Consider the following 72,089-nt stretch of genomic DNA (forward strand, 5'->3'; position numbering starts at 1 on the left):
TAGTTCACCAGACTCCAGCCACACTGCAGCTTAGAATTTGTCCTGAGGGCATTGGGAAGCCCCTGACATGTTTTATAAGCCATCTTTCTATCTTCTTTGCCTATAGCATAGGGCAAATGATAGACATTAATATCACAGACTGCATATTATGAAGTTGTTGTAATGGGCCTTACTGCTCCCAGCAAGGAAATAAAGGATCCCTTTGTGGGGCTTGAGATTCATTTTTTATTTTCCTTTTTGTCCAAAAGAAAGATTAAAAGCAGAAAATTTAAAGACTGAAACTTTCAGTGTTTTAAGTTTTTTCTTAAATTTTTTGTATTATATGAGTATCATAAATATTAAAATTTGGAACGTACAAAAGAGATATGGAAGGAAGGAGGGAGAAAGGAAGCAAGGAGAGAGGGAAGGAGAAGGAGAAAAGAGGGAGAAAGACAAAGTGATAGAAAGGAAGAAAAGCAAGAAAGGAAGGGAGGGAGGAAGGAAGGGAAAGAAAAGACAGAGATAGAAAGAGAAAAGGGAAAAAAAAATCATCCCAAGAGCCTGGCACACAGAACAAGTCCTATTAGTAATTATGTTAGTGTTTTTTAAGCCACCACCCCAGTTATTCTCCCCAGGGAAGTGAGAGGAACAGTGCCTTCTCCTCTAAAGTCCTGACTTCATTTAGGATGCCACACCCTGCCCTAGTTGAGCTCACTTCTCATGCGCAAGTTTGGAAAAGACTTACTGGGGTTTAAAAGTCCGACCTTTTTATCTTTCAATTTGTTAATGTAGTGTATCACACTGATTGATTTGTGAATACTGAAGAATCCTTGCATCCCTGGGATAAAGCCCACTTGGTCATGATGTATGATCTTTTTAATATATTGTTGGATTCTGTTTGCTAGAATTTTGCTAAGGATTTTTGCATCTATGTTCATAAGTGATATTGGCCTGTAGCTTTCTTTTTTGTGGCATCGTTGTCTGGTTTTGGTATTACAGTGATGGTGACCTCATAGAATAGGTTTGGGAGTTTACCTTCCTCTGCGATTTTCTGGAAGACTCTGGGTACGATAGGTGTTTGCTCTTCTCTAAATTTTTGGTAGAATTCAGCTGTGAAGCCATCTGGTCCGAGGCTTTTGTTTGCTGGAAGATTTCTGATTACGGTTTCAATTTCCGTGCTTGTGATGGGTCTGTTAAGAATTTCTGTCTTCCTGGTTCAGTTTTGGAAAGTTATACTTTTCTAAGAATTTGTCCATTTCTTCCAAGTTGTCCATTTTATTGGCATATAGTTGCTGATAGTAGTCTCTTATGATCCTTTGTATTTCTGTGTTGTCTATTGTGATTTCTCTATTTTCATTTCTAATTTTGTTGATTTGATTCTTCTCCCTTTTTTTTTCTTCATAAGTCTGGCTAATTGTTTGTCTATTTCATTTATCTTCTCAAAGAACCAGCTTTTAGTTTTGTTGATTTTTGCTAGTCTTTGTTTCTTTTTCATTTATTTCTGCTCTAATTTTTATTATTTCTTTCCTTCTACTAACCCTGGGGTTCTTCATTTCCTCTTTTTCTAATTGCTTTAGGTGTAGAGGTAGGTTATTTATTTGATTTTTCTCTTGTTTCTTGAGGTAAGCGTGTATTGCTATGAACCTTCTCACTGCTTTTACTGAATCCCATAGGTTTTGTGTTGTTGTGTTTTCCTTTTCATTTGCTTCTATGCATATTTTGATTTCTTCCATGATTTGTTGGCTATTCAGAAACGTTTTGTTTAGCCTCCAAATGTTTGTATTTTTAATAGTCCCCCCCCCCCCCCCCCCGTAGTTGATATCTAATCTTACTGCATTGTGATTAGAAAAGATGTAGACAACAGTTAGGTCTAACTGGTCCATTGTATCATTTAAAGCTTGTGCTTCCTTGTTAATTTTCTATTTGGTTGACCTAACCACAGGTGTGAGTGGGGTATTAAAGTCTCCCACTATTATTGTGTTACTGTTAATTTCCCCTTTCATAGTCGTTAGCTTTTCCTGTATGTATTGAGGTGCTCCTATGTTGGGTGCATATATAATTGTTATATCTTCTTCTTGGATTGATCCTTTCAGTATTATGTAGTGTCCTTATTTGTCTCTTTTTACAGTCTTTTTTTCAAAGTCTATTTTATCTGATATGATTATCTCAATAGATGCAGAGAGCGCTTTTGACAAAATTCAACACCCATTTATAATAAAAACTCTCTAGAAAGCAGGCAGAGAAGAAACATACCTCATATGTTTCTTATGGCTTTTATTATGAGTCAACATAATAAAAGCCATATATGATAAACCCACAGCAAACATTATCCTCAAAGGTGAAAAATTGAAAGCATTTCCTCTAAAGTCAGGAACAAGACAAGGGTGCCCACTCTCACCACTACTATTCAACATAGTTTTGGAAGTTTCAGCCACAGCAATCAGAGGAAAAAAAGAAATAAAAGGAATCCAGACTGGAAAAGAAGTAAAACTCTCACTATTTGCAGATGACATGATCCTCTACATAGAAAACCTTAAAGACACCACTAGAAAATTACTAGAGCTAATCAATGAATATAGTAAAGTTGCAGGATATAAAATTAATACAGAAATACAGAAATTCCTTGCATTCCTATACACTAACAATGACAAAACAGAAAGAAATTAAAGAAACAATCCCATTCACCATTGTGATGAAAAGGATAAAATACTTAAGAATAACTCTACCTAAAGAAACAAAAGACCTATATATAGAAAACTATAAAACACTGATGAAAGAAATCAAAGAGGACACAAATAGATGGAGAAAAATACCATGTTCATGGATCGGAAAAATCATCATAGTGAAAATGAATATACTATCCAAAGCAATCTATAGATTCCATGCAATCCCTATCAAGCTACCAAGGTATTTTTCAGAGAACTAGAACAAATAATTTCACAGTTTGTATGGAAATACAAAAAACCTCAAATAGCCAAAGCAATCTTGAGAAAGAAGAATGGAACTGGAGGAATCAACCTACCTGACTTCAGACTATACTACAAAGCTACTGTCTTCAAGACAGTATGGTACTGGCACAAAGACAGAAATATAGATCAATGGAACAAAACAGAAAGCCCAGAGATAAATCTACGCACCTATGGACACCTTATCTTTGACAAAGGAGGCAAGAATATACAATGGAGAAAAGACAATCTCTTTAACAAGTAGTGCTGGGATAACTGGTCAATCACCTGTAAAAGAATGAAAGTAAAACACTTTCTAACACCATACACAAAAATAAACTCAAAATGGATTAAAGATATAAATGTAAGACCAGAAACTATAAAACTCCTAGAGGAAAACAGGCAGAACACTCTCTGACATAAATCACAGCAAGAACTTTTATGACCCACCTCCTAGAGTAATGGAAATAAAAGCAAAAATAAACAAATGGGACCTAATTAAACTTAAAAGCTTTTGCACAATGAAGGAAATTATAAGCCAGGTGAAAAGACAGCCTTCATAATGGGAGAAAATAATAGCAAATGAAGCAATGGACAAATAATTAATCTCAAAAATATAAAAGCAGCTCATGCAGCTAAATACCAGAAAAATAAATGACCCAATAGAAAAATGGGCTAAAGAACTAAACAGACATTTCTCCAAAGATATACAGATGGCTAACAAACACATAAAAAGATGCCCAACATCACTCATTATCAGAGAAATGCAAATCAAAACCACAATGAGGTACCATCTCACGCCAGTCAGAATGGCTGTTATCAAAAAGTCTACAAACAATAAATGCTGGAAAGGGTGTGGAGAAAAGGGAACCCTCTTACACTGTTGGTAGGAATGCAAACTAGTACAGTCACTATGGAGAACAGTGTGGAGATTCCTTAAAAAACTGGAAATAGAACTGCCATACGACCCAGCAATCCAACTGCTGGGCATACACGCCAAGGAAACCAGAATTGAAAGAGACACGTGTACCCCAATGTTCATCACAGCACTGTTTACAATAGCTAGGACATGGAAGCACCCTAGATGTCCATTGGCAGACAAACGGATAAGAAAGCTGTGGTACATATACACAATAGAATATTACTCAGCTATTGAAAAGGACACATCTAAATCAGTTCTAAAGAAGTGGATGAGACCGGAGTCTATTGTCCAGAGTGAAGTAAATCAGGGAAAAAAAACACCAGTACAGTATATTAATGCATATATATGAAATTTAGAAAGATAGTAACGATGACCCTATATGCAAGACAGTAAAAGAGACACAGATATAAAGAACGGATTTTTGGACTCTGTAGGAGAGAAGGCAAGGGTAGGATGACTTGAGAGAACAGCACAGAAACATGTATATTACCATATGTGAAACATGATCAGTCCAAGTTTGATGCAAAGAAACAGAGACAACCCAGAGGGATGGGATGGGGAGGGAGGCAGGAGGGGGGTTCAGGATGGGGGACACATGTGCACCCATGGCTGATTCATGTCAATGTATGGCAAAGCCATCACACTATTGTAAAGTAATTAGCCTACAATTAGAATAAATTAATTAATTTTTTAAGGAAAAAAATAGAGTCCATGACCTTTGTGACATTTCACTCCAGTAACTCCTGACTAGGTTTTGTCTTGGCCATAAGCCCGGTTTTAAAAAAGATTCTGGGTTTTTTTCTCTTGACAAAAAAAAGATAAATTTAGTAGTACTATATTTTCAGCAGTTATAATGAATGAGTGATTAAAATATAAACGGGCCACCCAAGAACAGAATACCCTTGACTGAAATGAACATACAAACTCTCATCTTCTCACCAAAATACTATTAAATTACATCAGGGTAGAATTCTACTGATCTCTGTTTTTTGAAAGTTGATTTTTTTCCTTTTATTTGTCACTGGACTATCCTACACGGGCTATACTATCCTATATGTACTATACCATCCTATGGGCTTCCCAGGTGGCACTCGTCTTAAAGAACCTGCCTACAAATACAGGAGACATAAGAGTCGAGAGTTCAACCCACGGGTCAGGAAGATCCCCTGGAGGAGGACATGGCAACCCACTCCAGTATTCTTGCCTGGAGAACCCCATGGACAGGGGAGCCTGGCAGGGTCCATAGGGTCACAAAGAGTCAGGCACAACTGACTGACTTTCATTTTTTTCATACTATACTACTAGTATTAGGTTTTATTAGGTTCTATTGTAACTATATAATAAAAACTTATATTTTGTTCAAAGATCATCATTTTTGTTTAAATGACTGTTTAAAGATTGATATTTATTGTTAGCCATAAAAGATGCAGCTTTAGGTCACAATTTAGTACACAGAAATAGTAATTTTATAAAAAGTAATTTAGAAGTTTAAAAATGTAAATGAAACTTTCCAAATGGCAGTTGGTGACTCATTGATTATAGCATCTGATTATATAGTCAGCTTGGATTATTTTTAGAATAAGGAAAGTACACACTTAACTAACAAACAATATGAAATCTTTCCAAATATGTACAAAAATTTAAGAACATTTTCTAATAATTATTTTGGTCATTTTTTAATTGCCTATTCTCTTCATAATTGATCCAATAAAAGTCCATATCCATGAACTATGCAGAGTTGGACACGACTGAGGGACTTTCACTTTACTAGAAATGTTAAGTGGTTTTTGCAAGATTTCATACCAGTGGGAGATTTTTAATTTGAACACATATGTGTCTGACTAAAAATTTCATGTTCTTAATCACTATTTCAATAAATCCATATATCTCCAACCTTTTAATTTCCAAAATAGTAAATAATGTTCTCACTATTCACCATCCATTTAGATAAATGTTGCATGAAGTGAAGTGAAGTGAAAGTCGTTCAGTTGTGTCCAACTCTTTGTGAACCCATGGTCTATACAGTCCATGGAATTCTCCAGGCCAGAATACTGGAGTGGGTAGCCTTTCCCTTCTCTGGGGATCTTCCCAACCCAGGGATCAAACTCAGGTCTCCCACATTGTAGGTGGATTCTTTACCAGCTGAGCCACCAGGGAAGCCCAAATATTGCATGGTGATGTCTAAAAAAGACAATGGTGATTAATTAAGTATCTGTATACCTCTAATCAGTAGTGTAGTGATGTCTTATGGTTTTAATTTGCATTTCTCTGATGACATATAATGGGGAGCATTTTTCATGTTTATTCACCAACCATGTATATATCTTCTTTGGTGAGGTGATAAGGTCTTTGGTGTATTTTTTAAGAACTGAGTTGGTATATTATTTTTATTTTTATCTTTTTATTTTCAGCCAGCTGTATCATTAATTCTGAAATTTATCTCATAGACAACATATAATTGTATCTTGACCTTTGTCCAGTCTGACAACCTCTGCCACTTAATCAGTGTTTAGCCCATTTACATTTAATGGAATTATTAATATGGTTGGATTTATACTTGGCATTTTGCTATTTGTTTTCTTTATGTCTCATGTCTTTTTTGACTGCTGCTCTTCCTTTCTTGCTCTCCCTATGTTAAATACTTTTTGTGCAGCATTTTAATTTCTCTGCTGGTTTGACTATAATTGTTTGCTGTTATATTCCTATGGTTACTTTAAGAAATACAGTATGCTTTCTAAGTTTTCACAATCTACTTTTGGTTAATAGTAACAATCCTGGCAAAGTGTAGCAACTTTGCTCCAATATAGCCTCATTTTCTCATATATATTACATATTGATATGTTATAAATCCAAAAGTGTTAAAATTATTCTTTTGTACAGGAGATGGTGACAAAAACCACCCCCAAGAAAAAGAAACACAACAAGGCAAAATGGTTGTCTGAGGAGGCCTTACAAATAGCTGAGAAAAGAAGTAAAAGGCAAGGAAGAAAAGGAAAGATATATCCATCTGAAGTCAGAGTTCCAAGAAATAGCAAGGAGAGATAAGAAAGCCTACTTAAGTGAACAATGCAAAGAAATAGAGGAAAACAATACAATGGGAAAGACTAGAGATCTCTTCAAGAAAATTAGAGATACCAAAGGAACATTTCATGCAAAGATGGGCACAATAAAGGACAGAAATGGTATGGACCTAACAGAACCAGACAATATTAAGGAGAGATGGCAAGAATATAGAGAAGAACTGTACAAAAGAGATCTTAATGACTGGGGTAACCACACTGGTGTGATCACCCACCTAGAACCAGACATCCTGGACTGTGAAGTCAAGTGGGCCTTAGGAAAATGTTACTATGAACAAAGTTAGTGGAGGTGATGGAATTCCAGCTGAGATATTTCAAATTCTAAAAAATGATGCTGTTAAACTGCTGCACTCAATATGTCAGCAAATTTGGAAAACTCAGCAGTGGCCACAGGACTGGAAAAGGTTAGTTTTCATTTCAATCCCAAAGAAGGGCAATGCAAAAAAAAAAAGTTCAAACTACCACACAATCAAGCTCATTTTACATGCTAGCAAGGTAATGCTTTAAATCTTTCAAGCTAGTCTGCAACAGTATGTGAACCAAGAACTTTCAGATGTAAAAGCCGGATTTAGAAAAGGCAGAGAAACCAGAGGTCAAATTGGCAACATCTGCTGGATCACAGAAAATGCAAGAGACTTCCAAAAATCATCTACTTCTGCTTCATTGACTACGCTAAACCCTTTGACTATGTGGATCACAACAAACTGTGGAAAATTCTTAAAGAGATGGGAATACCAGAACACCTTACCTGTCTCCTGAGAAACCTGTATACAGATCCAGAAGCAGTAAATAGAATTGGACATGGAGTGACAGACTGGTTCAAATTTGGGAAAGGAGTACATCAAGACTGTATATTGTCACCCTGCTTATTTAACTTACATGCAGAGTACATCATGTGATGCATGGATCAGTGGAAACGATCCATCCATCCAGTGACAATGTAAACAGTGAGACTTTATTTTCTTGGGCTCCAAATCACTGCAGATGGTGACTGCAGCCATGAAGTTAAAAGATGCTTGGTCCTTGGAAGAAAAGCTATGACAAACATGCTGCTAAGCCGCTTCAGTCGTGTCCGACTCTGTGCGACCCCATAGACGGCAGCCCACCAGGCTCCTCTGTCCCTGGGATTCACCAGGCAAGAGCACTGGAGTGGGTTGCCATTTCCTTCTCCAATGCGTGAAACTGAAAAGTGAAAGTGAAGTCACTCAGTCGTGTCCGACCCTCAGCAACCCCATGGACTGCAGCCTTCCGGGCTCCTCCATCCATGGGATTTTCCAGGCAAGAGTACTGGAGTGGGGTGCCATTGCCTTCTCCAACGACAAACCTAGACAACATTAAAAAAGCAGAGACATTACTTTGCCAACAAAGGTCCATCTAGTCAAGGCTATGGTTTTTCCAGTAGTCATGTATGGATCTGAAAGTTGGACTATAAAGAAAGCTGAGCACCAAAGAATTCATGCTTTTGAACTGTGGTGTTGGAGAAGACTCTTGAGAGTCCCTTGGACTGCAAGGAGATCCAACCAGTCAATCCTAAAGGAAATCAGTCCTGAATATTCATTGGAACGACTGATGCTAAAGCTGAAGCTCCAATACTTTGGCTACCTGATGCAAAGAACTGACTCATTTGAAAAGACCCTGATGCTGGGAAAGATCGAAGGCAGGAGGAGAAGGGGACAACAGAGGATGACATGGTTGGATGGCATCACCAACTCGATGGACATGAGTCTGAGCACACTCCGGGAATTGGTGATGGACAGGGAGGCCGGGAGTGCTGTAGTCCACGGGGTCGCAAAGAGTTGGACACAACTGAGCGACAGAACTGAACTGAACTGAACATCATGCGAAATGCCACCTGGATGAAGCACAAGCTTGAATTAAAATTGCTGGAAGAAATATCAATAACCTCAGATATGCAGATGATACCACTTTAATGACAAAGTGAACTAAAGAGCTCTTGATGAAGGTGAGAGAGGAGAGTGAAAAAGCTCTTAAAACTCAACATTCATAAAACAAAGATCACGGCATCTGGTCCCATCAGTTCAATTCAGTTCAGTCGCTCGCTCAGTCGTGTCCGACTCTTTGCGACCCCATGAATTGCAGTACACCAGGCCTCCCTGTCCATCACCGACTTCCGGAGTTCACTCAAACTCATGTCCATAGAGTCGGTGATGCCATCCAGCCATCTCATCCTCGGTCATCCCCTTCTCCTCCTGCCCCCAATCCCTCCCAGCATCAGAGTCTTTTCCAATGAGTCAACTCTTCGCATGAGGTGGCCAAAGTACTGGACTTTCAGCTTTAGCATCATTCCTTCCAAAGAAATCCCAGGGTTGATCTCCTTCAGAATGGACTGGTTGGATCTCCTTGCAGTCCAAGGGACTCTCAAGAGTCTTCTCCAACACCACAGTTCAAAAGCATCAATTCCTCGGTGCTCAGCCTTCTTCACAGTCCAACTCTCACATCCATACATGACCACAGGAAAAACCATAGCCTTGACTAGACGGACCTTTGTTGGCAAAGTAAAGTCTCTGCTTTTCAATATGCTATCTAGGTTGGTCATAACTTTTCTCTCAAGGAGTAAGCGTCTTTTAATTTCATGGCTGCAGTCACCATCTTAGTCTTTAATACAAAAGTTAAGAGAAGAAAATATTAAAGTCTATTTTTAAGTCATATTTACACACATATTTACCATTTCTGATACTCTTCATTTCTTTGCATGTATTCAAATTGCCTTCTGGCATCACAATGTCCTTTCAGCCTGTAGTATATCTTTTAGCATTTCTTAGAGGCAAGCCTACTAGGAATAAATTTCCTAACATTTTTTAAAATCTGGGAATATTTGTAATTTGCCTTCATTTTCCTTTGCCCTCATTTTGAAGGATAGTTTTCTAGAACATGAGATTCACTCATTTCTTTCTCATAAAATCTGCTGTTTTTACTGACAATGCCAGTGAATATGGATTTCTCACTTTCCAGCCCCTTCTTGCAGTGAAGCTGCTGGTTTTTACAGCCAGCCCCACCTTGGTAATACTATCAAGCTTGGGCTTGGGGAAGAGGAAACATTCCGAGGCAAGATTACCACAGACTCCCACTGCTTGTTCAGAAGTTCAGCAGTTCCTCACAAGTAAATACTTCCTGATTTGTTGTCTTTGGTCTTTTCCCAGACTCCTGAAACGATTATTTTTTGAAAATTTTGTCTAGTTTTACACTTGTTTCTTAAGAACATTTTCTGCTAGAAATACTGCTCTCTGGTTCTATATAGATTAGATATTCTCATGGAATTAACTCATAGAACAGCCATTGACTTAAGAATACTTTATAATTTGGGCTGCTCAGGGTAGTAGAGGTGATTTTCTGTACTATCATAGAAATTTATTGCTTTAGAATATCACATTATAACTTTTTTCTGCTGGAAGTACAGTTAGTTCCTTTTCATCAAAGAGACTTACATTCACTGAGCATATATACCAAGCCAATGGCATGATACATTCTCTAATGCTCTAGTTCTTTTCAAAATAATGATTGTGGGCTTTTTGTAATTGTAAATGTAACATACCCTTGCTTTTGAAAAATTGAACAGAAAAGAGTCCTCTCCCCAGAAATATTTTGTAATGATACCAACTAGAGAAAGACATATTTAATATCATCCCCTCTCCCCTTCTCTCCTTTCAATCTCTGTGTGTGTTTGTGTGTCTGTATTAACATTAGCTTCAGGAGGTGGAAATAAATCTCCTATTGCTCTGAAGATCATAGCCCTCTTCCAAGGTTCTAAGATTTGTAAAAAGTCTTTTTTCTCATACCAGCTACTGGGGTAGAAGAGAAAGCTATAGCCCTCTGAATCTGAAGAGTGCCTAAGACATACATTTTGGTTATACAAAGATCAACAAAGATTCTGTTCTTTAAGGAGAAAACAGATGTTTAGCTCAAAAAAAAAAAAAAAAAAAAACCTATGTTGCTCTTGATATGCAAAACTTTTCTTCCTTGTGGGTGCATATTTCATCCTTTAAGAATTTTTAAAATATAACATGGACTGACACCGATTTGCTCTCAAAAGCTATCATTGACAGTAGGATGGACGACCATCACGAGAAAACTTGGACTAGCAAAGAAAAGAATCTTAATTTGAGTCAGCGCCACCCTCCCTTTTTATAGGAAACAAAAAGTATTTATAGCCAGGCCTGCTAAGTCGCTTCAGTCGTGTCCAACTCTCTGTGACCCCATAGACGGCAGCCCACCAGGCTCCCACATCCCTGAGATTCTCCAGGTAAGAACACTGGAGTGGGTTGCCATTTCCTTCTCCAGTGCATGAAAGTGAAAAGTGAAAGTGAAGTCGCTCAGTCGTGTCCGACTCTTAGTGACCCCATGGACTACAGCCCACCAGGCTCCTCCATCCATGGGATTTTCCAGGCAAGAGTACTGGAGTGGGGTGCCATTGCCTTCTCCGATAGCCAGGCCTAGGAAAAAGCAAATCTTCAATAACTAAGGGGATGTTGGTTGAAAGGAGCAGCCAAGTCATCTTTAATGTTTTATCATGTTTCTTAAAGGGAAAAAATAAATGCTCTTGGTTAGTTTGAGCCTTACTCATTCATTCAGTTCAGTTCAGTTCAGTCGCTCAGTAGTGTCTGACTCTTTGCGACCCCATGAATCGCAGCACGCAAGGCCTCCCTGTCCATCAGCAACTCCTGAGTTCACTCAAGCTTGCATCCATCTAGTCTTTAGGTGAAGTCAATAGGAAATCATTGGTTACTCTCATTGATAGGGAAACAATTGGAACTGGAGCGTCCTCTTCACGCTCAGTCCAGAAAGAACAGCTGGTTCCTCTTATCCCAGGAGCTGACACAGTCTGAGTGGGAAGGAGTCATCATCACCATTTAACCAAAGCTGGGAGCATTTCCCTGAAATGCTGAGGAAGAGTCAGAGAAGAAAAAGTTCCTTCTTTGTTGAGGTCCTTTAATGGACCAGAACCTGGTGGTCTGAAGTCAAGGATAAGAAAGTAAAAGAGAGGGAGAAACAGGCTGATGATATTCCTTGGTTTACACAGAAAACCAATAAAGCTCTTGGCACAGAGCTTGCACTGCTTCATGTAGGCACTGGGCGCCCTCTCAAGGGGGTGAAGGCACAGTGCGCCTTCTCGAGAAGGTCTTAGAAGCCTGGGCAAGAAAGCTCAGTGGGCTTCTGCGCTCCAAAGAATTAGCCCGGGGGTGGGGGGGGGGGGTGCGGAGAGAGACAGAGAGAGAAAGAGAGAGAAAGAGAAAGAAAGACAGACACGGGGACCTACGCTCTGATGGAGGAAAGGTGTTTTATTCAACATAGTGTGGGTATATATACTGTCTTACAAGGTAGCTATTTTCAGCAAAGATAAAAATCAAAAGTCCAGACTTACAAATTATCATAAGGCAATCCATATCAAAGAGAGATGTTTGTAAATAACCACTTTTACCGTATGGTTCATAAAAAGGAAGAGGGTCGTAAATAGTTACTTATCACCGTATGGAAAAACTAACGAAGGAAATGCATGCATTCCTTAGCCCCGGGAGCAGTTTGCCAACTCCTCTTAATTCCTGAATATTCAGGAATTAATAAGGGACAGAGGATTCATGACAGATCCAAAACAGGACACAAGAAGCCTCCTGTTAAATGCTTCCTGACACTTCTTCAGTAGGTGGGACTAGAATTCCCCAAGAGAATAGTAGCTGTGGGGTGATTCAATTGAGGGAGTTTGATGGCAGAGGATGAGAGAGAACAGAGAACTGAGGGAAGAAGGGGTGTGGAAGAAGACTGATCAGTCAGTGGGCATTCTGAAAACCCATTTGGTAGCCATGATGAGGATCTGCTCTTGACTCAGTTCTAAGGAAGCTGTTAGTCTAAGATACACGTTGTCACTGCACCAGAGTTCCTAACTATCTCAGTGGACCCAATATGTACAGCACCTGTACTGTAGGTTTTTAGCTTCCTGAGAGCAACGTATTTTTGATATCCAAACAAAATAATCCCAATTTCTTGTGTTTGGCTTCCCCACTGGCAGAAAATCAGGTGACCACTCAACTTTCTCTGTAGCTAAGGAGCCCAGTCCTGGCTATTCAAAGCAGTTTGGCTCCTTATTTCCACACACTAGTCTGTGAGTACTACCTTTACGCAGCCCAAATGCCCATAAGTTGCTCCCCCAAAGAAAAGCTGAATTCTCCCTGGAGCTATGAATTGCAACTTGTAAAATCATAATAGTTTTGCAATCTGTGATGGTCACCTCAAAACTCTGTTAAAATGATCAGGGATTCCCTGGTTTCTTGTTCAGAGCTTATATATAGTATCTTAATTATTCCATCTAATTTTTTTTTAACATGGTAACTGTTTTATTACAAATAATATCTTTGGGTGGGAGAAATGCAACTTCATATATCATAGAACGGTTCTGTTATCCTGCAGGCTTGGCTGCTAACTCAGCATGGTCAGGCAGACCTGCCCTCTTCTGTAGATGGGCTATGAGCATTTGCTGGGCTGTTTTAACAAAGATCAGTTATCATACTTACCTTGATTAAGAACTTTGTTTTTCCATAAACAAGTTTCAAGTCTCTATGTTGCTGAGGAACTTTAGAAGGGCTGAACGGCAGTGTGGTGCAAGAATAATGAAAGGCCTGTGAAGTCGGGCAACCAGAAGGCTGAGACATGTTGTGGTCAGAGTCCATTTACATTCTCTGAGGTCACTCATTACTAGTGTGTGTGATTTTTGTTTTCTCTCAAAAAACTAAAAAATTAGTGTCCCAGATCATGTTTCTCAAAGAAATATCATAAGCAATGAATAAAGTATGGATTTTATCCAAGCACTGTAGTCTGCCTACACAGAGTGTAGGGATGTGGAGCATAGCTACAAAACTGTTCAGCCAACTGTGAAAAGCATAACTAAGGAGGGACTTAAGGCTGGAAATTCTGGCTACACTGGGGATAGACTGAATTAGGTCACAAAACTTTACTCTTGACACATTAAACCAACAGCTTAAGAAAAAAATTAGCCCATGCAGGGTTGCACCTACATTAACAGAAAAATATCTTTTGTAAATTATCAGGCAACCTACTACGTTTTTCATCCTGAAATAATAATCCTCTTTCAAAGCTAATCACACAGCCATAAGCAAAGTGAAATGCTCAAGATCTTTGGAAGGAAAAGAGAATACTAAAATCCAAAACAAAAATCTTGCTCCAATCTTCATTTTGACCTGCCTGACAGCAAGACTGTATTAATGAGGTTAACTTGATAATAATTTTATATGAAATAAAAATTTGATGGTTGCAGTATTTATTTTTTGCCCACAACATCAAAGAGTAAAGAATATACAGTTTATACTTACTTGTTTCCTAGGAAGGCTTAAGAACTTACAATAATAACAACAGTGATAACAGGGAAGAATGAAAAGGCCTTAATAATTATACTCTGGATCCATCATAGTTGACACATTTTCCAACAGTTTCAAGTAGAAATAAGTTTTCCAACTCCAAACTTGTTAGAAATAAAAAAGGATGGATTTGCAAAAAAAAAAAAAACAAACCTTCTATTTGGGATGTTTCTTACATCAAATGTGGTCAGGATTAACTGTGTACTAAACCAACAGGGTTGGAAAAATGGAGATAATACTGAAAGGAGAAAGCTGTGAGAAGTTCAACATGTTGCCTGATACGATTTGAGTAATTAGGATGATGATGAAAACAAAGCAAAAGGAAAGAAGAAACTCTTACTAGGGCATTGCATGTGAATTAGTTCATTTAGTCATCATAACAATTTTATGATGTAATTACAACCATTATCTGTTATAATGAGTTAACCAAGGCTTGGAGAGTTTAAGGACCTGCTTGTGTGCATGTCTGACTCTTTGGGACTCTATGGACTGTAGCCTCCCAGGCTCCTCTGTCATGGGTTTCTCCAGGCAAGGACACTGGAGTGGGTTGCCACTTCTTTTCCAGGGGATCTTCCTGACCCAGGGATCCAACTTGGGTCTTCTGCATTGCAGGCAGATTCTTTACCATCTGAGCTACCAGGGAAGCCCTAAGCAGCTGCTTAAGTCATAGTATTAATGTGTGATGGTCTCTCCAAGTCTAAAACTGTGATGGTGAATCATACAGTCCCTTATCACTGAAACTTACCAGTCTGTCTTCATTTCCAAGACACTTCCTTTGTCTGGTCTTTAAATGTCTAATTCCATCTCTGTGTGTCTTTCTCTCTGTCTCTCTCTCATACACTCACATGTATGGCATCAGATTATCTCTTTTATTGTAGTAATTTGGCCTTTGTAAGCAGACAAGTAGCCCTGATGTTCTATCCAAAAAGATACTGGGGAAAATATAGCATTGAAAAGAGCAGATACTAAAAAGAAAAAGAACCTTCTGTTCCTTTAACCCTTGGCCATTATGTCCAACTGCTAATACCAACCAGTGTTGCACCATCAATAGGCCTTGCCAGATAGATCTTCCCTATTCCTAAAGGTTAGCCAATTAGTTGATTTTCCTTTGGATTGGAAGAAAAAAAAATGATTATGTGCATAAATAGGTATATGAATAAGTTTATGGAAGCCATTTTGAGTGACAGAATTCCAATCTGCCCAAACCTTGAAAATGACACCAACTCACTACTTTGAAGCAGCCTAGGTCAGAGGCTACAGCTCCATGTTACCTATCATCAGAGCACCAACCTCCAAGTTCTCTTGGCTACAATCTAAACGTCAGATGCTGAGGTCCTTGATGACTATGCAGCAATGACAAGAAGAGACGATAAGCTGGGAACCATCTCTGAATCAAAGTGCTGGCCCCACTGCAGCTGTTCCATGTAGAAGGAACACATTTACAGTTTCACCCTTGCCATCATTCCATGTTCTTACCTGCTCATTTCTACAGGACCATGAGTGAACCAAAGGGTAAATTTGGGAATAGGAAGGGGGGCATTCATAACTCATCTTTCCTTTGGCTTTGCACAAAGCACAGGTTTTCTGCAAATGTCAGCCATTTGGTAAGCTTAGTAGCAAATCCTCTGCACTTTCTGGGAGAGGCTGTCCCTGGATGCTAAGTCTAATTCAATCATATGATATTAGAAACTTGTTATAGTCATGCACCTGAACTGCATAAAGGTCAAGGAATGAATTTTAAATGACACTTAAGGTGTAGGATGGGCAGGACTTAACTGACTGCATATTGACAATGAGGGAGAAACTGGGTGGCTCCTGTTCCCGACATAGGTAACTGGGTGGATAGGCTATTACCAGGAAAGAGGACAATCAAGGCAGGTTTTTTTTTTCCCCCCACACACAGCATGCAGGATTTTAGTTCCCTGACCAGGGATCAGACCCACGCCCCCTGCATGGAGTCCCAACCACGGGACTACCAGGGAAGTCCGTTTTTGATTTTTTTCCAAGTTAAGTTTTGAGATACCTCCTCGGCTAATGAGCAACTGTCCCTTTTACAAAGGCTGCTCCCTGCCAAAGGAAGAGTCACAACAGTCTGCACAGTGGAGGCCAGCCATCTGGTCGTATCTTGTTGGTCTACAATGGACACTTAAAAATACTGTGCCAAATAGATCATCTTTCTGATGGCTTGGGATCAGATCTATAGAAGGACAAAGTTTTCAAATCGTGGCTGGAATTTTAATTGTGCTGTGGGCAACCATATCCAGAGAGAAAACAGCAGTAGTAGTAGCAGGAAGGAGAGGAAGAGAGACACGACCAAGGCAGGCACACCCCCAAACTAGCAGAGAGTAAGAAAATAACCTGAGAGAGTACTGGCAGCGTCCCATTTTTGGTCCTTGTGTCTAAGACCTGGCTATATTGCTACCCATGTATTTCATAACCTCAGCTGTGTCCTTACATTTTTTGTCTCTTCTCTATTCAATTCAGCTCTATTTTATGCATCATGTAGGGATAAAGATCACATACTGGGTTTTGGACATACAAAATCTGAAGTATCCAAGTGCAAACATCTGTAGGATATTTGATGTATTAGTCTGGTGTGCAATAAAGGAGGGAAATGGCTGGGATGAAATACGTATTTAATAAATACGTGTTTGGCATATAGGTTGAGGTTGAGTGAGAATGGCTATGGTCACTTAGATCATAGGAAAGGAGCTAAATATAATCATCTTAAAAGAGGATTAAAGCGCTATTAAAGTGCTGCACTCAATATGCCAGAAAATTTGGAAAACTCAGCAGTGGCCACAAGACTGGAAAAGGTCAGTTTTTATCCCAACGAAAGGCAATGCCAAAGAATATTCAAACTACCAGACAATAGTGCTCATTTAACACACTAGCAAGGTAATGCTCAAAATCCTTCAAGCTAGACGGAGGAGCCTGGTGGGCTGCAGTCCATGGCGTCGCTAGAGTCGGACACGACTGAGCAACTTCACTTTCACTTTTCACTTTCATGCATTGGAGAAGGAAATGGCAACCCACTCCAGTGTTCTTGCCTGGAGAATCCCAGAGACGGGGAAGCCCGGTGGGCTGCCGTCTCTGGGGTCGCACAGAGTCGGACACGACTGAAGCGACTTAGCAGCAGCAGCAGCAGGCTGCAACAGTACATGAATCAAGAACTTTCAGATGTATGAACTGGATTTAGAAAAGGCAGAGGAATCAGAGATCAAATTGCCAACATCCACTGGATCACAGAAAAAGCAAGGGAATTCCAAAGAAACATCTGCTTCATTGACTATGCTAAAGCCTTTGACTGTGTAGATCACAACAAATTGGAAAATTCTTAAAAGAGATGGGCAGAGAAATCTTCTTTAAACAGGTTGAATAAATTGACTAGAAAAATTAAAAAAAAAAAGAGAGAGAGATGGGAACGCCAGACTACCTTACCTGTCTCCTGAGAAACCTGTATGCAGATCAAGAAGCAACAGTTAGAACTAAACATGGAACAACAGACTGGTTCAAAAATGGGAAAGGAGTATGTCAAGGCTGTATACTGTCACCCTGCTTGTAACTTATCATGATGCGAAATGCTGGGTGGGAAGATTCACAAGCTGGAATCAAGGTTGCCAGGAGAACTATCAACCTCAGGTATGCAGATGATACCACTCTAATGGCAGAAAGTGAAGAGAAACTAAAGAGCCTCTTGATGAAAGAGAGTGAAAAAGTTGGCTTAAAATCCAACATTCAAAAAACATAGATCATGGCATCCATGATCTTCAAAAAACGAAGATCATGGCATCCAGTCACATCACTTCATGGTAAACAGATGGGGAAAAAGTGGAAATAGTGACAGATTTTATTTTCTGTGGATGTTGACTACAGCCAGAAAATTAAAAACTCTTGCTTTCTAAAGAAAAGCTATGACATACCTAGACAGTATATTGAAAAAGAGAGACATCACTTTGCTGACAAAGTTCTGTATTGTCAAAGCTATGTTTTTTCCAGTAGTCATGTATGGATGTGAGAGTTGGACCATAAAGGCTGAGCACCAAAGAAATTGATGCTTTTGAACTGTGGTGCTGGAGAAGACTCTTGAGAGTCTCTTGGACAGCAAGGAGATCAAATCAGTCAATCCTAAAGGAAATCAACCCTGAATATTCACTGGAAGGACTGATGCTGAAGCTGAAGCTCCAATACTTTGGCCACCTGATGCAAGACCCAACTCATTGGAAAAGACCCTGATGCTGGAAAAGATTGAGGGCGAGAGGTGAAAGCGGCAACAGAGGATGAGATGGTGGATGGTATCACCAACTCAACGGACAGGAGTCTGAGCAAACTCCGGGAGACAAGTGAAGGACAGGGAAGCCTGGCGTGCTGCAGTCCATGGGGTCACAAAGAGCTGGACATGACTGAGCGACTGAACAACAGGAACTGAACACAGGACACTGATTCTGGAGGAAAGTCAAAGACCTGCGATTTCTGAGGGCGTGAAAAACATCCTTTGGTTTCTGTGGTTAAAAACAGAATCTTCCCTAACTTTTCAAATTATTAAGTATGATTAAAGTCTAGAAACATAATTAATCTAATAATATTGTAAATGATGAGTAATGGCATACAGTGTTAGAAAGAAACTTCTACATGCAAAATTGACATAGTAGCATTTATTTCAGACGAGCAAGAATGTTCATGCTATTTTCCATCTTCTTTCAGGAAAACCCAGCTACTAGTGGACAACTTTGATCCCGTCACCTAATTCACAGAATACAGAAAGTCAGGATGCAGTACAACTGATTTCACTAAAGAGTTTGGGAAGGATTTCTCCAATTAGCTACAAATGATGACCAGAATGCCTCATGGAGTCAAAACTTTACCACACCTAGTAAATTAGCAGGGCCTCTGGGATATTGTCTGGTATGATTCCCAAACATGTGTTAAGCATTATTTGTCATGGAACTTTGTGCAATAAAAGTTTATCTTTTTTATTAAAGATCACTAAGACATCTGTCAATTAAGATGGTTCCTTGGATCTTACTTGTTCCCTCCTTTTCCTTTTAAAGTCATATATTCCATTAAAATATTTTTTTAAAGTTTAGTCCCTGAAGCATATGCCATTTTCAGCATGCCAATTCTTCTGCCCCAAAAATGACAAGAAAGAAACATATTTTAATTCTTCCAGGTTTTCTTTGACCATGGAATTTATGTCATTAGAAATAGAATGTAAAAAAATCTACTTGCTTGTATATTAAATTTAAGAGGTGGAGGGCTTCCCTTGTGGCTCAGTGGTAAAGAATCTGCCTGCCAATGCAGGAGACACAGAGTTGATCCCTGTTCTGGGAAGATCCCGGAATTCCCTAGTAGCTCAGCTGGTAAAGAATCCACCTGCAATGCAGGAAACCCCTGTTTGATTCCCGGGTCAGGAAGATCTACTGGAGAAGGGATAAGCTACCCACTCAAGTATTCTTGGGCTTCCCAAGTGGCTCAGCTGGTAAAGAATCTGCCCACAATGCAGGAGACCTGGGTTCGATCCTTGGGTTGGGAAGATCCCCTGGAGAAGGGACTGTCTACCCACTCCAGTATTCTGGCCTGGAAAATTCCATAGACTATATAGCCAATGGCTGACAAAGAGTCAGACAGGATTGAGCAACTTTCACTTTCTGGGAAGATCCCACAGGCCACAGAACAACTAATAAGCCCATGTGCCACAACTACTGAGCCTGTGCTCCAGAGCCAGGGAGCACCAATTAAAGAATCTATGTGCCACAGCTACTGAAGTCTGCATGCCCTACAGTCTGTGCTCCACAACGAGAAGCCACTGCAATGAGAAGCCTGCATACCACAGCTAGAGAGCAGCCCCTGCTCACTGTAACCAGAGAAAAGCCCACAGAACAATAAAATCCTAGCACAGCCAAAAACAAATGAATAAAATTTTTCAAAAATTAAAAGGCATAGTCTTGAAAATAGTTAATTTTCTGTAGGATATTTACTCTTTTGTCAGACATAGTCTTACTATAGTTCTACTTCCCCTGTGGACTGAGAAATCCACAAGATAAAATATACAGTACAGGCAATACAGTTTCCCCTAAAAACATACATTTTTAAATTTTTTAATTTTTTGGCCATGCTACATACCTTATGGGATCTTGATTTCCTGACTAGGGACTTAACCCATACCATGGCAGTGAAAGCAGTGAGTCCTAACCACCGGACCACCAAGGAATTGCTGGAAAACACATTTTAAATGAAGCGTTAGCATTTATTACAAGAAAAGGGACAGATTGAAATATAAATCTAAGCTAGTGTTTTGCAAACTATTCTGCAGGACACTAACATCCCACAAATTCTCAACAGGCATTTTTAAACATAGAAGAATTTTGATTGGGTCTTGCTGCTGCTAAGTTGCGTCAGTCGTGTCCGACTCTGTGCGAACCCATAGACGGCAGTCCAACAGGCTCCTCTGTCCCTGGGATTCTCCAGGAAAGAACACTGGAGTGGGTTGCCATTTCCTTCTCCAGTCATGAAGTGAAAAGTGAAAGTGAGGTCGCTCAGTCGTGTCCAACTCTTAGCGACCCCATGGACTGCAGCCCACCAGGCTCCTCCATCCATGGGATTTTCCAGCCAAGAGTACTGGAGTGGGGTGCCATTGCCTTCTCCGTGATTGGGTCTTAGGGAGGAGAAAAAAAAAGGTTATAAAAGATATTGAGACAGTTGAGACAAACTGAATATAGACTGTGTATTGAATATTGCTGTATCAATGCTAAATTCCAAGTGTGTGATAAAGCTTTCATGGTTGTCGAAAGGTTGGGCAGACTTAGCTTCCACTGCAGGTCCAGATGCATGACGACAGTCGTCCCTGTGCCAACCTTAGCAGTTCTCCACCAATAGATCTGCACTTGTATGCACGGTACCTGTCCCCAAATATAGGAAAAAGCATGGAATGTGTAAAAAGATGGGTAGTTTAGTATAGACAAAGCATAAACAGAGAGAGGGAGGAAATGCAGCACGATTTGTAGAAGCCAGATTGTGAAAAATCTTATGTGCCAATCCAAGGGAATTAGATATTATTTTGAAGGCAAATAGGCAGAAAAAGAGATAGGAAATAATGTGAAGAATTTTTGAAGTACAGAGTAGCATGATCAGGTTTATTTCTAAGAATTAAAACTGTCAACATTGCAAAGTAGAGGCTGGAGAGCATGAGACTGAAGATGAGGATCTTGTTAGAAGATAAAGTAAGGAGATCAAGGACTAAAATAAGTAGCATCAGAGAAAATGGAAAAGGGAAGATGGACCAGAGAGGAATTGTTGAGCTGCCTAGAAGGCAATCCAGCATAGTGGTGTTAAGAGCACTATTTTAGAGCCAGGCATTCATTTACCTACTGTATAACCATCAGCAGTAAATCATCTAAATGAGCATTCCACACCCCCCCCCCCAACAAAGAAGTGAATACCAGTTATCTTCTTCACCGGCTTGTGATTAAGGATTAAATGTGGGGTAAAAAATGATAATGTACAAAAAAGTGTCAGCACAGTGCCAGGCACAAAAGAAGTTCTGTTAGTTAATATTATTACTGCAGTAAACAGGGAGAAGGAGGGATTGACAATGATTCCCAATTAGCTAGAATTTGGTCTGGCTTTTCAATCATACAGCCCACACCCTTTGTTCAGACCAGTGCTTCTCAAAGTATGGTCTCCAGAGTACCAGCAGCCGTATAACCCAACAACTTGGTAGAAATGCAAATTCTCAAACCCAGCGAAAACTACAGTTATAAACTCTAGAGCTTAGGGTCCAGCACTCTACATTTTAACAAGCCCTCCCTGGTGACTCTGTTATACACGGAGTGTGAGAATTACTCATTTAAATACTCCTTTTCTCTAGTCTGAGCTCTTAAAACAGTCTCTTAGGGTATCCTTCTCGGCAGTCTCTTTCCCTTGAATTCATCACACAGAACAGCCAGGTTTTTTTCCTAAAAAACATGCCACACCAGGATATGATTACCATCTGTAAGTCACAGTAAATGTTGGGCAAGTTTATTTATCCTATTTGGGCTTTAGTTTTCATAAACGTAAAAGGGAACGTTAAACATGACATAATCTAAAACAGTACCATCATCTAGGAGATGCTCCACACTGATGGTTGAACCTACGATCTCACTCTGTTGTCAGAAATTAAGTCACTTGATTAAAGCCATCCAACTTGATAAAAGATTCAAGATTAGAACACAAGTTTCTCAATTATGAATTCTGGTTCTTTTCATGAGATAAGCCTGTTTCTACATAATCAAAAACATTTATTCCAAAATAAAAAATTACATTTTGGTATTGTCAGTTTATGCACTATTTTCAAAAGTGAAAAATTATATTCTTTAGAAATGAATGAAAGAAGCTACATGAAAAGTTTTCAATGGTAGCTCTCAGTAAAAATTAAATCATAAAATAAGTATACTTACCTGTTATCTAAACTTGAATATTTATACTAAACACAGAAATAGTTGAAATATAAAAAGCAATTCATTTGTTTTTAAGCTTTATTTTATCACCCTTATCAAACAAACACACATCAAAAAGCATATCAACAGTGCATCTTATGGTAAGTCAGTTTACAACAAAACTGAACAAGGCAATCGTGTTTACAGATAAAGTTTTCAGCAAAAAAACTATATGCAATTCAGTTAATTGAAATGCTGTGTCCATACATTTTTAGCATATAGGAAAGTGGAAAATAAAAGTTCTTTGCTACTCAGCAAGAAAAAACATGTTTAAAAGACTTGAATAGAAATCAGAAATATAGAGATTTGAGAAAAGAATTTCTTGGTACTGATACACATCTACATTTATAGTCCCACTCAGTTATTTTTTTTTTTTAATCACAAAAAAATAAGACATCACCGAGAACAGAGAACCATAGTGCCAAGAAATGCCAAGAAATACCACTGAAACAACTGGTAGAAATGTTACAGACAGCTGTTGTGTACTGTAATATTCTTGTAGTTCTGAGGTGAAGGTAAACCAACAGGAGAGAATACTCCTTATAACTGGCTTTGGTTTAAGTGATCGTTCACATTTTTCTAACCATACCTTCTAAGCAAGAACACAGCTATTACATGTTATTGAGGGAAAACAGTAGTAGGTTTTAATATTCACAACCAACCACTCCAGTGCCGATACAGGAAGCCATAAATTCTCAAAATCTATTGATCGTAACTGGATTTCAAAGAGTGAACAAAAGAACAAAGATGGAGTCCTTTGGGGGGAAAAATCTGTTCTACCCCAGATTTGACACTGTTTGGAGGATATAAAGGAATGTTAAATTATTTAAGATTTTTTTTCAAAAAAAAAAAAAAAGAATGAAGGAGTTAAATTCTGCTGGAAAGAGATATGACAGCTTTACACTCTGCAAAGTAAATATTCCACAGAGATGCATCTTAACTTTTTCTTTATTGTACTTAACACTACTTACTTCCATAAGGTGCTACAACACTGCAGCTAGTGCATACTAATGCCACCCACTGTACCCCATGTGCAAAGGGAAACAGAGATGGCTAGTCCCCAGTTGCTTTCTGATCCTTGATTTGCATAAGTGTTGATGTATACCAAATACACAAAAGATAGAGTCTCATTTAAATATTTAGTTTTAAAAATTTGACCAAACTGAATATGGATATTTAATCTGGTCTCATACACTCTTAAAATAATTTTTTGGGCAAACAATGATGAGGAATGTATAGAAAAGGCAATGTTTCTATGTTACAGGTACCAAAGTTGGATTTTTAAAAATAAATATCATTTTTAGGTCATAAACTATATGAACAATTAATAACACCTTAAAAAGGAAGCCATTTTCTTCCCCTCATCTCTTTGTTTATATTACTTTTCTCTTCTTTACTCTTAAATCTGGGAGATTTTTGACAACCCATGCTAATAAAATAGCTATAGATAATTCAAAAAACTGAAAAGATTTTGAGTCCATAAATGCATGATTTTGGATGTGTGATACAGAACACCTCACTACATTTTCTTTTACACACTCACTATCCTGACATCATGAATACTATTAAGGAGACAGCTTAGAAAGGGAAGGGAATTCCAACTGGGACAGAACCGACTACATATAATTCTCTTGCTGACAATCAAGAGTTTATGATAAGAAATAGCTCTGATGTTATTTCCTAAGAGTTTTGCAAATAGGAATAAAAATTCTGACAACTCCAGTTTGGGGTTTTTTCCTTCAGAGTGTGACTTATTTTCATCATACAAAGTAGTATAACAAAATAAGCTCTTTTACTTCACAACAAGGATCAACAGTCACATGGATCAATAGTCACATAAGGCAAGACGATACAGAATGCTCTGTTCTCTCTGATCACAAAGCTAATCATAAAACATACATGACTTTCAAAAAAGCCCTCGGTTTCCTTTAGGATGCCGAATAACTTGCAATCATTTGATAAATTTCCCATGAATTCTGGCACCGATAGTGCCACAAACATAAGTGCCATGATTATGACAACTCTCTGAAAAGCACAAATAAAGCAAATAAAACATTAATCCTTCTAAATAGTAAACAGTAATGGACAACAAAAGTGCTGAGTTGTAGGAAAATGAATACAAACTTCACATCAGGAGAACAAAGGTTATGTAAACCATGTATCTCATATCCTGAAGATCACCTTCATGACCACCCATAAACGATTTCCTAAATGCTCTCTGGTTTACAGGTACTTCTTTTACAGCCCATTTCTCCTATAAAAGCCCAAAATTGCAGCAAAAAGGTAAAACTGTATGCCTTCTTAAATGTCCATAAGTGCTTGTCAATCACATGTCACTGTGTTAATCTACTGGTCATTCACTGTGTGAATTAAAACATTTTTCACTGTGTTATCCAGTGAAAAACACTGGATAACAAACATGACATATCCTGTGGTGTCAGAGAAGACGCTAACCTAAAACAAAACAAAATCTCTAAAATTTTGGGTACTTCAAAAACTAAAACCATACTCCTCTATCACTAAGAAAATGTAACTTATCCAAATATACCACAAGAGGCTCAGATGAATTCCATTTCACAGAGATTCAACATTCTTTTATTCATTGAGAAAGCTAGAAAGGGATCCTAACCTGAAAAGGCTAACATTTCAAAAGTAAAGGTGATTTATTGAGCACCTTAAGAAATGGAAATTCTTTTGAGCTGTGACCAAAGTTTGGTCTGTATTGTGACCACAATTAACAAGAAATTAATTTTATCAGAGAGCTAGAGTAGTAAGATTTGAAGAAGGAACGTAGTATTAAAAATGGAACTACATCCAAGGAAGGATTAGATTCTGCTAGACAACTGTGACTTTCCATTATACGTAATACTGGGGGAAAAAACCCAAATATGAACAGTTTTACACATACAAAAAAAAAAAAGGCAAACCAAGGATGTGTTGGAGTTTTATACTACATGACTCAAACTAAAAGCTATTCCAAGGAAAAGGCAAAGGAGCAGTAACTACTATCATCTGGGAAGGTTTCACCCAAATGAGTTTTAATATTTTCCAGGAAACACAAGGCACTTGCTTAAATCTTTGAGTGTCTACACATCCACCAGACTAAAAGTCATGATGCGAGTCCATCTGTACCCTAACCTGAATAAAGCCACCTAGCACGTACCCTTGCATGAAAGGCCAGGTAAAACATGTGGTTACTGAGTGTCTCCCCCACCCCCACCCAGTAACTATGTCAGTATAATTACCATCAGCTACTATGGTGCTGATTTTCATTAAATTATAAAAAATAAAATGTCACGCTGCCAAGTATAACTAATAGCAGAAATTATGTAAGCTAGGCCTAATTTTATATGGTTAGGATAAAAGCCTAAGAAAATGATGCCAAAATGTCAGTTACCTGCATTTGAGAAATAACTCAAATGAGTCATAACACAGCATCCGAGTATTGTAACTCTGGCTATAATTTATTCCAGAAAGGTAACTGACTCCCTTACCAGCATGAAGCCCAGTGAACTAAGACAGAAACAAACTTTAGCCCATAGTTTCCCTTCTACTTCCTTTACACAGCAGCACTCTTTCTGGCAACATTCCTTATAATAAATTTGCAGGTACAAGTAACATGATTCTAGAAGAGAAGTTAAATAATAATTCAGATTTTTTTTAAAGGCTAATTTAACATAGCTCAGCACTCTTTTATTTAGCAGCCAGAGTACCTTTAAAAAGAAGGCAATACCTGTTTCAATGAAAACAGGGAGAAGGATGAGAAAAACTGTATTTATGGTTTTGTTCTAAAAGCAGCCATAGCAGTGGCTCGAGGCATAGCAGAGACATTTTTTTCCTAAAGATGTGCTATACTGATGGCCACAAAACAAGGAAGACATCCAGTAATAATAAATGCAATCAATCTCTTATTGCAAGAGGCTCATTTTGTTATTATGCCTTTAAAATGCAGCAAATAGTTTCTTTTGGCTAGTGCTATCTTTTACTGAGGCATCCAACCCCATTTATTCTTCTCTAAATACAGCATTAAAGTTTCGAAAGTGGCCAACTAGCCACCTCCTCCAAATATGTTTCCAAAGAACCAAAGATTTCCTACAGAATAATCAATTTACATGCCTTTTCTGGGACAAAAACGTACCAGGACAACATCATGGGACAATAAAGAAGAAACTTGAAGGCAAGAGGGAAGGAAGGAAGTACAGATATTAATTTAGGGAAAGAAAAATTACCTGAGATAAAATTTTCCCAAACTGGTAGGGGTTAAGTGAACACGAACCTTTGTTATGTTTACCCTACCTCTCCAAAAGAAATTTTTTTAAAACTTCAAGAAATCAAAATCTCTGTGTACGTATTTCATCCTAAAGGATGATGAAAACTGCATCTTTTAATATTTGGTTCAGGTTTTAAAAAGTTAGCAAGATTAAACTTCTTATAATATTAGAAGAGGGAGGAAAAATCTGCAAATGTCATCTTTGGTAGTAATGGGCTAAGAGCTATAAAATAACAATTTAAATCAAAGGAGGCATCTTTTTTCAATTTTGTGGCTCAAATATAAAACATTTAATTCAATGCATGATTACTTAGGCTCATCAGTTATTTTCCTCAGCACACTTAAAATCTAGTTAGCATCTTCTGTAATAGAATTCTACAGTGTTAAACACTACATATACTCATGATGAATACATCAACAATAAGACGATCAAAGAATGCTGTGAAATTCAGCATCAAGATGTTAGCAGCACACTGCATCATTAAGCTTAGAAGCCTACCTGCAGTTTATTTGTAAGGACTTTTCTTTTTGGTGCGGTGGGGAAGGGAAATGAGAAAGGTGTACGTGCTAACCAGAATACTTGCCCTGAAAAGAGCTCATTTGCACTGTGCTCATCAGTCTGTACGGAAGGACCTGGTGCTTTTAATCACCACAGAAGCTGCACCCACACAAACATTTATGTTTTAGGAAAGCTCAGGTCTCCATAATACTCTCTCCAATTTTCACCTGAAACCAAACCAGCTAATAAACCTCTGAAAGGGCCAAAATGAAAAACAATAGCTCTTCCTGCTCAGGGCACATATTAGAAGCTACTTATACAATTTTCCCTCGGGCACCAGGCCACAAGGTCTTTTGGCAAGTCATTATTTATCCTCCTTATACCAAATTTGGCTTCATAATAAATATTAAAGAGAGTTCTGAAGAATTAGGTAACTATGATTAACTAAAATATCAAATAGTAACTGTGTGAACAGGGTAAAATAATTCATCCTCTAAGACGTCAATTCTTAACTGGGCTCTCAATAACCTGCATGGCACCCACAGGGAAAACCATATGAGGAGCCTTCCAGTAGGGCAAGATAGAAAAGTGTTTTCCTTAGGAAAATAAATAAATAAATAAAATTTTCATTTAGTTACGAAAACAAAAAATTCATAACCTGTATATAACTTTTTTTGTATAATCAGTGCTTTATAAAGATTTCCTAAGATTTAAATCTCTGAAGACAATCTACTGTCAAGTGAGAGGAATCCATAATTATAATTCCTAAGAGCATGTAATCAACCTGTACCCATGAACTCATGAATACTAGTAGCCTCTACCTGGGGTCACGTTAGATTGCTATAAATCTTTTTAAGAATTCTTCATGAGTTTTTCTTTCTTTCTACTTCCACCTTATTATAGCTACACCTTTCTTAACTTCCTTGCAGTCAAAAGTCAGACCACCTGACCAGCTAGGATGCTTTCCTCTAACTTCTCTTCAGCTAAGGATAGACAAAGAATGGAGGAAGAGGAAAAGAAGGTGTGGGACAGAGATGAGAGAAAAAGGAAGAATAAAGAATCCTTGATTATGCACCCTTCACCTATTGTTTTTTCTTTTCCCTTCACTGAACAACTAATTCTTTCTTTTTAATCAATATAAATTTTCCATCATAGTAGGCAGAACTCTATCTTGAGAAATCTTACAATGATCCTAGAAGAGTCAGTACAAAACAGATGAGCTAATACAGGGTTGAAATCAGACCCTGAAAGATGGGGCAATCTATGTATACCAAAACTCTTACAAGAGTTTTCTCACTTTAAGAGAGTTTCAATGTAATCCAGTCTAGACTTGTGTGTTCTGGGCCTCTCAGGAATGGACTATTTTCTCATTTCATTGTTTCAGACACACCAACTCCCAAAAAACCTGTATCCTAAATCTTACAGACATTAAACAGGTAGGGAAGAAATGGGCATAGACTGTATTAACCCACAAGATTCACACTATAAAGAATGCTACTCAAATATTCTCTAACCTTTCATACCTGCACACTCACTCGAGCATACATACTAGACATAAAAATTGTGCAAGATCAAGCATCAGCTTTCTATTTTAAAAGCCTTAATTAAAAAAAAAATATATAGATAGGCTCACCGCAGTTTCTTTAAAGGAATATTCAGTACTACAGTACTCCTTTAAAAAAAAATCATAACTCAGTGTTAAGAACACAGTAGGGAACTGCTGCTTGACAATTACTTAGAATTACCGAGAGCATCCAGTGCCAACTACGGATATCAATAAGGAAGAACCACCTAACAACATAAAGGAATAATCTGTAGGTGATGTCACCAACGCTAACAAATTTGTTAATATTCCTATGACAGGATAGTATTCATCCCTGCTTCATGATCACATGAAAAAGTATCTTTTTAAGTTACATACTGAAGAGCAGCACTTGCCCTACTGCACAAATAAAAGATGCCCACATGGATGCTCTAAAACCCCTCAATGAATAGCTAAAAGGGCTTGTCCTAAGCAGTGCCTAATGTCTGCAACCCAGTCACTGCTTGAGCAATGGCTGCACATTAGCAGGATTGAATAAAGATACAAAGTATTCCCTTAAAATGGTAAGGGGGGGTACTCCTGCATTCAGATGTAGAATAACCCAGGAGATGGAAGAGGAGAAACAGGAAACAGTCCTCAGGTTACTGATTAAAGCAAAGTTTGATACAGATATCCCCTCTTGTAGGCACTCAGTGGGTAAAATGTAGCCACAACAAACTTTCCATCAAACATCCTTCCAGTCAGTAATTTCTGAGCAGCTTTGGAATCACCAGCATTGGCATACTCAACAAAGACCTGTAAGAGAATAGAGAAAACAAAGTAACTTCATTTTCATCAAAACTGTTTCAGAACAGTGCTTCTCCAACTTCCTGTGTGTGTGTGTGTGTGTATGTGTGTGTTGTGTGTCTCCCAACTTCCTGTGTGTGTGTGTGTTGTGTGTCTCATAACTATAGTAAGGAAGAAATTTAAAACTAGGTAATTTCCTTTCCTGCTGCTGCTGCTAAGTCGCTTCAGTCGTGTCTGACTCTGTGTGACCCCAGAGACGGCAGCCCACCAACATGGAGTGGGTTGCCATTTCCTTCTCCAGTGCATGAAAGTGAAAAGAGAAAGTCAAGTCGCTCAGTCGTGTCCGACTCTTAGCGACCCCATGGACTGCACCCTACCAGGCTCCTCCGTCCATGGGATTTTCCAGGCAAGAGTACTGGAGTGGGGTGCCACTACCTCCTCCGAGGTAGCTGAAATACCTTCCTTTATTAGTCTAATTTAATTTATTGTGACAATCTAAAGCAACAGTTACAAGCAAGTACAATGACTTGCTCAGTTACTGTGTAAGTATGTGAACCAGGAAAGAACTGCCTCTCCCACCTCAGTTGGATGCCTCCTTTGTTACGTCAATATTCTTCAAACTGAGATGCGAGCATCCTAGGACGCTCAGAGATTTTCAAAGTGGAGGCAAGAACAGACAGACATCAATCTCCAGATTCTTAACTTTCATTTGTACATTTTCCTAAAATTGGATCTACCTGTAAGTTCAGGCAGGTTATCCCTTTTCATTTCCCCTCTCTTAGGAGCCCTTTTCCTAGCTGAAAAATCAAAGTATTTCCAAATCGCATAAAAACTTCCAGTATATAAAAAGAAACAACTTTAAATCCAATACTTTTTCTTTTTTTAATGAACTCTGCCTGCATTGGTAAACAAAGTTTCATGCCTTGCCTATGACTGGTCACGCAAATATTTCTGTTAAGGATGAAGTGTGACAAGGAGACCTAGGACATTCTGGCTTATGATGGGATTTTCCGAATTCATTAATATTGTAAAATGGACATGTAGAACTGATTCTGCTTCTTCCGTTCTATGCATTACTCTTAAAGACAAAGTTTGAGACCATCCAGTGCTAAAAATTGATGCTCATTTTACTCATCTTAGATATAGTTGATATTTTATATCTCCTTTTCTTCCAAAAACCAATGTGTTTAGCTATAGTTTCTAGCAATAAATACTTAATTAAATATAAAAGGAAGATTAGATGATGTCCAATGAGAATATGAAGCTCTTTCTGATTTTTTAAACTGATCAGTAATTACTCCAAAATCTACTGACCAAAGTTCAATAAATGAGTAGACATGCACTTATAGAAGAAATACAATGCTTCCTATCTTACTCCTTGCTTCATAGATAACCTACAGTTTTACACATTCTATCACTGTAAACTAAATAAAGAGGAAACACATTTTATAACTTATTTTGTAATTAATTACAGTAGAGTTCTATCATTTTAATCTTGACTACTGTTTATAATTGTAAGAATTTTTCTATTTTCCAGTATTTTTTGAATATTCCTTAAAAAATTAACATGATTGAACTGAAAAATTCATGCTGACTTTACCAACTAGGCAACATCTTCAATAACTGAAAGAAGTTAAATCTGTGATTTTAAGAATTTATCAAAAGTTACATTCACTCTCCACTTAGAAGCTTATTTCTTTTGTTGATAAAGAAGCTTATTTTTTCTGCTCAGTCGTGTCAGTTCAGTTCAGTTGCTCAGTCGTGTCGAACTCTGTGACCCCGTTGACTGCAGCACGCCAGGCTTCCCTGTCCAGGATCACCAACTCCCAGAGCTTACTCAAACTCCTGTCCATCAAGTCAATGATGCCGTCCAACCATCTCATCCTCTGTTGCCCCCTTCTCCTCCTGCCTTCAATCTTTCCCAGCATCAGGGTCTTTTCCAATGAGTCAGTTCTTCACATCAGGTGGCCAAAATATTGGGAATATCACTTTCAGCACCAGTCCTTCCAAGGAATATTCAGGACTGATTTCCTTTAGGGTGGACTGGTTGGATCTCCTTGCAGTCCAAGAGACTCTTAAGAGTCTTCTCCAACACCACAGTTCAAAAGCATCAGTTCTTCAGCACTGATAAAGCCAGTGTCTTTTTGCTTATGAAAGTAAAAGTGAAAGTTGCTCAGCCATGCTGGACTCTGCGATCCCATGGAATGTGTAGGGGTGAATTTTCTGGTCCAGAATACTGGAGTGGGTAGTCATTCCCTTCTCCGGGGGATCTTACCAACCAAGGGATGGAACCCAGGTCCCCTGCACTGCAGGCGGGTTCTGTACCAGCTGAGCCTCCAGGGAAGCCCAAAGCTACACTGACGGCAGAGACGGTCTGGCCCAGTGACCTTCGGTTACAGGCCCAGCCGCTTCAGCTGCACCACGCTGCTGTTACTCTTTTCAGTCAAACTTATTTTTTTCATCACCCGGGTTCAATCCCTAGGTCAGCAAGATCTCCTGGAGAAAGAAATGGCAACCCACTCCAATATTCTTGCCTGGGAAATTCCATGGACGGAGGAGCCTGGTAGGCTACAAGATGGACACTTTTGCCCTGAAAAGACTCTTCCTGTTTTTCTATTTTGCCACTCAGATTGAGTCCGATCATGTTAATTCTTAATTCAAAATCTTCCAATACCTTTCCTTCTCGTTCCTTGATCTGTCCTATACTCCCATACGTCCTTGATCTAATCTCCCATTATACTCCATTCTTCTCATTTTGCATAGCCACACTGCCCTTCTCAAACCTACCAGGAATACTCAGGGCCTTGAAATTTGCTGTTCTCTTTGCTAGAATTCTCTTCCTTACCTCCTCCAAATTTTGTCTCAAGTGTAATCCATTATGTTCTTCCTCACCTGCTTATTTAAAACTGCCATCCACCCCTCCACAGCACTCTTTATATCTCTACTCCAATCTCTTTTTCTCCATAGCACTTATCATTATACATTCTTTTGTCTGCTTCATTCACTGTTGTATCCTACCTGTTATGCTCAATAAATACTGGTTGAATAAATAAACAGCAAGGATGCAGTTATTAGTATGCTCCTGACAATGAATGAGGTAAATGCTGTTATCACTAGACTGGCAATAATAACTTTTCATTAAGACGAGAGTGAAATTTCTTTCACTTTTTTTCAGTTGCCAAGAATTTTCCTAATATTTAACCATGAAAGACAAAATCCACAACCAGAGGTGATTTCACCAGGGGACATTTGGCACTGTCTAGAGACATTTCCGGTGTCACAACTGAGAAGGAGTGTGGAAAGAGGCTAATCCAGTGAGCAGAGGCCAAGGACGATGTTACACATCCTGTAACACACATGACAGCTCCCCAAAGAATTACCGAGCTCAAATGTCAGTGATGTTAAGATTAAGAAACAGAATCAAACAATATTCTATTTTCGGGGGGGGGGGGAACCTACAGATAAAAGAAAGACTTAATTTAGGATCACAGAGTTTTCTTCAGAAACTGTGATCATACTTTTAGCCTATACATTCTATAGATTAAAAAACTAAGGTTCCTCATAAAACAAGCCAAGTTGAAACTTGAACTCAGCTTTCAGGATTCTCAGTCCAGTACATTTTCCTTGTTTAAATTATCACTGATAATTCTATTACAATCAGAACCTAACCTAAATGGTTCTCCTACTGTACTTAATTAGAAAAAACTGGGCCAAATATTTCTGTAGCTGACCCTGACCTAAATTAGCATATGATTCAGCTGGCTGTATACAATGGCTTAAAAAGTAGATTAACAACTTAAAAAAATTTTTTTTAACTGATAAAAAGTACATGCATATTATAGAACTTTTGGAAAAAGAAAGAAGTACAAAAAAGTAAAAACCGTGATAATGCAAATTCTTAATTCCTAGCAACATTTTGTATGTATCTTTCTTTAAAATTAAAACATTTTGTACAGGATTTTAATAACCACTGAATCATTTTCAAATTATGAAAAATATTCACTTACTTGTCCTCTGCCAGGATTTTCTTTTGGAACAAGCAGAGATACCACTGGTCCATATTTTTGACATTCTTCTTTTACATCTTCTACAACATCTGGTTATTAATAAATACAGAAGTAATCACTTTGATGTAATTTGCGAGCATTCATTATTTTCAGATTTTAAATTCAAGAATACACAACTAGGTAATGAAATCATTTTCTGTAACTTTTAAAATTATGCTTAAGTTAAGAATAATATAAATGTAATGCATTTAATAATTTTTTTATATTTTAAATGTTTTAGTTAATACATTCAAATAATTTGAAATCCAAAAGAAAAGTCTTCTTGCAACTTTCCAAAATGTCATTCTGTTCCCCTCCCTGAAGACAATAAGCGTTATTAGCTTCTTCTGTAACCTTCCATAAACTTTATAAGCTTACACAAGCAAACATAATCATATATGCTTTAAATAAAAAGTTCCAATCTTTTTTAAAACTACATTTTTAGACCTTTCAATATCATTACACAAAATTTTCTCATTTATTTTTATGGTGATTTAATATTTCATTCTATAAATTCTCTAATGTGTCCTACTGATGAATAATTAAACTATTCTGAAACTGCTTGCCATTATAAACAATACTGTAACAGATAAACTTGTATATACATCTCATTTCACTTGTGTACTTCTAAATTAACTTTTTGGAAATGGAACTGCTAGGTCAAAATTCATATGAATTTGTAATTGCTAGAGTTACCAATTGGCTTTTCATATAGGTTCCAGTGACATATGAGAATATGTTTTCCTATACCTTACCCACATCTTCACTGTCAATGTGACAAGTGACAAAGATATCAGAGTACAGTATTAATATTTCAACAAATGAGAATGAAATATGTGTGTGAGATATATTGTACATTCTTTCATATAAATTGTGTCCTTTATCCACTATCTATTGGCTTGCGTTACAGGGGTTCTTTCTGTGGTAAGAACTGTAAATATTTTGTCTACGGCGGTTCACGTCACGGTAAAATTTGCTGAATCAGTATGTTGAATTCTGTGCACACTAGTGCACACTGTGCCTTCTCCACTCCAGGAATATGTGTATTTTAATCTCCTATGATTTTTTAGCTAATTTTTTTTCCTTTACTCTCTCCTGCCTGCCTGCCCTTTTTCCTTCCCTCCCCACCCTCTTCCTACTTCCTTGTTTTAATACTCTAATATATACAAAACTTGCAATTCATTTTGGTCTCAGTGGAAGGTTCAAATCTAACTTCTTCCCCGCTGCCATCAAGATTACAAAACAGCTGTCCTCACATGATTTCCAGCAAGGCAAGCTTACCCAAAACTAGTGTAATCTGAAGCTGACCTTGCTAATCAGAACTGACAAAGGTATTTAATGCTACTAAAAAGTCTGTTGCACTTTAGTTCATGTAAGACTCTTAAATATTAAGACTTAATAGCATGAACTGCAAGGAGATCCAACCAATCCATTCTGAAGGAGATCAGCCCCGGGATTTCTCTGGAAGGAATGATGCTGAAGCTGAAACTCCAGTACTTTGGCCACCTCATGCGAAGAGTTGACTCACTGGCAAAGACTCTGATGCTGGGAGGGATTGGGGGCAGGAGGAGAAGGGGACGACAGAGGATGAGATGGCTGGATGGCATCACTGACTCGATGGACGTGAGTCTGAGTGAACTCTGGGAGTTGGTGATGGACAGGGAGGCCTGGCCTGCTGCGATTCATGGGGTCGCAAAGAGTCGGACACGACTGAGTGACTGAACTGAACTGAAGCATTAAATGTTTAAATGCCATTAAATGTTAAAATTAACATGTCAGCATTTAAATGCTTAATGTATTTAGAAGTAGCAAAAAAGGTGTTACACAGCAAGATACACAGGAAAGAACAGATACAGTCTACCCTAAGGTTTACTCAAGAAAGTTCACACTTGAATTTTACAGCAATCAAAATGATCAGGAGACACTTAAATACAGTAGGTAGACACTTAAAAGACTTAATAATTTGAAATAGATGTCAAGAGATTATTTAGAACTACTGTAAATGACCTAATTAAAACAATGCTGTTGTTGTTTAACTGCTAAGCTGTATCCAACTCTTTTGCAACCCCATGGACTGCAGCCCGCCAGGCTCCTCTGTCCATGGGACTTCCCAGGCAAGAATACTGGAGTGGGTTGCCATTTCCTTCTCCAGGGAATCTTCCCAGCGTAGGAACTGAACCCAAATTGCGCATGGGTGGTTCAGCGGTAGAATTCTCACCTGTCATGAGGGAGGCCCAGGTTCATTTCCTGGCCCATGCAGCCGCGGTGACCCTTTTTTGGGCTTCCCTTGTGGCTCAGCTGGTAAAGAATCTGCCTGCAATGCGGGAGACCTGGGCTTGATCCCTGGGGTGGGAAGATCCCCTGGAGAAGGGAAAGGCTACCCACTCCAGTATTCTTGCCTGGAAAATCCCATGGATGGAGGAGCCTGGTAGGCTACAGTCCCTAGGGTCACAAAGAGTCAGACACGACTGAGTGACTTCACTTTACTTCACCCACTCCAGTAGTCCGACCTGGAGAATTCCATGGACTATACAGTCCATGGGGTTGCAAAGAGTCAGACATGACTGAGTGACTTTCACTTCACTCCTGCATTACAGGGGGATTCTTTACAACTGAGCTACCTGGGAATTCCAAAACAATAATGAGGGTAAGAATATTATTTCAAATAAAAAGACATCCTAAAAAGTATAGATTGGAGATTCCTACAACTGTCACAGATTCAAAGAAATTAGGTTTGTTTCATTTGTTAGGTAACTATATTAAGCTGAGGGACATAAAATGATTTACCCTTACAAGAAACAGTGTGGTAAAACTAGCTCCATCAGTAATGGTTTAATTTTCCACAAAGAAAATGTTCAGTGCTAAGCAACTGCTATTTCTGAACTTCCCAAGTGGGGGAAGTGGTAAGAATGCACCCGCCAATGCAGGAGACACAGAAGACCTAGGAGACCTGGCTTCAATCTTTGGGGAAGATCCCCTGGAAGAGGAGATGGCTACCCACTCCAGTATTCTTGCCTGGAGAATCCCATGGACAGAGGAGCCTGGAGGGCTGCACTCCACAGAGTTGCAAAGAGTCAGACTGAAGCGACTTAGCATGCGCACAATTGATATTTCTAAGTTTGGTCCTGCTTTTTAGTCCATTCACCACTCTGCTTCCAGAATGCTCTTATTAAACCCAAGTTTGACTATAACACTCTCCTAGTTTAAATTTTAACAGCTCTTTATTGCATTTTACAATGGACAAATATTTATTGAATACTTATCAGAAGCCAGTAACTATTCTACCCCTGATACAAAGTTCTTTTGTGTAATTTACATTCCAGTGTTACTATCTCTGGGATTAAAGTCCAAATTCTCAAACGTATCAAACAAGTCTATTAGATACCTGTATTCTGGCTACCTTTTTAGCTTTAACTGACTGTTAAATATCCTAAGATACAGCCATTCCAAACAATTTACTGTTCTCTGAATATGCCACATTTTCTCTCATCTCTGTGTCTCTGAGCTACTTTTAGCTCAACCCCTCAACTTTTAGTCAAGCAACTTCAATTACTAACAGAACTCAGATATTATATGTCTGTAGAGATGTCTATTCATGCATCACTCAGACTGAGTTAAATAGCCCTCCTCTCTGCTCAGTACTTTACCATAACCTTCAGATTTATATAAGTAATCATTTACATACTTGTAGTTGTTTATAGAACTGTCTCCCCTATTACACTACAGACAGGAAATAAATCCACAGTGGCAAGTGCATACTCAGTAAATATGTTTTGAGTCAATGAATTGTTAAAAGCAAAATAAATAAATAAGAGCTAAAAAGAAGTGAAAGCGTAGCGCAGATTAGCACAGACAGAAAGAAAGAAGTTGCTGGGAAAGATAATCTTCTTTCTTTATTTAGTAAAGGTTTATCAGATGTAAAAGAGTTGAAAGAGCCTTAGGAACTGTTCCAGTCTGCTGGGACTGCTGTAACAAAATGCCACACACTGAGTGGCTTCAACAACAGTCATTTGTTTCTCACAGTTCTGAAGGCTGGAATTCAAACATCAAGGTGCAGGCAGATTTGCTGCCTGGGTGTGGACAGCTGCCTTCCTGCTGGATACCCACATGGGCAAAGACAGAAAGAGGAGAAAGAGAAAGACTGCTCTCCTGTCTATTCTGTTTTAAAGGCTGCTAGTAACCCACTCCAGTATTCTTGCCTGGAGAATCCCATGGACAGAGGAGCCTGGGCGGCTACAGTCCAAGGGGTCACAGAGTCAGACACGACTGAGCAACTTCACTCACTCACTCAGTTCCATTAGAAGGGCCCCAGCTTCATGACCTAATCTAACCCTATTACCTCCTAAAGTCTCCAACTCTATCACACTGGGGCTTAGAGCTTTCTCATAGGAAACTGGTGGGGGACACATTAAATATACAGCAGGAGTCAAAAGTAAGTGTACTTTAGAGATCATATAGTTCAATATCCTCACTATATAAACTAGCAAAATATGAGAATGCTATGAAACGGTATGTCTATTCTACACAGGAAAGACACATTAAAATAAAATTTAGGAAGCCCTGACCTTCATATTCTTCTTCATTCTCAAGATAATCATCGTCCAGCACATTCAGCAGTCTTAGCACTGGCGTAGGAAGCATCACCAAATCTTCAATATGAGGGGCTGTTAAATTCATTACAACATGGTTAAATGCAAACTCCCCCAATAAACTGATGAATATTAGACAAAGGAGCTTGGGAATATAAATTCGTTCTGGTATCTTATTTGATTATAAAATAACCAAGAAAAAATAAAGATGTATACAACTTACCAAAAGGAATGCTAAAGAATGGGCTGCACAATGCCATTTCAGCAGGAATTCTTCTGCTTGGATCATCATGAAGCATGCTGAAACACAAAAATAGGTATCTTTACATCAAATCTTTTGAAAATATAACCAATAAAGAAAATAAAAACGTCTAAATATTCACCACAACATTAATTATATTAGCATGACTTTCTGAATCATTCAACTACAAAAAATATTAATGCCATTTATGAGTAAACAGCTCAGTAAATTATTATACATACCTAAGACATACTACTATATTTTAATGTAAAATGTTTTTGATTAATAAACAACATAGGAAAATGATCCACATTCTGTAACACTAACTGAAAAAAAGCTAGACATAGATTTACGGTAATTGAATTAAAAAAAAAAAAGAGGTGAGATGACTTTTGTCTTATTAAAGCCTCCTAATAATAAAGCAACTTGATAGCAAAATAAAAACAATCTATGGACAACATCTCTAACAAAAGTAAGTATCCTCACTAGACAACAAAATCCGAGTGGCTAGGGACAAACCATCAACAGCAGTAAGACTTGCACCATATGGGCATCTATGAAGACGGAACTTCTTCCGTTGTTTGTTTCTTTCTCTGAGAAACAACAGTTAGTCTGATGACCCAGAGAAAAAATAATCCCCCAAAACAGGTATTCACTAGAAAGCACAAAAAACCAATTTGAGAAAAGCAGTTTAAACTCAACTAGGGGTTGCACATTACAAATGAATACAAGGGGTCCTCTGTAAGATTTGAGGGGGCTGAAGTAATCTAGACACTGCTGCTGCTGCTGCTGCTAAGTTGCTTCAGTCATGTCCGACTCTGTGCGACCCCATAGACGGCAGCCCACCAGGCTCCCCCATCCCTGGGATTCTCTAGGCAAGAATACTGGAGTGGGTTGCCATTTCCTTCTCCAATGCATTATAATCTCTCAAAACCAATCGGCTGAAGCTCCCGTCTAAGGCAGAGTCCTTCCTGCAGAGAAAAGAAATCTTGGGACAAGAACCCATATTGATGGGGTAAATGAAAATTGAGAGAGAAAGAGACAAAAACATCAGGAAAAAGCAAGGAAAGGGAAGAGCCAAGAGGACTGCAAGGAAAAAAAAAAAAACCACTACACAAAACAACAGAAGAAGGAGCTATGTATAGTTAGAAAAGCTACGGCTGCTGCTGCTAAGTCACTTCAGTCGTGTCCAACTGCGTGTGACTCCATGGACTGCAGCCCACCAGGCTCCCCCGTCCCTGAGATTTTCCAGGTAAGAACACTGGAGTGGGTTGCCATTTCCTTCTCCAATGCATGAAAGTGAAAAGTGAAAGTGAAGTCGCTCAGTCGTGTCCGACCCTTAGCGACCCCATGGACTGCAGCCCACCAGGCTCTTCCATCCATGGGATTTTCCAGGCAAGAGTACTGGAGTGGGGTGCCATTGCCTTCTCCGAGTTAGAAAAGCTACACCTTCCTAAATTTAGGAAAATGAATTTCGCATAAAAATGAGCCACAAAGTATTATAACAAAGTTACTAGACAAGGAAAGAAGACTGCAAAATAACCTGCCCTCAGACAACAAATGCATGCAAGAAAGACATGACCACAACACACAGGAACACCATAACCAACCATCTGAAAATGAGGCCAAGGCATTTTTTACAGATACAAGATATTAAAGAGTAACATAAATCAAAATTAGAAAATATCAAAAATCAGGTAACTAAAGGAATTAGGAATAAAAGGAAAAAAATCATTACATAAACTAAGCTTAAGCTAGAAGTAACATAACGATGAATAAAAACAAAAGATGATGTCCAGAAAGGAGAAAAAATTGTTAAATCAAAAAGAAATGACAAAACAAATAAAAAACTATTCAAGAGAGTGATAATACTGAATAGTCAGAGAAAATCTATTAATAATGCATATAGAATGGGAGTGTTTGAAGGAAAAAAAAAGCAAAGTAATGGAACAAACACTAAGAATTGTAACAAGAATACTTTCATAGAACAAACAAAAAGATCTAAAACTACATATTTCCTGAGAATTCAGACCCAAAGCAATCAAAATCTATTATTCTGGTAAAATCACTAGACTTTTAACAAAAACATGAAATCCTCACAGCATTTACACCAAAAGACCAAATTACTTAAAAACAAAGTGTCATCAGCACTCTGCTTTCAACAGCAACACTATTTGCTACAAGAAAATGGACTACAGTTGACCCCTGAACAACTTCAGGTTAGGAGTACACCCTTTCCCCAGCTGAAAATCCATTTAACTTAGAGCTGGCCCTCCATATCCAGTTTCTCTGTATCCACAGTTCTGCACCGCAGATTCAACCAACTGCACATCATGTAGTAACAAAATCTGTGTATAAATGGACTCATGTAGTTCAAACCCATGCTATTCAAGGATCAACTGTAATATGTTTAAAATGTTCAAGAAAAATGTCTGCCAAGGATTTTTATACTCAGATAAACAGAGGCTTAGAGGGTAAAGCGTCCGCTGCAATGCGGGAGACCCGGGTTCAATTCAATTCTTGAGTCAGGAAGATCCCCTAGAGAAGGAAATGGCACCCCACTCCAGTACTCTTGCCTGGAAAATCCCATGGACAGAGGAGCCTGGGAGGCTGCAGTCCATGGGGTCGCAGAGAGTCGGACACGACTGAGCGACTTCAGTAAACAGACTTTCAAGTGTAATAACACAGTTTAACTATTATTAACAAGCACGAACTCAGAGAATATTAATCCTACAATCAAAAGAACAAGCTTAAGTACACTAAAATGATTAGAATACAAGGACCAGTGATGAACATTAAATATCTAGTTACACACAGAACTAAGACTAAATCAGAGTGTTTGAAAAATAAAGAGTGCATAGCATGTAATAGCCGTATAATCTGACAACACGGTTATAACTATTTTTCAAATGGGAGAATAGGAAGAGCATATGCAAAACCAACTGTTTTCAGTAATCATACTATAGCACTATTATTGAGACTGTTTTAGTGTAATGTGGAATAAAGCAAATGAGTAACAACGAAATATTCTAATCTGGCATTCTCTTTGTCCTTAAGAACCAGAATTCTTGACATAAAAGCAAAGAGGTATAAAACAGAAGTAAAAACGCTGTGGTACTGAACTTAAATGAGAAATGTCAGTGCGAACTCCACCCACTTAACAGGCCTAGAATCAATCACCCCCCCAACAGCAATGTGTATTCTTAATACCCAGACTATGGTTTTGAGAGCTTGTTTGGGCTTCCCTGGTGGCTGAGCTGGTAAAGAATCCACCTGCAATGTGGGAGACCTGAGTTCGATCCCTGGGTTGGGACGATCCCCTGGAGAAGGGAATGGCTACCCACTCCAATATTCTGGCCTGGAGAATTCCACGGACTGTACAGTCCATGGGGTCGCAAAGACTCAGACACGATTGAGTGCCTTTTACTTGGAGGTTCTAGCAGAGAGCACAGCTACTCATATACCCTTGACCAAAGACTGGTTCTCTTCTATCGGGGATGGTCATCCACTTCGACCCAGCGCACAGCTTCGGGAGGGCCGTACACGGAGCTGTGCGGGAGGGAGGAGACACCTGCCCAGTCAGCCAGTTTAGCTGAACAGGGTGACAGACGTCACAACCAGATGGCCTCACATCCCAGACTGCGGGAAACACTACTTCCTACTAAAAGAAACCAGGCTTCTTGGAGAAATGGCTACTTCTAAGTCTGGAGCAGGAAATGTATACTTTGAACTGGAAACATCTTCTCATACCAGATAGTGATGAAGCTATTAAAGATAGCAAGGTATGCCAAAGCTAACCTGCAGAGCCTCACATTCATCAAAGATGAGATAATTTCAGTTTCAATTAGGATAAGAACTGCAACGGACTGAACTATACCAAATATATTTAGATTCATTAGTTAATACTGATATTTTGACCTTTCAAAAAGGAAATGATCCACTTTGAAAGATGATAAGGAACCAATTCATTATGAAAACAAGCTAATTAAGAGAACCAAGCGTTTATTTCATCTTTAGTTAACTAAACGAGGAGACTAAGAACATCACTGTTCTACAATTCCTAACAAAGTAATGGATCTAGGCATTGAGTATTAACAGCTGTTAACACATCAAATGGAGATAGCCACCTTATGTGCTAACCTAAAAAAACACAGTACCATATATACAACCACCAATTTACAGAAAATAGGGCAGTATGTTAAACCATACTACAATAACACCATCTGTAAAATTCAGACTGTGGACAACTATACTGAGTCAGCAATCCAGGCTGTTCAACAAATAAACAAGGGAAAAGGAGGGTAGGAGATGGAAAGGGACCTTTTAAAGTAAATGAAACTTAAAAGTGTTCTTAACAGAAGAGCAACATTAAACTATAGTATTTAGGGATGCACACTTAGGTAACAGAACTATAATAAAAACAAGGAAGTAATAACCATGAAATCAGGGCAGCGGTTCTTTAAGGAGGAAGAAGGGGCTTGCAATTGGGATGGAGTACACAGAGGACTTCTAGAGTGGCTGGTAAAGTTCTATTTCTCAACCTAAATGGTAGATATAAAAATATTCCTAAGTACTCACTAAGCTATGCATTTTTTTTCAGTATTTATGTTTTAGTCTAAAAAAAGAAAGGTCTGAATGATTTGCATGCATACACAACAAAATACGAAGGAAAATACTGAAAAGAAATAGAGCAAAGTGCTAACACTAGAAAATGAGCTTATAATTACTCATCACAATTTTTTATAGCTTCCAAATCTAGTATTAGTTGCAGAAAGAAAAAGAATAAAGTTATCATTAAAAACAAAAAAAACTCTCAAGCTAAATGACAAAGTCAATGCTAAAACTGAGACTTCTAAGTCTATCTTAGAATCCATGATATAATTTGACTTCTATCCTAGAATCTATAATGTAATTTTACACTGCCTCTTTTCAATGTAAAATGCAACATGCAATATCTAGTATCAGCTACAAGCAGCTGCTTAAAACTACTGTAATTTGTAAAACATACACACAGACACACAAATATGTACACATAAAACTGGTGAGATCTGAGTTCCATGTACTGTAATATCCATTTCCCAGTCTTGACATTGTACTCAGATTTTTAAGATGTTACCACTAAGGGGAATGGGTGAAAGCGAAACACTCTATCTGTCCCCAAAGTTTTCAATGGTAATTATTTAAAGTATAATATATAATTACTTTACATGAAACATTATTTTGGCGTTCCAAAGTAAACTTGGTCTTTAGTTAGTAAAGACTCTTTAAACACCTATTCTCCATTTTCAGAACTGGCAGCGTTACAGAAGGCCCAACATACAGTGACTCGTCATCTATCTTCCACTGAGCAGCGTAAGAGCCTGATACCTGGTACTAGCCATGAAAAAAAGAACACTCTTTTGAAAATAAATTTACTACAATGACTTGACTACTTTGTTTCTTACTAGAAACCAGTCTGTATAGAATATCTAAAGATTTTTAATTCTAAGGAAGCAAAACCTGTACATGACTAAGCAAACCAGAAAATAATATAAATCCTTTCAGGGAAAAAAAGCAAGTTTAAAGTACATGTAATGTACCTTTTGATAAGGTCTCTTAGGTGATAGGCTGGAATTGCGGCATTCACCACTGCTTTACTGGCAAATATGTGATCAATAATAGCAGAACTATTTGCCTAAAAAGACAGAAAAGTCCTTCTTTGGTTATCCAGTTCAGTCCTTATTTGTTGAGTACTAGGCACACAGCACTGAACAGTTTGATAAGTTAAATATAACAGAAAACACTCTCTTCTAAAAGATTATTATCTTTACGAAGGAGATTGCATACATTATTATAAAACTTCTAGAGAAGAGGAATTTTTTCTCTATTCTCAGTATCTAACACTGTGTGAACATTTACTAGGTGAATGAATAAAGAAACAAATACCAAGCAACCACACAGAAACGTAATTTAACGCAAACTGAGAAAATAAACGTGTGCTAGGTGAGTCAGAGTGTCCTCATAATGAGTCCTCAATTGGTTTTCAGATGGAATAAAATCAACTATCAAGGAGAAACCAGGGCAGAATTTTAAAATTGCACTTGTCACATTATTCATACCTTAAATCCTTGTGGAACATTACATTTTCTCCAGGAGTACTATGGAAGTGTGTACATGAGTCAAAACACTCAATTTATCATCATCACCAAATATCAATACTTACCACAGGCCACACACGATGCTAAGAATTAGATATCATTTCAACACTCTTATCATCATTTTACTGAAAGTAAACCACAGTTTAGTAAACCTAAATAAGTAACTTAGAGGTGAAGGGAAGATATAAACCCTAGAGATTTAACTTCAGAGCCTAAGCTCATATTTGGTAATTGTGCCTCCACAGAAAGTGATAAAATACAGAATGATATTTTTATCTAGGGGGCAAATAGTGGGGACTGCTTTAATACACATCAGCCTCTAAATTTCACCAAAAAAGAAAAAAAATTAAATGCCTAAGTTAATAATTAACTAGATCACTGAATGTGATCTAATTCTAACTGGCCCTGTCCTAAGCAGAAAAAGTCCAAAGAATTCAAAGTGAGTCAAGCCTAATGCAGGAAATTGATGTGTTTATCTGTATAAGCACTAGAGAAAGTACCCCCAAAGTACACTGGACTGTGTGCAGGTACTAATGACAAAGAGTGATACTGGTTTTACTCCAATAGCAGCATTTTTTTTTTGCCAAATGTAAGGTACAACTACTAGCCTATTAAAGTATTCCTTCCAAGAACTGTTTCAACAGACCTAGATGACTAGGGGTTTAAGAGAAATAAAACTCTGTAGCAGCCACACACTAAGTATTATATGCTCAAAAAAATACTTGCTTCTTATCAAAATCAGTAATTCCTAAACACTGTATTGCTTTTCAAACACCTAGTCTAAAAGAGACTGATACCACCACAACATTCAAGCCCCAATACATTTGAAAAAATTCTTAACTCACAAATATGCACAAAGTAAATTCCTATGTCAGTTGGAACTTACAACCCATGTTCCCAAGCAAACAATGTTATAAGCAACAGTCACTTTCTCAGGACAGTTCACATATAGAGCACAAATAGGAAGCAGCGTGGAACTGTGGACAGAACACTGAACTTCTGACTACGAGGGGCAGAACATCCAGTTGTATGACCTTGAGCTACTGGTTTTACATATTCGTGCCCCCAGGTTTTCACATGTAAATAACCAATATCCATTCCAACAATCCTCACAGAATACTACTGTATTAGTAATATTTTAGAATGTAATACAATTACTTTACTAAACAAACCACTTTTGCTTCCTCAGGAAAAGGCATTCATTCAAACACTTTATTAAGCACTTACAACATGCCAGGCCTCAGCTAAAAACGGTGGGCATGCAATGCTCCCTAGCGCATCTGTAGCTATGGGACTGAGGAGTAAGTAGCATTAAAGGTAGTAAGGGGAATATGGAGGCGATAAAGCAATCAGAGACCTCAACGAAAATCATTATAAATTGAGTACTCTTACACTGGGATTAAGGACCTGAAAGCAAAACACAGGTTCAGTTTACCTTCCATTCCTGAGATCTGACTGTATGTTTCAATTTCATTCCTGAGAACATTTCCAGTAAAATGATTCCTAGGCTCCACAGATCAACAGCTGAGGTACATTCTGTATCACTCTGCAGGCCAGCCTGGGCCAAGCAATTCTGCAGTTCTGCTTCCGGAGCCCGATACCCGTCTGTCTGAATATACTTTACATCCTAAAGAAAATGAGTAAGTATTATAACCAATCAAAAACTGCCCACCTTCCAGCCATCTCTACAGTGTATTTACCTCTCAGAATGTGTGATAAGCCAATGTCACACTAAATGCCAGAATTTTTAGTCCTTGGCGATCATAATTCTTTCGTTCATTAACTGGATAGTTCTCAAAGGCAAGCTGCACACTTTCCATACAACTGCTCGTTTCTTTAGATACTCTCTTGCCTATGAGGCACTGCTGAAAAATAAGGACACTCTGCAAAGAGCAGATAAACTATGGAGAATGGGCCATTTGCCAGAACTGTCATGTGAGTTCTTCCATTAGAGTCCCAAGACTGAAGACATCAGTAACAGTAATTCAACAATTAACCAAACGCTCAAAGAAAAACAGTGTTCTGTGTAAAGTACTTTTAAAAATTTCAGAGCCGTCTTGTATTAGCTCTCCCTACCTGACTCAAACACGCATATTAGACACTCAGTCGTGTCTGCCTCTTTGCAACCCCATGGACTGCAGCCTGCCAGCCTCCTCTGTGCATGGAATTCTCCAGACAAGAATACTGAAGTGGGCAGCCATTCCCTTCTCCAGGGGATCTTCCTGACCCAGGAATTGAACCTGGGTCTTCTGCATTGCAGGCAGGTGCTTTACCATCTGAGCCATCAGGGAAGCCCCAAATATCTGTTAAGTCTCTACTAAATCACCTCTGTTATTTAAAAATATTTGTTTTAGACCATTGAGGGGCTCGGGAGAGAAAGTATGTCTTACCTGATTGCCTTCTTTGAAGCTAAGTCCAAAGTCAATGAGTTTAAAACATTCATTCTCGGCACTCCACAATATGTTACGTGGCTTGAGGTCTGCATGGACATAACCCTCATGATGAAGAAAAGCAAGGGCCTCTAGAACATCTCTGGCACAGTGCTGTATCATCCACATGGAACAACCCTGGTGACTGGAATATAAAAGCAATTCCGAAACACTGACATCCAGGAGTTCAAGCAACAGACAGCGTGATGGCACATTTGGAGAGAAGTGGATTGTGAAGACTCCATACAAAGTCACTAGAAAAGAAATTAATTACAATAGTTTAAAAACCAGACTCAGAATGAGTGACTATTAAAGTAGATAAATATCGGGGGGAGTCTAGAGAAGGGTAACTTTAATGAGCAAGCCGCTATGATTTATTTTTCTCGTGAGTAAGATTTTTGGGCAACTCAGTTATTTTAACAAAATAAGATGAGATGACCTTCAGCAGCAAATTACTACTAAAAGATATTAAATATGACACAATAATTCAAACTGTTTCCCAAGCACTCAGTGATGGGTGAATATGCACTTAGGGTGCCAAGCAAAACTGATCAGAAGAAAAATCCAAATACTAAGTACTCTTAACCTAAATGTCACAACACGGAAAATCGAAACTGAAAATCCTTTCCTGATTCAGAATAGCGCTCTATTATCTAAATATTAAAAGGAGAGATTAAGACATTCAAGATGACATTTTAACAATCTTGTAGAGATTCATCAAGTCCTTAGGCCAAAAAAATTCCCTCCTAAATAGCCAGGTTATATACACCATTTGGCAACCCTTGAAAAAGAAAAGGGGAAAAAAAGGCAACACTAGTATTAAGACATTCTTCTTTAAATGGTAGTATTAAAGAGGTCACTCTTTAAATTAAATATGGATCATGTCTGCCGGGAAGTAAGACATTTATAAAGCCATAACTAATTACAAGCTCTCTGTTGGTATAATAAGAATGAAAACTGTTTTCGTAGATCAATCACCAGTAATCATTATATATCTTACATTCTAAATATCTGAATGATGAAACATGGTCTTACCTGGCTAAAAGTATAAAGTTCACATGTATAATTTTCACACTTCCATACGAACACCTATGTAAAATTTAGGAGTCATTTCTCCCAAACCCATACCAAATATGTATCAAGAACAACCTATACGAGTTATTAGTATTGACGTCAAAAGTACGAGAAATATTTCCCATTTTTCACTGGTGTGCAAAGATTCAAAAATTTCCGTACAAGAGATGACAATCTACTAAAGATACACCTCCTTCACTTGAGAAGACAATTCTCTGTGCAACATTCTCTAATGAGAACTGAAGCAAAACAGAATTTACTGAGCATCTACTACGAGCAAAGCAGACAATCTTCCCCGTACTGCAGAGTGAAAGGGGGATGGGAAACTGCCTTGTACCCGGTGATGAGTACAGGACAAGACCCACTTCTCCAGCCTAAAAGACGGAAGACGGAACGCCAGGCTGAGAGACAGCACGCTAAAACTGGGACCTGGGCAAGACAAGAAGGGAGACAGCGGCAATTACCGATGTTCCTGTGACCCTGCAACTGCTCCAGCGCCGCCCTCTCTTTGCGGAAACCATACTCGGCGGCCGAGGCCGCAGCCCCGGTGGTTCCTGGCGGTAGGAACTGCTTCAGCGCTCCTGGGGGCGAGCCGGGTGTGCCGCAGCAGCGCACCCGATACACCGAGGCCGAGGAGCCGCTACCCAGGCGGCTCTGTACCTGCCACAGCCGCCCGAAGGCTTCCAGAAACCGCGGCGGCTCCGCGCCCCACGCGCAGCCGGATCCCGCCATCGGTGCGGACTGAGGGGGCTGACACGGAGCTGACTCGACGCCCGGGGCAGGCCGGCAGGGCCTGCGGTCACATCCCCGCCTGCCGGACCAGCGGCTCCGCAGGGACGGGCCTGCAGCCGCCTCACTGACTGCCGGGACCTCACGCCGCCATGACACCGGAAACCGTCTCCTGGGGCGGGGTGGGGAGGGAGGTCCCAGAAGCCGGAAATAGGGGAAGAGCCAATCCTGTCGGCCGAAGGAGGCGGGCCTAGCGGGGGCAGGCTTCCTACTGGCTCAGACTGTAAAGCATCTGCTTACCTGGGATGCAGGAGACCTGAGTTCGATCCCTGCGTCGGGAAGATCCCTTGGAGAAGAAAATGGCAAACCACCCCAGTACTCTTGCCTGGAAAATCCCATGGACAGAGGAGTCTAGTAGGCTACAGTCCATGGGGTCGCAAAGAGTCGGACACGACTGAGCGACTTCACTTTCACTAAGAAGAAATGCAGGAAAGCTTGCTTTTGATAGGGACAGAGTAAAGGGACAAAGGAGGTGATTAAATAGTGACTCTCACTAGGGGATTGTAAGTAGAAAAAAATATGGGTTCAGTTCAGTTCAGTCGCTCAGTCGTGACCGACTCTTTGCGACCCCATGAATCGCAGCACGCCAGGCCTCCCTGTCCATCACCAACTCCCGGAGTTCACTCAAACTCATGTCCGTCGAGTCAGTGATGCCATCCAGCCATCTCATCCTCTGTCGTCCCCTTCTCCTCCTGTCCCCAATCCCTCCCAGCATCAGAGTCTTTTCCAATGAGTCAACTCTTCGCATGAGGTGGCCAAAGTACTGGAGTTTCAGCTTTAGCATCATTCCCTCCAAAGAAATCCCAGGGCTGATCTCCTTCAGAATGGACTGGTTGGATCTCCTTGCAGGCCAAGGGACTCTCAAGAGTCTTCTCCAACACCACAGTTCAAAAACATCAATTCTTCGGTGTTCAGCCTTCTTCACAGTCCAACTCTCACATCCATACATGACCACAGGAAAAACCATAGCCTTGACTAGACGGAATTAAAGATTATCCAAAAAAACAGGTTTGCTTAGTCACAAAGCAAGCAGGCTTGCTTAGCAACAAAACCATGCAACAGAAGCGTGAGACGTGCCCCCAAGCAATAAAACAATGGTGGCATGAGACCCACATCCTGCCCAATGAGCTCAGTAAGTTAATGATCTATAGGCTATGCTCTCTGAACACATGAAAAACACTAATTTGTGGACCTAACTTGACCATGTAGGGACAAGAAAACCCCCCTGCTGAACCTGGAGGAGAAGCTGCTGATAGAAGCATGACATCTACTCAAGAATGAACAAGAAGTTCTCCCCATCCCTGCTTTTCCTTTCATTATAAAGCTGTAGTGTAGTAAGTTCTTGGGGCGAAGCATTTCTCGCCTGTTTGCTTCTAAGCCTTACAAGCGTCCTGTTCTAATAAATCACTTCTTATCTCTCACCTTGCCTCTCACTGAATTCTTGAGACATAAATGACTGTGTTACCAGAACTCTTTGGAGCCCTGGAAATGACACCAAATGGTTTTACCTTCTCTTTCTGCTCTCCATTGTGTGAGGGCACAACAAGAAGTTGGCAGTTTGTAAACCAAGAAGAGAGTTTCATTAAGAACCAGACTATGCTGGTATCCTGATCTTAGACTTCCAGCTCCCAGAATCATGAGAATATAAATTGTTATTTAAGCCACCCAGTCTCAGATAATTTGTTATAGCAGCTTTAGCTAAGGCACAGTGATTATCATAAACTTTGGGCCACCCAAGTATTCCTGTAATAGAACCCATTTCTTCCGGTATTTCAGGAGACTGTTCTCATTGCCTTGTTCTATACCTAAGGTAGGTGGACCATTTTGGTGGTCTGTCGTGACATTTACCATCTTTTCAATACCCACATCCTCTCTAATGTCAGAAGCATCTCTAGAAGGAGGCTGAGCCAGGGCCTTTGACTGGTGCTTTTCCTGTGGGTCTGGAGACCACACCCTGGCTTCAGAGTCAGACTTAATTTCAATCTACCATTTAACTGTCTATGCAACTCTAAGTAAACTAACCGAACTCTCTTAGACATAGTTTCTTTGGCTAATTTGAAGACAGGATGAAATATCTGCCTTGCTTTACCATCTGAGCCAGCAGGGAAATCCATCTGCCTTGCTATAATTAAATAAAATAACAAATGTAGATTATCTCATGGAGTAGTTGACACACAGTAGGTGGGATCTCAGTAAGATTTGCTTATTTTTATAATTCTACACTTGGACTTAGAGTGACCACTAGAACCTTTCTCATCATGACTCCTCCTCAGTGGACTGCAAAGTTCCTACAGATGACTTTGTTTCTTGACTCTACCTCTAAATATTTCCTCTATGTATTCTGTCCCCTTGTGGTATCTAAAGGACCTGAATCACACTTCTTTTCCTGTCAAGGTTACTGCCCCTCAGATGGAGGAGGATAATGTGATGCAGGATTCATTCTGCAGATACTTTTTGGAAAGTCGTTGTGAGCCAGCTATGACAGGGAATACCGTCACCTCCAAAAGTTTGAAATCTTAATGTCCTGGAGGCTACTGGTGACTCACATGATCTGGGAGAAACTTAAATTTAGAGGGTGCATTGGTGCCCTCTGTTGTTACAATGGAGAAATTACAGCCTCTGAGGCCCTAGAGCTTTGTCACAAAAATTGCAGAAATAGTCTCCCAAACTCAGAGTAAAACAGAGATACAGAGTTTTTTGTTTTGTTTTGTTTTGTTTTGTTTTATCCCCCCAGGTTGTAAAACAGGTGGCTGAGAGGGACAACTGATTCACCCACTGGGTCTGATCCCAGGAGCGCTGTCCTTGGCCAAATGGCACAGAGAGCTAGGCAGGTTCACTGATGCTGGAGCTGCAGCAACAGAGCCCAAGGAGGGGTAGAATGACTTGGGGAAAAAAACTAATCTGTGATCAAAAAGGAGAGATTTTTTTGAGAAAATATGGAAACTAAACTTTATAGAGGACTTATCATGAGCTGTTACATCATGAGGGCTCTTTGATAAACAATAGCTCTTCAAAACTGTACAGAATTACTGCTTCCTATCTGCAACCCTATATCACCCTTTGCAGTTATCTTCTCAAAGGAAGCATGGCAAAACTTAACAGACATGGTTTTTCCTTCAAACTACTTTGGGATCGAAAATCCAAAAGAATAAACTGAAGGGATATAAAAGGAGAGAGAGTAACTCAGCTATGCCTATGGTTAGGTATGCCTTTTCCAACTGTCATTCTTGTCAGGATAAAACACAGTACTATGCTTGAAAAGAGCTTGAAAGCTATAAAACATGGTATTATCATTATTTTCCCTTAGAGATGAAGGCAGCAAAAGTGGAGAAGTCACAAATAGAAGATCATGTAAGTCTCCAACCAACATTTGTATGAAAAGTCGGTGCTTAATAATACAGGTGGGTCTAAATAACAGAGACACTTATTCCTCAAGCATTAATGAAAATCAATCTAGTCTTGGTCTTAAGACCAAGAGAGATAGAATATTCTAGAGAGAGGACTGTGAGCCCAAATCCAGAAAGGCAGAAAAGCCAGGCAGCTTGAAACCATTCATTCATTTATTCCTGACTTCAATAAATGTTTATAAAGAACTACTACAATTTCTGGGCAAAGAACTCAGAGTTTGGTGAAGGAAACAGATAAGATTAAAGAAAAATAAACACGAGTGATGAACTATGCTTAGAGCATAAGAAAAAGCTCATTATTTAAGACTGGAGAAAGTTGAGATAATGATTGTGAGAAAGTGATATAGTAAACTGAAAAATGCAGATGACCCCAGCTTTCCCATTAAGGTGGTGTGATACCATCATCCCAAGAGGGAAGGGAAGAGGTGGCAATTGAAAGAGAAAATAATTTCAGTGAAATGTACTGAGAAGGAGGGTGGCACTAAACTTCTCGAGATTCAAAAGTAGGTTTAAATGCAATGGTACATAGTTGTCCTGCAGTGATCAGAGCAGGGCAGAGGAATTGGCTCCAGGTAGATACCAAATTCATGGATACTCAAGTACCTTACATAAAATTCTATACCCCAGAGGATCCTCCGTATTGCAGATTCCCCATTCTTAGATTCAACCAAACCCAGAGAAGACTGAAAATCCTGACTATGAAACTGTGAATATGGAGGGTAGAGTGTATTTTGAAATTAGGTTTGAGACTGGATTTTAGATAATGTTTAGGAGGCAGTTCTGCATTATATACGCTGTTGAGGAAAAGGCCAAGTAAGAGGTGGGGGTATGCCTCAATGTCATTCTTGTCAACTGGCCCCAGCAACTAATTGTCTTGAAAAAAAATTTTGGCCTGGGAATGCCAAATCAACACTTTACTAATATTTCAAGCTTTATATATTTAAAACTGTAGTTCTGATCTTTCTCCCCAGTCAGCTCCCAAACCCTGGAGTTATCCTTTGATTTTTATCTTTCTCCCATCTTCAAAATACCCATGGAATGCTCCAGACCAGAATCCTGGAGTGGGTGACCATTTCCTTCTCCAGGGGATCCTCCCAACCCAGGGATTGAACCCAGGTCTCCTGCATTGCAGGCGGATTCCTTACCAGCTGAGCCACAAGGGAAGCCCAAGGACACTGCAGTGGGTAGCCCATCCCTTCTCCAGTGCATCTTCCCAACCCAGGAACTGAACCAGGGTCTCCTGCATTGCAGGTGAATTCTTTACCAACTGAGCTACCAAGCAAATCCCTTCAAAATATACTCAACCACTTTTTTTAAAAGCCAACTTCTAATTACCAGCCTGGTCTAAGCTTCCATCACTTCTTGCCTAGATTATTGAAATAACCTACTGACTGGTCTTCCTGCTTCCACTCTTGTCTTCCTCTAGTATCCTCTCAACACTCTCAGGCCATTCATTTCTCTATCTTCCTTTCCTCCCTTTCTCTCCCAGCTCCAACTCTTACAAGAGCCATCTTTGCAGACAGTGACATTTATGTGATGCAGATTTCTGGTGGGAGTGTTAAGCAGTGAAAAGAGAATCAGCTAAACCAAGGAAAATCAAAGGCCTTGATGATCCAGAAATTTCATGAACAGTTACATATAATTAAGAATTGTCTCTAGATTCAAAAGTACTGTGTTTATATTCTTGATCCTGAAATAATGAAAATCATAAAAGAGAGATAAACCATCACTTGTCACTGTTTTACTTAGTATTACAAATTGCCTTAATTACTAATTCCACTGAGCTGCATTATTATTGCTTCAAGTGCTAACAGTTTTCCTCTAAAATTTTAAGACTTTACTTATGAATTATTATCCTGGTTCTTACAGTTTGAGCAAATTTCATTAAACTTTTTATCTCATGGGTTCATATCTGATATTAAGCTGCTGATCCTTGCTAAATTACCATGTCTGTATATGGGTACTATATATTTTAATGTTATATCTTTTAATATAATTTTATATCATATTTATTCTTTGGGAGAGAAATGGATGCAGAGTGAGAGTTAGCAGTTTGAAGTTTCTTTATTTCTTCCCCCGCCCCTTGGTTAATCTGGAACCGTATTATAACATGAAACACATTGATGAGATATTGGCAAAGAAATCTAATTGGTGTCTAGTGGGAAAAGATAGATTCTATTCTATTAATATCTACACCCATCTCTTCCCTGATAGCTCAGTTGGTAAAGAATCCACCTGCAATGTAGGAGACCCTTGTTGATTTCCTGGGCCAGGAAGACCTGTTGGAGAAGGGATAGGCTACCAACTAATATTCTTGGGCTTCCCTTGTAGCTCAGCTGGTAAAGAATCTGCCTGCAACGCAGGAGTCCTGGGTTCAATCCCTGGGTTGGGACCCCTGGGTTGGGACACGACTGAGTGACTTTCACTTCACTGCACAACTATCTCAATCCTAACAAGTCAATTCAGTTCAGTTCAGTCACTCAGTCATGTCCGACTCTGCGACCCCATGAATCGCAGCATGCCAGGCCTCCCTGTCTATCACCATCTCCCGGAGTTCACTCAAACTCGATGTCCATCGAGTTGGTGATGCCATCCAGCTACCTCATCCTCTGTCGTCCCCTTCTCCTCCTGTCCCCAATCCCTCCCAGCATCAGAGTCTTTTCCAATGAGTCAACCCTTCGCATGAGGTGGCCAAAGTACTGGAGTTTCAGCTTTAGCATCATTCCTTCCAAGAACACCCAGGGCTGATCTCCTTCAGAATGGACTGGTTGGATCTCCTTGCAGTCCAAGGGACTCTCAAGAGTCTTCTCCAACACCACAGTTCAAACACATCAATTCTTTGGCGCTCAGCTTTCTTCACAGTCCAACTCTCACATCCATACATGACCACTGGAAAAACCATAGCCTTGACTAGACGGACCTTTGTTGGCAAAGTAATGTCTCTGCTTTTCAATATGCTATCTAGGTTGGTCATAACTTTTCTTCCAAGGAGTAAGTACCTTTTAATTTTATGGCTGCAGTCACCATCTGCAGTGATTTTGGAGCCCAAAAACATAAAGTCTGACACTGTTTCCACTGTTTCCCCATCTATTTCCCATGAAGTGATGGGACCGGATGCCACGATCTTCGTTTTCTGAATGTTGAGCTTTAAGCCAACTTTTTCACTCTCCACTTTCACTTTCATCAAGAGGTTTTTGAGTTCCTCTTCTCTTTCTGCCATAAGGGTGGTGTCATCTGCATATCTGAGGTTATTGATATTTCTCCCAGCAATCTTGATCCCAGCTTGTGTTTCTTCCAGTCCAGCGTTTCTCATGATGTACTCTGCATATAAGTTAAATAAGCAGGATGATAATATACAGCCTTGACATACTCCTTTTCCTATTTGGAAGCAGTCTGTTGTTCCATGTCCAGTTCTAACTGTTGCTTCCTGACCTGCATATAGGTTTCTCAAGAGGCAGGTCAGGTGGTCTAGTATTCTCATCTCTTTCAGAATTTCCCACGGTTTATCATGATCCACACAGTCAAAGGCTTTGGCATAGTCAATAAAGCAGAAATAGATGTTTTTCTGGAACTCTCTTGCTTTTTCGATGATCCAGCGGATGTTAGCAATTTGATCTCTGGTTCCTCTGCCTTTTCTAAATCCAGCTTGAACATCTGGAAGTTCATGGTTCATGTATTGCTGAAGCCTGGCTTGGAGAATTTTCAGCATTACTTTACTAGCGTGTGAGATGAGTGCAACTGTGCGGTAGTTTGAGCATTCTTTGGCATTGCCTTTCTTTGGGAATTTCTTTCCACATCCAAGGTAAGAGATACCCACGTCCAAGGAAAGATTGCCCACGTCCAAGGTAAGAGAAACCCAAATAACACAGTAGATGTTGCAAGAGGGCATCAGAGGCAAACACACTGAAACCATAATCACAGAAAACTAGTCAATCTAACACTAGGACCACAGCCTTGTCTAACTCAATGAAACTAAGCTATGCCCTGTGGGGCCACCCAAGATGGCCAGGTCATGGTGGACAGGTCTGATAGAATGTGGTCCACTGGAGAGGGGAATGGCAAACCACTTCAGTATTCTTGCCTTGAGAACCCCATGAACAGTATGAAAAGGCAAAATGATAGGCTACTGAAAGAGGAACTCCCCAGGTCAGTAGGTGCCCAATATGCTACTGGAGATCAGTGGAGAAATAACTCCAGAAAGAATGAAGGGATGGAGCCAAAGCAAAAACAATACCCAGCTGTGGATGCGACTGGTGATAGAAGCAAGGTCTGATGCTGTATAGAGCAATATTGCATAGGAACCTGGAATGTCAGGTCCATGAATCAAGGCAAATTGGAAGCGGTCAAACAAGAGATGGCAAGAGTGAATGTCAACATTCTAGGAATCAGCGAACTCAAATGGACTGGAATGGGTGAATTTGACTCAGATGACCATTATATCTACTACTGTGGGCAGGAATCCCTTAGAAGAAATGGAGTGGCCATCATGGTCAACAAAAGAGTCTGAAATGCAGTACTTGGATGCAATCTCAAAAATGACAGAATGATCTCTGTTCGTTTCCAAGGCAAACCATTCAATATCACAGTAATCCAAGTCTATGCCCCAACCAGTAATGTGAAAAAGCTGAAGTTGAATGGTTCTATGAAGACCTACAAGACCTTTTAGAACTAACACCCAAAAAAGATGTCCTTTTCATTATAGGGGACTGGAATGCAAAAGTAGGAAGTCAAGAAACACCTGAAGTAACAGGCAAATTTGGCCTTGGAATACGGAAGGAAGCAGGGCAAAGACTATAGAGTTTTGCCAAGAAAATGCACTGGTCATAGCAAACACCCTCTTCCAACAACACAAGAGAAGACTCCACACATGGATATCACCAGATGGTCAACACCGAAATCAGATTGATTATATTCTTTGCAGCCAAAGACAGAGAAGCTCTATACAGTCAGCGAAAGCAAGACTGGGAGCTGACTGTGGCTCAGATCATGAGCTCCTTATTGCCAAATTCAGACTGAAATTGAAGAAAGTAGGGAAAACCACTAGACCATTCAGGTATGACCTAAATCAAATCCCTTATGATTATACAGTGGAAGTAAGAAATAGATTTAAGGGACTAGATCTAATAGATAGAGTGCCTGATGAACTATGTACGGAGGCTCGTGACATTGTACAGGAGACAGGGATCAAGACCATCCCCATGGAAAAGAAATGCAAAAAAGCGAAATGGCTGTCTGGGGAGGCCTTACAAATAGCTGTGAAAAGAAGAGAAGTGAAAAGCAAAGGAGAAAAGGAAAGATATACGCATCTGAATGCAGGGTTCCAAAGAACAGCAAGAAGAGATAAGCAAGCCTTCCTCAGTGGTCAGTGCAAAGAAATAGAGGAAAACAGCAGAATGGGAAAGACTAAAGATCTCTTCAAGAAAATTAGAGATACCAAGGGAACATTTCATGCAAAGATGGGCTCGATAAAGGACAGAAATGGTATGCACCTAACAGAAGCAGAAGATATTAAGAAGAGGTGGCGAGAATACACAGAAGAACTGTACAAAAAAGCTCTTCATGACCCAGATAATCATGATGGTATGATCACTCACCTCAAGCCAGACATCCTGGAATGTGAAGTCAGGTGGGCCTTAGAAAGCATCACTACGAACAAAGCTAGTGGAGGTGATGGAATTCCAGTTGAGCTATTTCAAATCCTGAAACATGATGCTGTGAAAGTGCTGCACTCAATATGCCAGCAAATTTGGAAAACTCAGCAGTGGGCCACAGGACTGGAAAAGGTCAGTTTTCATTCCAATCCCAAAGAAAGGCAATGCCAAAGAATGCTCAAACTACTGCATAATTGCTGTTCCTAAGAAGGAACAGCAACAATTCTTCAATGTGGTAAGGATGGGTGAAGAACAAGGAGAACATTTTCCTTTTCCCCAAAGTGGATCTTGCTCCTTTCTTACTAAAGTGTTCAACCTCTCTCCACATGGTAGCAGGGCATGATGCTCAGTCCATTACATAGGGCATTAACAGAGCCTACCTTAGAAATTCAGAAAGGAAAACACTAAACTTTTCTAGTTGGAGGATGTGGGGTTGGAGGAAGTGTAGATTTAGCAAATTCTTAAAAATAAAAATTCATAAATTAGCAAATGAAATTTCTCAAGAAGATAGTGTCTCTAATACGTTTAGTATACATTATCTAAAGTCTCTGTCCTGCAAATATGTAGCAAGCCTCAGCAGAATTCCCGGTTGGGTAATACCATTTCTTTGTAGATGATATATTAAGACATCCAGGATGATGGTTGAAAGCATAAGCTTTGGAGTTGAATTGTCTGGCTCCTAACCCTGGATTCACTACTTTGCCATCACGTGTGTAATCTCAGTCAAGTGACTTCTCCTGACTAAACTTTCAATTCTTCAACTGTAAAACATCATTTGGTTACTATGGAGACTAAAAGAAATACTGTGTTTAAAGTGGTTGCCACAGAAAAAGCACTCAGTAGGTGTTAGCTATTTGTCTCTGGAGTTTGACTTATTTACCACGTGACCCCTCAGAATGCCTTGGAGAATCAGATTGAAGAACTCAAACTGCCTTACTGGTTGGGGACCTACAGATGGTGCTATGACCTCATCTGCTGTATTTTTAGGATAGAGGTAAGCATTGACCAGGAACCCCTCAGCAAGATCCAGTGAGTAAGGATGCGAGCCAGAGCAGCAGATGGAGTAGAAGGCAGGAAACCGAACTGATGCAGTGGAAAATTCTTCTCTTTTATCTTTGAATCCCATCTTGGACAGTTTTCTCTGAAATTTAGCCCATGTGTTTTATTGAATGAGTAGACTTGATGCCTCCAAACTCCTCTCCTCCCCAAGTGATCATGAACCCAAGACATTACCCTTAAAACTATCCTCTTTTTAATGCTAGTGGTAAATAATCCGCCTATCAATGCAGGAGATGCAGGTTCAATCCCCGGGTCAGGAAGATCCCCTGGAGAAGGAAATGGCAACCCACTCCAGTGTTCTTGCCTGTAAAGTTCCATGGACAGAGGAGCCTACAAGCTACAGTCCATGGGATTGCAAAGAGTTGGACATGACTGAGTGCACACACACACACACACACACACACACACACACACACACACACACACACAATGATTTTAACTTGATACATTGGCCCTGTCAGAAAACTGTGTTCTCCAACAGATTTTCCAAGACATGAAATCTTCATTAGTTGCTGAATGCGTGCATGCCAAGTCCCTTCAGTCATGTCCAACTCTTTGCAACCCTATGGACAGTAGCCTGCCAGGTTTCTCTGTCCGTGGGATTCTCCAGGCAGGAATACTACTTGGTTGCCATAGCCACTTTCCACACCTTTACCAAAAGCAAGAATTATTTTTAGTCTTCTGGTTGTTGTTACTACCAAGACTAGACAAAATTCAATGACAGGGGCTTGCCTGATGGCTCAGTGGTAAAGAATCTGCCTGCCAATGCAGGAGACACATGTTCCATCCCTGGTCAGGAAGATCCCACATGCCCTGGAGCAACTAAGCCCGTATGCCACAGCTACCAAGCCTGTGCTCTAGAGTCAGGGAGCTGCAGCTACAGAGCCTATGTGACACAACTGACGAATGAAGCCCGGGCATCTGTATACAGCCTGTGCTCCACAACAGGAGAAGCCACCTCAGTGAGAAGCCTGTGCACGGAAACTACAGAGTAGCCCCCACTTGCCTCAAATAGAGAAAAGCCTGCACAGCATCGAAGACCCAGCACGGCCAAAAATAAATAAATAAAACTATTAAAAATTTCAAAGACAAAAATGATTTTAGCGAATTTTAAAGATTGGTAAAACTGATGATTCTGAAACGAACATCATATAGAATGTTCATATAGAATGAAACAAACATCATATAGAATTCAGTTAGGCAACTTTCTATAAGTTTTTACTTTTATATCAAAACACCTTAAACTTTTAGACATAGGGTTTTCGCATCTAAGATTTTCTGTATTAGTCTTCTGTGTAAAGAGAAAACCTAAGGGAAGATATTTTCTGTATGTGTATTAACTTTCTACCTGTAGTATTGGAGACTAATGATATAATACACCTATACATAAATTAGGCAAAGGATCATGAATATCAAAAATGGGATGAGAGAAATATGCTAGTGAATCAGCTAGTGAATCAGCTTCTTATTAAAGAAGAAAATATAAAGTGGGAGAGTCATGTGAGTTACGAGTCAGTCAGTTCAGGCTTCACTAGAAACCCCTTGGTGAAACTATTGAACAGTAGTGGATCATAGAGCACTAATGGTCAATGTAGACTAGAATGATTCTTTTGGAACTCAGTGCTCCCTAGCTTTTCTATTTCACATGCAAAAAATATCTCAAGCCATCAGGTATTTAAAATATCATCTTATTACTTGAAAGATGAAAGTGAAAATTTTAAGCTATTGTAGCTGTATCATTTGCAACATCATATGGCTTTAAAAGCTTGAAAATGACATTCCCATAAAGCCATCAACTTAAACTGTTGATGAAAAGTACAATCTACTTAATACGGTTTTCACTGATCAGAATAGAAATACATTAAGAGGATGGGAAATGTATTCGGTTGAGGAACAATTACACTCCATATGTTCAGTTAGAAAGTTTATAAAGATATAATTATGTGATGATATATGCTTGGAAATATTCCCCATGCTCTGTTAACAGAAATAGAACATCCTAAGTAGAACACTTGGGAGATAGATGTCTTAGTTAGCAGGAAGATGCAATGTGCCTGTTATCAATTTATTGCCTTTGATACAAATCCATCTTTTTTGACCTGCTTTGGGATACTATGACCATTTCTCCATTGCCATCTGTCTCTGCTAATAATACTGAGGGCACTTGGACGACCCTACCAGAGGAGGGGGCTTCTTGCCCTGCTTCTGGAGTGCTTTGTTTTCCACCTCCATTGTGGCTGCAGGTGACATGAGAGAGGCCTGACAGAAGCACCGTACAGTCAGTTTGTCCAGCGAGTTTCTCTTTTTCCCTGTAGACTAAGCTGCGGTGGATACTGACCAGGTTCTTGGCCTCCCCCAGTTCATTTCAGTTCACTTCAGTGCAGTTGCTCAGTCATGTCCAACTTTTTGCGACCATGGACAGCAGCAAGTCAGGCTTGCCTGTCCATCACCAACTCCCAGAGCTTGCTCAAACTCATGTCCATCAAGTCGGTGATACCATCCAACCACCTTATGCTCTGTCATCCCCTTCTCCTCCCACATCCCATCTTTCCCAGCATCAGGGTCTTTTCCAATGAGTCAGTTCTTCGCATCAGGTGGCCAAAGTATTGGAGCTTCAGCTTCAGTGTTAGTCCTCCCAATGAATTTTCAGGACTGATTTCCTTTAGAATTGACTGGTTTGATCTCCTTGGAGTCCAAGGGACTCTCAAGAGTCTTCTCCAACACCACAGTTCAAAAGCATCAATTCTTCAGCGCTCAGCTTTCTTTATGATCCAACTCTCACATCCATACATGACTACTGGAAAAACCATAGCTTTGTCTAGATGGACCTTTGTTGGCAAAGTAATGCCTCTGCTTTTTTATATGCTGTCTAGGTTGGTCATAGCTTTTCTTCCAAGGAGCAAGCATCTTTTAATTTCTTGGCTGTAGTCACCATCTGCAGTGATTTTGGAGCCCAACAAAATAGTCTATCACTGTTTCCATTCTTTCCCCATCTATTTCCCATGAAGTGATGGGACCAGATGCCATGATCTTCGTTTTTTGAATGTTGAGTTTCACGTTCATCAAGAGGGTCTTTAGTTCTTCTTCATTTTCTGCCATAAGGGTGGTGTCATCTGCATATCTGAGGTTATTGATATTTCTCCCGGAAATCTTGATTCCAGCTTGTGCTTCATCCAGCCTGGCATTTTGAATGATGTACTCTTCATATAAGTTAAATAAGCAGGCTGACAATATACAGCCTTGATGTACTCCTTTCCCAATTTGGAACCAGTCCATTGTTCCATGTCAATAGAAATTGACTAGAGGCCAGACAAGAAATCCAGGCAGGGCTTTATTGGGATTCCTGCTGCAACAGAGGGAGAGTGAAACAGAGAACATTTTCCCTTGCTTGCTCACTCCCCAAGGGATGGAGGGGGCGAGCTTGTTCTTTATATGGGGTGAGGGTAAGGGTTTGTCTGGATGTCGACCCTGCTTTTACTCCCAACCCCATACTTTTGCTCTGGACTCTTCAAAAGTGACAGTTGGGTTTTTCAGTCTGTTTGTGTCTTTTGCTCAGAATTTGTCCCAACTGTGCATGCACAGTTATTTTTAGTCCCACATGGTTTCTTTGTATTTTGTTGCTGGAGGAGAGGTGTGTCCAGGTGCAAACATTGCAGCACAGTGGCAAAGGGTCCCAATCCCCAGCCTGTCCCATGGCCACACTCTCTCCCACAGGATCTGAACCTCAGCCTTGTGTGGTGGGTACCCTCTTCTAAAGTCTTTGCTTCTTTGGACACTCTTTCTCTCAACCCTGGAGGTGGAAGCTGCTCCTTCTGTTTCCGCTTCTTGTGCTCCTTTGTGTCCTCTCTTAGCCCTTTTAGTTAACTGCTTTTTACCACAAAAATTCTTATATTAAATTTTGCCTGCTCAAATTACTAGTGTGGTGTCTGACCCCTAACTGGATCCTGATTAATAAATGAGATAGGAAGCGGAGTCCAATTGACTGTTGAGGCCAGCTTTTCTCAATCTACTTACCCTGGAAAAAAACCCGGAAATAATTTTCAGGTCCCAAGGAAGCCTTACTTAGAAATTATTAAATCTCTGGTTTATATTATCAAGAAGGTGTAGATAATAATGGTCAATGTTCTGTTTAGAAAAAAATGATGATTTTCTGCAGATTTACTTATTTTGATCCACCTACTACTGTATTTTTTAATGTGGTTCTCCCTCCCTACAAAGAATCACAACTCTATTGCAAATCATTAGTATAGATAGAGAAAACTTTCCTAATTTTCCAAAGTTTTCCCTCTGTTACCTTGACCTTTTACTTTATCCAACGAGGCCTAAAAGTCTTATAATAAATTCCTACTGTGTGAGATACTAATGAGATATACTATGTGGACTATTTCCTAGGGAAGAGTAATTTTCTCCTATTCAAAACTAAAAATTACTTTTTAGCTAGACTTTCTTGGAAAATTTTGGAATTAAGTTTAACTTATCTTTTTTGAAATCAATCTTTCTTTCTTTTCATAATTTTTTAAAATTCATAAGGAAACAATGAATTTTTGTTGGATAACTGACTTAAACTGAATAAGACTTAATTTTTCTTAAGGTAGGCTTAGGTCATTTAAATTAAATAACAGCTATATATTTATCTTAATTAATGCTATCTACATGACATTTTAACACTTATTGAATAGTTAATCTATTAAAATCATAAGCCAAACAATCTGAATAAAAATCTAGTTAAGATACATATTTATACAAGAATTAAAAAATATTTTCTTGCTGTTTGCTGTGATCCATCTCAAATATAAATGCAGCAGTAACAAAATTAATATATATATATGATTTTTTGTTTTAAAGCATTATTTTAGAAACTACAAGTGCAGAAAAACTTTCTTTAAAAAATTTTTTTAAGTTGAAGTATAGTTGATTGAAAATGTTGTGCTAGTTTCAAGCATAAAATTTAATGTGTAATCTGTGCTAGATTTTTTTTTTGCTACACAAATATTTAATTCTCAGTTGAACTTGGAATGAATTTCATTTTCATTTCATTAAAATCCATTTAAATGGATTTCATTTGAATTTCATTTTAAAATGAAATAAGATCATTTTTTGATCTGTGGTGACCTAAATTGAAAGGAAATCTAAAATGAGTGGATACATGTATACAAAAAAAGATTCAATTTGCTATGCAGCAGAAACGAACACAACACTGTAAGGCAACAATACTTCAATAAAAATTTATTTAAAAAATTAAATGAAATAAGAACATTTTTGTCTGTCCTCTTGATGCTTGGTATACCAGAAAAAATATTCTTACCCATGTAAATAGTTGAATACTGCAGCAAAATGTGTATTGTTTTTTTTTTCTTTCTTTTTATTCTTTTGCATTCTTTTTTTTTTTTTACTTTACAATATTGTATTGATTTTGCCATACATTGACATGAATCTGCCACGGGTTTACATGTGTTCCTCATCCTGAGCCCCTTTCTCATCTCCATCCCCATCCCATCCCTCTGGGTCATCCCAAGGCACCAGCCCAGAGCACCCTGTATCATGCATCGAACATGGACTGGAAATTCGTTTCATATATGATGATATACATGTTTCAATGCCATTATCCCAAATCATTCCACCCTCGCCCTCTCCTACAGAGTCCAAAGGACTATTCTATACATCCGTGTCTCTTTTGCTGCCTCGCAAACAGAGTTATCATTACCATCTTTCTAAATTCCATAAGGAGATCCAACCAGTCCATTCTGAAGGAGATCAGCCCTGGGATTTCTTTGGAAAGAATGATGCTAAAGCTGAAACTCCAGTACTTTGGCCACCTCATGCGAAGAGTTGACTCATTGGAAAAGACTCTGATGCTGGGAGGGATTGGGGGCAGGAGGAGAAGGGGACGACAGAGGATGAGATGGCTGGATGGCATCACTGACTCGATGGATGTGAGTCTGAGTGAACTCGGGGAGTTGGTGAGGGACAGGGAGGCCTGGCGTGCTGCGATTCATGGGGTCGCAAAGAGTCGGACACGACTGAGCGACTGATCTGATCTGATACTGTATTGGTGTTTTTCTTTCTGGTTTACTTCACTCTGTATAATAGGCTCCAGTTTCATCCACCTCATTAGAACTGATTCAAATGTATTCTTTTTAATGGCTAATATTCCATTGTGTATATGTACCACAGCTTTCTTATCCATTCGTCTGCTGATGGACATCTAGGTTGCTTCCATGTCTTGGTTATTATAAACAGTGCTGCAATGAACATTGGGGTACACGTGTGTCTTTCAATTCTGGTTTCTTCAGTGTGTAAGCCCAGCAGTGGGATTTCTGGGTGATATGGCAGTTCTATTTCCAGTTTTTTAAGGAATCTCCACACTGTTCTCCATATTGGCTGTACTACTTTGCATTCCTACCAACAGTGTAAGAGGGTTCCCTTTTCTCCACACCCTCTCCAGCATTTATTGCTTATAGACTTTTGGATAGCAGTCATTCTGACTGGCGTGAAAAGGTACCTCATTGTGGTTTTGATTTGCATTTCTCTGACAATGAGTGATGTTGAGCATCTTTTCATATGTTTGTTAGCAATCTGTATGTCTTCTTTGGAGAAATGTCTGTTTAGTTCTTTGGCCCATTTTTTGATTGGGTCATTTATTTTTCTGGAATTGAGCTACAGGAGTTTCTTGTATATTTTTGAGATTAATTATTTGTCCATTGCTTCGTTTGCTACTATTTTCTCCTATTCTGAAGGCTGTCTTTTCACCTTGCTTATAGTTTCTTTTGTTGTGCAAAAGCTTTTAATTTTAATTAGGTCCCATTTGTTTATTTTTGCTTTTATTTCCAATATTCTGGGAAGTGGGTCATATAGGATCCTGCTGTGATTTATGTCATAGAGTGTTTTGCCTATGTTTTCCTCTAGGAGTTTTATAGTTTCTGGTCTTATGATTAGATCTTTAATCCATTTTGAGTTTACTTTTGTGTATGTTGGACTTCCCTGGTGGCTCAGACGGTAAAGCGTCTGTCTACAATGCAGGAGAACTGGGTTCCATCGCTGGGTTGGGAAGATCCGTTGGAGAAGGAAATGGCAATCCACTCCAGTACTATTGCCTGGAAAATCCCATGGACAGAGGAGCCTGGTAGGCTACAGTCCATGGGGTCGCAAAGAGTTGGACACGACTGAGCGACTTCACTTTCCTTTCACTTATGGTGTTAGAAGGTAATCTAGTTTCATTCTTCTACAAGTGGTTGATCAGTTTTCCCAGCATCACTTGTTAAAGAGATTGTCTTTTCTCCATTGTACATCCTTGCCTCCTTTGTCAAAGATAAGGTGTCCATAGGTGCGTGGATTTATCTCTGGGCTTTCTATTTTGTTCCATTGATCTATATTTCTGTCTTTGTGCCAGTACCATACTCTCTAGATGACTGTGGCTTTGTAGTAGAGACTGAAGTCAGGCAGGTTGATTCCTCCAGTTCCATTCTTCTTTCTCAAGATTGTTTTGGCTCTTCGAGATTTTTTGTATTTCCATACAAATTGTGAAATTATGTGTTCTAGTTCTCTGAAAAATACCATTGGTAGCTTGATAGGGATTGCACTGAATCTATACTCATTTTCACTATATTGATTCTTCCGATCCATGAACATGGTATATTTCTCCATCTATTTGTGTCCTCTTTGATTTCTTTCATCAGTGTTTTATAGTTTTCTATATATAGGTCTTTTGTTTCTTTAGGTAGATATATTCCTAAGTATTTTATTCTTTTCATTGCAATGGAAAATGGAATTGTTTCCTTAATTTCTCTTTCTATTTTTTCATTGTTAGTGTATAAGAATGCAAGGGATTTCAGTGTGTTAATTTTATATCCTGCAACTTTACTATATTCATTGATTAGCTCTAGTAATTTTCTGGTGGAGTCTTTAGGGTTTTCTATGTAGAGGATCATGTCATCTGCAAACAGTGAGAGTTTTACTTCTTCTTTTCCAGTCTGGATTCCTTTTATTTCTTTTTCTTCTCTGATTGCTGTGGCTGAAACTTCCAAAACTATGTTGAATAGTAGTGGTGAGAGTGGGCACCCTTGTCTTGTTCCTGACTTTACGGGAAATGCTTTCAATTTTTCACCATTGAGGATAATGTTTGCTGTGGGTTTGTCATATATAGCTTTTCTTATGTTGAGGTATGTTCCTTCTATTCCTGCTTTCTGGAGGGTTTTTATCATAAATGGATGTTGAATTTTGTCAAAGGCTTTCTCTGCATCTATTCAGATAATCATATGGTTTTTATCTTTCAATTTGTTAATGTGCTGTATTACATTGATTGATTTGCGGATATTGAAGAATCCTTGCATCCCTGGGATAAAGCCCACTTAGTCATGATGTATGATCTTTTTAGTATGTTTTTGTATTCTGTTTGCTAGAATTTTGTTAAGGATTTTTGCACGTATGTTCATCAGTGACATTGGCCTGTAATTTTCCTTTTTTGTGGCATCGTTGTCAGGTTTTGGTATTAGGGTGATGGTGGCCTCATAGAATGAGTTTGGAAGTTTACCTTCCTCTGCAATTTTCTGGAAGAGTTTGAGTAGGATAGGTGTTAGCTCTTCTCTGAATTTTTGGTAGAGTTCAGCTGTGAAGCCGTCTGGTCCTGGGCTTTTGTTTGTTGGAAGATTTCTGATTACAGTTTCCATTTCTGTGCTTGTGATGGGTCTGTTAAGATTTTCTATTTCTTTCAGGTTCAGTTTTGGAAAATTGTACTTTTCTAAGAATTTGCCCATTGCTTCCACGTTGTCCATTTTATTTGCATATGGTTCCTGATAGTAGTCTCTTATGATCCTTTGTATTTCTGTGTTGTCTGTTGTGATCTCTGCATTTTCATTTCTAATTTCGTTGATTTGATTCTTCTCTCTTTGTTTCTTGATGAGTCTGGCTAATGGTTTGTCAATTTTATTTATCTTCTCAAAGAACCAGCTTTTAGCTTTGTTGAGTTTTGCTATGGTCTCTTTTGTTTCTTTTGCATTTATTTCCTCCTTTATTTTTAAGATTTCTTTCCTTCTACTAACCCTGGGGTTCTTCATTTCTTCCTTTTCTAGTTGCTGTAGGTGTAGAGTTAGGTTATTTATTTGACTTTTTCCTTGTTTCTTGAGGTAAGCCTGTATTGCTATGAACCTTCCCATTAGCACTGCTTTTACAGTGTCCCATAGGTTTTGGGTTGTTGTGTTTTCATTTTCATTTGTTTCTATGCATATTTTGATTTCTTTTTGATTTCTTCTGTGATTTGTTGATTATTCAGCAGCGTGTTTTTCAGCCTGCATGTGTTCAAATTTTAAATAGTTTTTCTGCTGTAATTGACATCTAATCTTACTGCATTGTGGTCAGAAAATATGCTTGGAATGATTTCAGTTTTTTTGAATTTACCAAGGCTAGATTTCTGGCCCAGGATGTGATCTATCCTGGAGAAGGTTCCATGTGCACTTGAGAAAAAGGTGAAATTCATTGTTTTGGGGTGAAATGTCCTATAGATATAAACTCGTCTATTGTATTGTTTAAAGTTTGTGTTTCCTTGTTAAATTTTCTGTTTAGCTGATCTATCCATAGCTGTGAGTGGGGTATTAAAGTCTCCCACTATTACTGTGTTATTGTTAATTTCCCCTTTCATACTTGTTAGCATTTGTCTTACATATTGTGGTGCTCCTATGTTGGGTGCATATATAATTGTTATATCTTCTTCTTGGATTGATCCTTTGATCATTATGTAGTGTCCTTCTTTGTCTCTTCTCACAGCCTTTGTTTTAAAGTCTATTTTATTTGACATGAGTATTGCTACTCCTTGGAGAAGACCCTGGAACCCCACTCCAGTACTCTTGCCTGGAAACTCCCATGGACGGAGGAGCCTGGTGGGCTACGGTCCATGGGGTCGCTAGGAGTCGGACACGACTGAGCAACTTCATTTTCACTTTTCACTTTTATGCATTGGAGAAGGAAATGGTAACCCACTCCAGTGTTCTTGCCTGGAGAATCCCAGGGACGGAGGAGCCTGGTGGGCTACAGTCCATGGGGTCGCTAGGAGTGGGACATGATTGAGCAACTTCATTTTCAGTTTTCACTTTTATGCATTGGAGAAGGAAATGGTAACCCACTCCAGTGTTCTTGCCTGGAGAATCCCAGGGACGGTGGAGCCTGGTGGGCTGCTGTCTATGGGGTCACACAGAGTCGGACATGACTGAAGTGACTTAGCATTGCTAGTCCTGCTTTCTTTTGGTCTCCATTTGCATGGAATATCTTTTTCTAGACCTTCACTTTCAGTCTGTATGTGTCCCTTGTTTCGAGGTGGGTCTCTTGTAGACAACATATATAGGGGGTCTTGTTTTTGTATCCATTCAGCCAGTCTTTGTCTTTTGGTTGAGGTATTCAACCCATTGACATTTAAGGTAATTATTGATAAGTATGATCCCATTGCTACTTACTTTATCATTTTGGGTTCGAGTTTATATACCCTTTCTGTGTTTCCTGTCTAAAGAAATCCTTTAGCATTTGTTGAAGAGCTGGTTTGCTGGTGCTGAATTCTCTCAGCTTTTGCTTGTCTGTAAAGCTTTTGATTTCTTCTTCATATTTGAATGAGATCCTTGCTGGGTACAGTAATCTTGGCTGTAGGTTATTTTCTTTCACCACTTTAAGTATGTCTTGCCATTCCCTCTGGCTTGAAGAGTTTCTATTGAAAGACCAGTGGTTATCCTTATGGGAATCCCCTTGTGTGTTATTTGTTGTTTTTCCCCTGCTGCTTTTAATATTGTTCTTTGTGTTTGACCTTGTTAATTTGATTAATATGTGTCTTGGGATATTTTGCCTTGGGATATTTTGCCTTGGGTTTATCCTGTTTGGGACTCTCTGGGTTACTTGGACTTGGTTTATTATTTCCTTCCCCATTTTAGGGAAGTTTTCAACTATTATCTCCTCAAGCATTTTCTCATGGTCTTTTTTTTTTTTTTTTTTTCCTTCTTGGTTTATTATTTCCTTCCCCATTTTAGGGAAGTATTCAACTATTATCTCCTCAAGCATTTTCTCATGGTCTTTTTTTTTTTTCTTCTTGGTTTATTATTTCCTTCCCCATTTTAGGGAAGTATTCAACTATTATCTCCTCAAGCATTTTCTCATGGTCTTTTTTTTTTTTTTCTTCTTCTGGGACCCCTATGATTTGAATGTTGGGGTGTTTAACATTGTCCCAGAGGTCTCTGAGGTTGTCCTCATTTCTTTTAATTCTTTTTTCTTTTTTCCTCTCTGCTTCATTTATTTTTACCATTCTATCTTCTATCTCACTTATCCTATCTTCTGCCTCTGTTATTCTCCTATTGGTTCCCTCCAGAGTGTTTTTGATCTCATTTATTGCATTATTCATTATTGATTGACTCTTTTTTATTTCTTCTAGGTCCTTGTTAAACCTTTCTTGCATCTTCTCGATCCTGGTCTCCAGGCTATTTATCTGTAACTCCAATTTGTTTTCAAGGTTTTGTATCATTTTTACTATCATTATTCAGAATTCTTTATCAGGTAGATTCCCTATTTCTTCCTTGTTTAGTTTGGTGGGCATTTATCCTGTTCCTTTGCCTGCTGGGTACTTCTCTGCCTTTTCATCTTGTTTAGATTGCTGTGTTTGGGGTGGCCTTTCTGTATTCTGGCAGTTTGTGGTTCCTCTTTATTGTGGAGGTTGCTTGCTATGGGTGGGGTTGTACGGGTGGCTTGTCAAGGTTTCCTAGTTGGGGAAGCTTGCGTCAGTGTTCTGGTGGGTGGAGCTGGATTTCTTCTCTCTGGAGTGCAATGAAGTGTCCAGTAATGTTTTGAGATGTCAATGGGTGTGGTGTGACTTTGGGCAGCCTGTATATTGAAGCTCAGGTCTATGTTCCTGTGTTGCTGGAGAATTTGTATGGTATGTCTTGCTCGGGAACTTGTTGGCCCTTGGATGGTGCTTGGTTTCAGTGTAGGTATGGAGGCATTTGATGAGCTCCTATTGATTAATGTTCCCTGGAGTCAGGAGTTCTCTAGTGTTCTCAGGATTTGGACTTAAGCCTCCTGCCTCTGGTTTTCAGTCTTATTCTTACAGTAGCCTCAAGACTTCTCCATCTATACAGCATCAATGATAAAACATCTAGGTTAATGATGAAAAGCTCCTCCACAGTGAGAAACACCTGGAGAGGTTCACAGAATTACATGGAGAAGAGAAGAGGGAGGAGGGAGATAGAGGTAATCAGGAGGAGAAGAGGGGGAATCAAAAGAGGTGAGAACAAGCTAGCCAATAATCACTTCCCTATGTGCTCTCCACAGTCTGGATCCCTCAGAAATGTTCACGGATTTATACAGAGAAGAGAAGAGGGAGGAAGGAGACAGAGGTGGCCAGCAGGATAAAGGGGGAATCAAAAGGAGAGAGACAGATCCAGCCAGTAATCAGTTCCCTAAGTGTTCTCCACTTCTCCGTTGGAGAAGGCAATGGCCACCCACTCCAGTACTCTTGCCTGGAAAATCCCATGGACAGAGGAGCCTGGTGGGCTGCAGTCCATGGAGTCGCAAAGAGTCGGACACAACTGAGTGACTTCACTTTCACTTTTCCCTTTCATGCATTAGATAAGGAAATGGTAACCCACTCCAGTGTTCTTGCCTGGAGAGTCCCATGGATGGCGGAGCCTGGTGGGCTGCCGTCTATGGGGTTGCACAGAGTTGGACACGACTGAAGTGACTTAGCAGCAGCAAGTGTTCACAGCCTGGAACACACAAAGAGATTCACAGAGTTGGGTAGAGAAGAGAAGGGGGAGGG

General features: G+C 39.3%; 1 protein-coding gene, 1 long non-coding RNA gene and 1 other non-coding gene across 3 annotated transcripts; 1 reads left to right on the forward strand and 2 right to left on the reverse strand.

The window, feature by feature from the left end:
• Positions 1-18,951: 18,951 nt before the first annotated feature.
• On the reverse strand, positions 18,952-20,753 carry LOC113890394. Its single transcript, XR_003510487.1, has 2 exons — positions 20,435-20,753; positions 18,952-19,054 (listed from the first exon to the last, which is right to left on the reverse strand). It is a non-coding gene; the product is annotated as an uncharacterized LOC113890394 (long non-coding RNA).
• A 2,056-nt stretch (positions 20,754-22,809) lies between these two features.
• Positions 22,810-49,301, reverse strand: UHMK1 (U2AF homology motif kinase 1). Its single transcript, XM_027527330.1, has 8 exons — positions 48,867-49,301; positions 47,290-47,582; positions 46,335-46,526; positions 44,342-44,436; positions 38,745-38,821; positions 38,498-38,596; positions 33,894-33,982; positions 22,810-29,895 (listed from the first exon to the last, which is right to left on the reverse strand). Exons 1-8 carry the CDS (start codon positions 49,132-49,134, stop codon positions 29,749-29,751), a joined length of 1,260 nt encoding a protein of 419 aa, XP_027383131.1. The 5' UTR covers positions 49,135-49,301; the 3' UTR covers positions 22,810-29,748.
• Positions 36,121-36,191, forward strand: TRNAD-GUC. Its single transcript has one exon. It is a non-coding gene; the product is annotated as a tRNA-Asp (tRNA).
• Positions 49,302-72,089: the final 22,788 nt, after the last annotated feature.

This window comes from Bos indicus x Bos taurus, chromosome 3 (genome assembly GCF_003369695.1).
Source record: "Bos indicus x Bos taurus breed Angus x Brahman F1 hybrid chromosome 3, Bos_hybrid_MaternalHap_v2.0, whole genome shotgun sequence".
Lineage (NCBI taxonomy): Eukaryota > Metazoa > Chordata > Mammalia > Artiodactyla > Bovidae > Bos > Bos indicus x Bos taurus.

What these genes read in the sequence shown, in the direction of transcription:
- UHMK1 (XM_027527330.1), bottom strand. Translation starts at nt 49,134, where the DNA reads ATGGCGGGATCCGGCTGCGCGTGGGGCGCGGAGCCGCCGCGGTTTCTG. An exon ending in GCTTCAAAGAAGGCAATCAG is followed by an intron (nt 46,527 to 47,289) that starts GTAAGACATACT and finishes CATTTTCTTTAG; the next exon opens with GATGTAAAGTATATTCAGAC. An exon ending in AAAATCCTGGCAGAGGACAA is followed by an intron (nt 29,896 to 33,893) that starts GTAAGTGAATAT and finishes ATTCTCTTACAG; the next exon opens with GTCTTTGTTGAGTATGCCAA.